This window comes from Salvelinus namaycush, chromosome 31 (genome assembly GCF_016432855.1).
Source record: "Salvelinus namaycush isolate Seneca chromosome 31, SaNama_1.0, whole genome shotgun sequence".
Classification (NCBI taxonomy): Eukaryota; Metazoa; Chordata; class Actinopteri; order Salmoniformes; family Salmonidae; genus Salvelinus; species Salvelinus namaycush.
Window position 1 is genome coordinate 34,097,036 of NC_052337.1, and position 68,237 is coordinate 34,165,272.

General features: G+C 42.3%; 3 protein-coding genes and 1 pseudogene across 7 annotated transcripts; 3 read left to right on the forward strand and 1 right to left on the reverse strand.

Annotated features, from left to right (window-relative positions):
- The first annotated feature begins 6,495 nt into the window (after positions 1 to 6,495).
- fybb (FYN binding protein b) lies at positions 6,496 to 16,862 on the forward strand. 5 transcript variants are annotated; one of them, XM_038971386.1, is made up of 19 exons: positions 6,496 to 6,853; positions 8,813 to 8,857; positions 9,341 to 10,331; positions 11,190 to 11,316; positions 11,625 to 11,697; positions 11,801 to 11,844; positions 12,470 to 12,590; positions 12,747 to 12,906; positions 13,060 to 13,192; positions 13,354 to 13,373; positions 13,492 to 13,564; positions 13,952 to 14,047; positions 14,889 to 14,929; positions 15,045 to 15,126; positions 15,395 to 15,494; positions 15,580 to 15,742; positions 15,837 to 15,870; positions 16,024 to 16,055; positions 16,231 to 16,862. In XM_038971386.1, the coding sequence occupies exons 1-19, from the start codon at positions 6,851 to 6,853 to the stop codon at positions 16,251 to 16,253; spliced, it is 2,361 nt and encodes a 786-aa protein (XP_038827314.1). In that variant the 5' UTR covers positions 6,496 to 6,850; the 3' UTR covers positions 16,254 to 16,862. The 5 variants fall into 5 exon arrangements, with proteins under 5 accessions (XP_038827314.1, XP_038827315.1, XP_038827316.1 ...); XM_038971387.1 differs by having other exon boundaries at positions 9,344 to 10,331; XM_038971388.1 differs by lacking the exon at positions 8,813 to 8,857 and having other exon boundaries at positions 6,497 to 6,853.
- A 5,831-nt stretch (positions 16,863 to 22,693) lies between these two features.
- LOC120026027 (ATP synthase subunit e, mitochondrial-like) lies at positions 22,694 to 23,810 on the forward strand. Its single transcript, XM_038970804.1, has 4 exons — positions 22,694 to 22,799; positions 23,357 to 23,411; positions 23,514 to 23,612; positions 23,707 to 23,810. Exons 1-4 carry the CDS (start codon positions 22,764 to 22,766, stop codon positions 23,730 to 23,732), a joined length of 216 nt encoding a protein of 71 aa, XP_038826732.1. The 5' UTR covers positions 22,694 to 22,763; the 3' UTR covers positions 23,733 to 23,810.
- Positions 23,811 to 29,279: 5,469 nt separating this feature from the next.
- On the reverse strand, positions 29,280 to 44,304 carry LOC120026324 (rod cGMP-specific 3',5'-cyclic phosphodiesterase subunit beta-like). The gene is made up of 22 exons (XM_038971162.1): positions 43,834 to 44,304; positions 42,920 to 43,072; positions 42,449 to 42,538; positions 42,140 to 42,280; positions 37,536 to 37,610; positions 37,350 to 37,414; positions 36,807 to 36,873; positions 36,619 to 36,666; positions 36,357 to 36,506; positions 35,943 to 36,086; positions 35,780 to 35,845; positions 35,253 to 35,399; positions 34,954 to 35,061; positions 34,717 to 34,826; positions 34,151 to 34,238; positions 33,914 to 34,014; positions 33,303 to 33,410; positions 33,113 to 33,176; positions 32,922 to 32,996; positions 32,679 to 32,762; positions 32,302 to 32,425; positions 29,280 to 32,183 (listed from the first exon to the last, which is right to left on the reverse strand). The coding sequence occupies exons 1-22, from the start codon at positions 44,302 to 44,304 to the stop codon at positions 32,158 to 32,160; spliced, it is 2,505 nt and encodes an 834-aa protein (XP_038827090.1). The 3' UTR covers positions 29,280 to 32,157.
- A 3,328-nt stretch (positions 44,305 to 47,632) lies between these two features.
- LOC120025568 lies at positions 47,633 to 52,851 on the forward strand (annotated as a pseudogene).
- The last annotated feature ends 15,386 nt before the right edge of the window (positions 52,852 to 68,237 follow it).

Sequence of the window (68,237 nt, forward strand, 5' to 3'; positions counted from 1 at the left end):
TCACCCTGCACCACTACCAACTTGGCACTGCTATGTGTGTGTCTGTGTCTACAGAATCCATCTCTCTCAGATTGATCCTAAATAAATTTCTCTTCAGGATTATAGTGTCGTTATAATAACTAAACATCTGGTTTTCCTCTTTGAGCTTCCCTACCGTAAAACTCTGGATTTCTATACTTGTTCCAGATCCTGAGCCTCAATTCACCTCAATACCAGAGAAGTTCACTGACCCAGATCTCATCTCTCGACTGATAAAGGAGTACGGGATGTCCTCCAAGGATTTCTCCATGACTATGACTGACTACGACCCAAAGCTCAATGTAAAGGTCATCTCTCTCACCTTTGCGGTGACACTAATCATTTGGTTACACAGATTACCAAGTTTAGTAGTTCCGTAGTGATCAATTGACACATTCATTGTGTGATATTTGTGTCCTGATGGGTTATGTATTCTAGAAAGTATTTCATGTACCTCCACCCTCATCTGCGTTGATGGATTATGTTGACACCTTTCCATCGTGACGGTCTGAAATGGAGAGGGAGAGAAACTCCTGTCGCCTGCTCCAAATCCCAACAACAGGGTGGGGCACTGCTGAGGTATGTGATTAAGTCAACACAGTACCTTACATAAAGCCCCCATAAAGCATTATCATGTGACTAGTAATGGTTACAAAGCAGGGCACAGATTATAATAGAGCCATTTACCCCAACCAGGTTCATGTCTAAAAGGAGACTGCTGATCATCTCTACTTCATCTGAGGATGACTACTCCTTCCAACAGCAGCTCCAGGGGCTGAGAGGACAGGCCTGTCCTATGGGTCAGGCTCCCTGTTAAACATCTCCAACCAGAGATGTTGTTTTTTTTATAAGATAATACTGTGTACTGACATGTCAACAGACAATGTCAACATGTCATGCATTGTGTGTTTTTGGATAGGAAATAGAATCCAAATCCCTTTGAATGATCCAACCATTCCTGTACACAGACCTTACCCAAGAGATATGCTACAGAAAAACAATCTTTCTATTTCCTTCTGTCATTTCCCACACTGATTCTATCCTACTTATTAACAGTCAAATGTTGATGGAAATAATCGGGAAATGGCATGACAAACACCTTTCCTTTATTCTTCTCAGGGAAGAACCAAACTGAGAAGGAGCGTTTGTCATGGGTTGTGGTCAACGGTCTCCGGGATCAGCTGAAGCTCAACCGGGAGTACTTCAGTGTGGTGGGGAAGGACGGGGATATGAATGTCTGGTTCCCCTCCCCATGTGGTCTCTGGCCAACATCTATGACCTGGTGGCCTCCATGGAGCTGCGGCAGCAAGAGGAGAAGCTGCAGAGGACTTTGGGTATTCACTGTCCTGAGGATACTGGCGGAATTTACCAAGGTCGTGATGAGGAAGCAGACGAGCGCTACTTTTACCACAGGTCAGAGGTCAGAGTAGTGAACGAGAGAAAACAGCCCAAAGACCTTAAAAACACCATGGCAGCAAGCTCAAATTAATGTTTAATGGTTGTGGGTAAAACACTTGACATAATAACAGATGGAATCATAACCATTAAAGGAATTTTATTAGAAATGTCTTTGCAAACTAGATCAATTTATCAGCATTTTGTACTTTGAAATTGCTAACATTACCAAAACAATATCTACAAATAGTTGACGTGTTTCTTGAAATGAAGTTATTTTCTATAATTGGGAAGTTGACATCTGGTTTCTTTTAAATCTACAGACCTGGACAGCTGTAAAAAGTGAAAGTCATTAAAAAAACTGTCCTGTCTCCTGTCTGGCGGAAGGCTCTAGCGGCTCCTGTCTGGCGGAAGGCTCTAGCGGCTCCTGTCTGGCGGAAGGCTCTGTAGGCTCATGGCAGACGGGCGGCTTTGCAGGCTCATGGCAGACGGGCGGCTTTGAAGGCTCAATACAGACGGGCAGTTCATGCAGCGCTTGGCAGACGGACAGTTCAGGCGCCGTTGGGCAGACGGCAGACTCTGGCCGGCTGAGACGCACTGTAGGCCTGGTGCGTGGTGCCGGAACTGGAGGCACCGGACTGGAGACACGCACTTCAAGCCTAGTGCGGGGAGCAGGGACAGGGCACACTGACCTCTCGAAGCGCACTATAGGCCTGGTGCGTGGTACCGGCACTGGTGGCACCGGGCTGAGTGCACGCACATCAGGACGAGTACGGGGAGAAGGAACAGTGCGTACAGGGCTCTGGAGACGCACAGGAGGCTTAGTGCGTGGTGCCGGAACTGGAGGCACTGGGCTGGAGACACGCACTATAGGAAGAGTGCGTGGAGGAGGAACAGGGCTCTGAAAACGCACTGGAAGCCTGGTGCGTGGTGTAGGCACTGGTGGTACTGGGCTGGGGCGGGGAGGTAGCGCCGGAAATACCGGACCGTGCAAGCGTACTGGCTCCCTTGAGCATTGAGCCTGCCCAACCTTACCTGGTTGAATGCTCCCCGTCGCCCGACCAGTGCGGGGAGGTGGAATAACCCGCACCGGGCTATGTAGGCGAACCGGGGACACCATGTGTAAGGCTGGTGCCATGTAAGCCGGCCCGAGGAGACGTACTGGTGGCCAGATATGTAGGGCCGGCTTCATGACATCCGGCTCAACGCTCAATCTAGCCCTACCAGTGCGGGGAGGTGGAATAACCCGCACCGGGCTATGCACACGTACAGGAGACACCGTGCGCTCTACTGCGTAACACGGTGTCTGCCCGTACTCCCGCTCTCCACGGTTAGCCTGAGAAGTGGGCGCAGGTCTCCTACCTGCCCTTGGCCCACTACCTCTTAGCCCCCCCCCCAAGAAATTTTTGGGTAGTACTCACGGGCTTTTCGGGCTTCCGTGCTAGACGCGTCCCCTCATAACGCAGGTTTTTGGCTTGATTCTCCGGCCTCCAGCCTTGCTTCCTCGCTGCCTCCTCATATCGCCTCCTCTCAGCTTTAGCTGCCTCCAGCTCCTCTTTGGGGCGGCGATATTCTCCTGGCTGCGCCCAGGGTCCTTTGCCTTCTAGGTCTTCCTCCCATGTCCATTTCTCCAAATAATTCAGCCTCTCCTGTTGCGTGTTCCACTGCTCGAACTCACGCTGCTTGGTTCTGGTTCGGTGGGTGGTTCTGTAACGGTGTTCCTCCTCCTCTTCATACGAAGAGGAGTAGTGATTCGACCAAGGCGCAGCGTTGTGATATGACATGATATTTATTTAAACAAGACGAAAACAAACTATACTTGACTAACTAACAAAACAATAAACGATGTAGACTGACCTGAACGTAAGAACTTACATGTAACACGAAGAACGCACGAACCGGGAAAACAGACTACACAAAAACCGAACGAACAAACATACCGAAAACAGTCCCGTGTGGCGCAACATACACAGACACGGAAGACAGGAGACAACCACCCACAAACAAACAGTGTGAAAACACCTACCTTAATATGACTCTCAATCAGAGGAAATGAAAACCACCTGCCTCTAATTGAGAGCCATATTAGGTCACCCTTTAAACCAACATAGAAACAGAAAACATAGACTGCCCACCCAAACTCACGTCCTGACCAACTAACACATACAAAACTAACAGAAAACAGGTCAGGAACGTGACAACATTGTTATGAAAAATAACTTGCAGTCTTACAGTTACAGGCTTGTAGACTAACGTTAAAATCCAGGTAGTAGGATAGGGATTGGTTTGACAAGAGAATGTAAGGTGATTAGCTGTAGGCTAATAGTCATCTGTGTTTCATGTTTACGTAACATAGAATGGGAATAAGATGGGTCTAATGAATGTGGTTGTATTTGACCTGGATTTTTGTCTGTTGTATTGAGCTATGCTGGGTCTATGCCGGGATTAGTGGGGAGAAAAAATATGTTCAGCAGCTTTGAACTGGACACAGATGACTAGGTGCAGGGCAATTCCATAATGCTGGGTCTCTGACTTTTCACTTTAAAAGTATTCCAAACAAAAACCATAGATCGCAAAGTTTAACAACCATACAACTCTATGCACATGGACTACGTTTAGCAATTACCAGAGAAATTTTTACAAAACACATTTAATTGAAGAACAGTGCAGGTGTAAAGTTTGGTAACAGAATGAAAGTAGAATCTCCCTCATTTTTTTTATGTGACCACGTTTTCCAAAAGCTCTTAAATAATTATAAATGAGAATTAAAAGATGTCTGCAGAATGAATGGGGTGTAAGCAATGACATGACACATTGAAAAAAAAACATCTATTTTGGTTATTGAACTACAGTAAGTGAAGTGGATTAACACCCGTTAACAGAATGATGGTGACAGAATGACATCCTGGGTCTCTGATCTGTACTGGGTCCCTGATCTGTACTATGCTGTGAATGCATAATTAGGAATGTTATTGATTCAGACCGGACTAAATCTGCACCAATCATAGACGTCCAAACTTGTGAAACATAGACATCACAACACAATACAGTACAGTAGAGTACAGTATAGTACAGCACAGTAGAGTTTAGTATGGCACAGTATAGTTCAATACAGTACAGTACAGTAAATGATACTGTACTCTACTCTAGTGTGCAATACCATACTGTACTTAACTCTGCTTTGCTGACTGTACTGTGCTGTCCAAACATGTGAAACTGACCAAATTGGACTGACCAAATTTCAATGACTTTTTAACGTCTATGGACCTCCGGTGTCTGTCGCTGCTCAGTGTATGAGAGAAAAGAGAGTTGCATGTAGCCAGCTGTGTACATTTGTTCATTTTCTTTGCTAGTTAGTGAGTTATTAGCCCAGTTATAGCATATTTCTAGTCAGCAATGGGGCAGTGGTTGCTTCCTACAAGAGCACAACATGTGTATTTCTAGCCATCTTTGAAAAGAAAGACAGTTTTTTTAAGTCTTAAAGGGGAAGTGTTGTATTTTGAGACATGCTTGAATAAACTAAGTCGCCAATAGGCACAGGGTAGCCTAATTTGTTTGATTCTCTGTGATAATGATATGGGAATAATGATGCGTTTTGTTTTGTAAAGTGGATTCTTCCATCAAACAACACAACATTTTCAGTCACCTCCTTGCCTGAAGGACAAGTGGATAAACATGTTATTGTCAATCCCTACATGGTATTTTCAAAAGTCTCATGGAATGTAGGACTACATTGAACACCACACATTGGCTGCTACTGTAGGCTAAATGATATAACAGCTATTTCCATGTTAACATGTTATGGGATGCATTTTCTCCATTGTTTTTGATGGTAGGCCTACATTATGATCAAATAGCCACAGTAGCCTACTTGGCCGCTGTTATAACTGTAACTTAAAGAGGGTACAGCCTCAGTGCCCATATTTAACGTGTGCCAGAAGTTGCACAAAATGTTCAGAATGTTCAAGTTTGCACTCAGTAGACCTGAAATTTGCTCAGTGCCAAAAGAAATTAGAGGGAACATTGCTCATTTGTAGGTGTCAGAGAGAGCCGGGAGAGGGGACATTAATTGGAGGGAGGGAGGGAGGGAGGGAGGGAGGGAGGGAGGGAGGGAGGGAGGGAGGGAGGGAGGGAGGGAGGGAGGGGTTGTACAAACTGTTTTCACACTCTTGCTTTGACCACCATGTGCCAGAAAGAAAACATGCCAGTGGAAGGAAGGAGAGCAGGTGACCCGACTGTGGTTTGTGACTTCTATGAACTCCAATTGTAACCAATTCAGTTGCAGTCCTTCTGTTACCGATGTGGTAACAGAATTACGAATTTTAATCACTTAATAAATCACAAACCAAATTGTTATCAGTAAAAACACGAATTAATTGGTAGGTCTACCTTTACTTGTTACTTCTGCACATGTTCATTATCCTCCCTCCTCATGAAGGAGAGAATGTATTTTAAAGATGTGTGGGTTTTTGGTAACTGAATGACAAGGCCAAATCATTTCAACATTATGGTGGTGTGATGCATTTCTAATGCCTTTGAAGACTTTTTCTCTCTTTCTCTCTCCTCTTTTCCATCTACTTGACCAGAAATCAAAGCCTATGCCTATTCCTCATTTTTACGATGGAAATGGTAGAAAAATATTTTATGCCTTCGTTTTGCAATAATATAGACTCTTAGCTTTCATTTCACACCAAATGTGATGTGCTTGAAAATGCCATGCAGCGCATAGTAAAAAAAAAGTTCGACCTTCCTCCCTCCTGCCATTATTTTAGTTTGGATGAGAAAGATGTAACTCTATTTTGTTAATTTCAGGTCAATATCTTTCACAAAAGATCTGGGATAGCTCATATCTAAAATATCAGACCGCATTCATCCAGAACGTTTCATTTTATTCCCACAGTCTCTCTACAATCAACAACAACAACATCAATCCCTCGTTTACTTATTGGCTAACCCTCAGGTTTGACTACATTAGCCAGTGGACTTTGTGTCTCTGACCCCCCTTATGTAATTCAGTACATTTTATTACAGGGTTTTGTATACTAGTTAACGACGTATGTCCCGTGTGAGGAAAAAGGTTGTATTTCACGACAGTTCTGGGGAACTACTGTGGAATTGTGACGCTGGTGGTTCATTGGAGATGGAAAGAGCAATGTACCTGCTTGAAATACGCAAATACAGCAGATGGACAGAGAGAGATAAGACTGCTAAATGACTCCTGTGTAGTCATCAGCATGGCAGAGAGGGGAAGTAGCCAATAGCACACAGACACTGAGGTCACAAATGCTCAAACACACACACACACTCACTCTCTCTCTCTCTCATGCCATCGCTCACAAAAAAACATTCTGGACACACAGAGAAACTCTCTCCTACCTAAGGGCCACCAGCCCACGTACAGACTGGGTAGATTCCCTGGGCGCTGATTGTTGCCACTATGGTGAGTACCTGCCTTACAATCATATCCTCATGAGTTGTGACCCTGAGAAGTTAATGGTGCTGTATCTTTATTGGCTGTATGGCTAACTTGGGAAAGCGTTAGTGTTTGTTTAAATTCCTTGTTGTACACCGTAGTGTAGTAGCAGGTATTAGCCCGTTTCGCTGTAGAATTTATTTCTTATCGATTTTTAAATGTGCAAGATTCTATATTCATTTTCTTATTTGTTATACAGGGCCCTGTTTTCTTTGCAAATTTTTCTTGGGAAGTTTAATGAAAGTGCTATGAGATGGGGATTCTGTAATTGATTACTATAAACCTATACGGTTTCTTCTAGAAGGATTTGTAGATGCAGTTTTGATTTGGATTATTAAAGTAGCGCTTAGCCTCTGCATTAGAGAAGTACAGTTTTTAAATGGGTTGGTGACAATCTGGATTGTGTAATACAGACTTTTTAACTTGTTTCACCACATTGAAAAAACCCGTGGTTCCTCTTTGCTTTTACTCAAGGCATTTAAAAAAAAAAATTCTCTCATTTCTCTCCAAGCTTAACATCTAAAGGACATTGACCGTAGTGTGTCAGGAGATGTGTTCTTTTGTTGGAAAAGTCATTCATTGTTTCTATGTAATTACTGTCTGCTTTTTTTCATCCATGGATTTCATGGTACTGCTCCAGGCCATGTCGTACCAAAATAATCTCCAGCACACAGCCAACTAAACTCATTGAATAAAAGAGTCAACGTGTTACTTTAGACCCTCGGTTGTTGGCTGTAATTTAGTCTTGCTAGGCATGCAGCACATCTCTGGTGAAGTGACTAGAGACAGTATGGGCTGTACGTCTCACAGCCTTCAACACATAAATGACAGGGAGACCGTGTCTTTATAACTTTGTTGCATTATAATCATTAGCTCAGAAATATCTACATTTATTAGGGGCATACACTAGTTTAGTGGATTCCAGCTGAAGTTGTGGTTTCTAAGGAGAAACTACAGTTGAGAAACAGTCATGAGAATAGGCTATACATTTATCCCCTAGTAATCTGGATGCTCACCAATGAGACTAATGATAAAACAAAGTCAAGTGACATTGACTGCCGTAAAAGCAGAACCAGTGTGAACTATTATAATCTCCCTACATTGCTCTTTATGTGACGCGACACAATTTATTAGGCTATATGTGTATTCATAAAGAGTGACAAGTCCAATACACTGTGAAACAAGTATTAACATGTTTAATTAATTGACGAGTTAATGCCACTTTCAATGGACACGTCTGCCCCCCCTAGCTGTCTCCATTGTTTGTTCCCTGAAGTCCAACAACAGCACAGTTTGTTTCTCCACAGTCAGGCGGTCATCAGCGTTGTGCAATCGGAACGCCTGTCCTTTGCACTTCCTCATGGTAGGACTGCTCTGTCTCGATTCGAACAACCCTCATTACAGTGAGGTGTGGTGCTACAAGAGGAGAGCCATGTCCTTTATTATCAACAACATGATGAGGCATAGATTTTTACTGCAACTATCATCAGTGTGGCTAATAACAGATACATACAGTATTCTAACCTCTCACCAGAGAGCAGAACCTGCGGTACCCGCTCACACAGAGCACAGATAAACAGCTTTTTTTGTGCCCCAGAGGGTAATTTGCATCTTGACTAAGGAAAGACAGAACGTCATAATACAGAACCCTTTCATCATAGAGGGGTAATCTGATTCATTAGGTCATATTAGGTCTTCTTCATTATATTTACGCAGCTCTTTTTACAGCCAGGCATTCAAGATACCTTTTTTTCCCCCAAATAGTAGTAGCAGAACCATTATCGTTAGAATGACTATATTGTCTATGCAAAACACGGCAGAGTATAGGTTAATCAAATAATGAGAGCACAGAACACCTATGTACCCACTTCCTGTTTAGCGCCATGACTTTGTTGCATTTCCTCTGTGATCTGTTACACATACTAGGACCCTGAGGAGCGTAGTGCTCTCAGCACAGCAAGACACAGAGAGGTAGGTGAATCGTTGTTGGCTTGATTTGGTGAGATTGAGGTGGTTTAATACCAACATGGTGCAAACATCTTAAAGTTTACTCAGGGTTAAGCATCCTTTTCAGAGGCCGTCCTTTGATGAAATGTCAATCTAAGCTGTAAAACTACTTTTCTCTTAGATGACCCTAACCCAATAAGAATGAGAAGTTGTGCATGTGGAGGTTGGAGTCATTAATCAATGTCAGTTATAAAGCATCTGTTACAACCTGTTTACTCCCTCTTTTCTCTCTGTCTCTCTCACTTTCTTTCTCCTTTCCCTAGCTCCCCAGTTAGATATGTCTGTGTGTTTGTATAATAGAGAAATAACCAACAGTGTTTAATGAATGACTATTGATGTAAATTACATTATTTGTTTCTGTCTTCCTCAAATTAGTATTTATTAGGGGAAACTGTGTATCCATAAAGGACACTTCCTCCTCACTAGTCTTTGTTTGTTTGCTGCCAGCAGAACAACAAGTCTGATGTGAAGGCCATCACGGCTCGCTTCAACACGGGGGGAAACTCCACAGAGGGCATCTCTACAGGACGTACCAAAGCTGCCGTGCACCCCACCCTGTCCTCTGGACCCCCCATCCAGCCTAAGAAACCTGTCCTGGAGACCAGCCTATCAGGCAGCGCAGCATCCACCGCACCCAAACCCAACTTCCTGAAGAACACTGTCTCCACCAAGAGTGCCCCAGAAGTTAGGGAGTTGCCCAAAACCAAAGCGATCGCTAGTATGTTTGAAAGTGCCCAAGAGGACAGCCAACCCTCTGTCAAACAGTACCAATTTAAACCCAAACCTCCTGGCCCAGAAGTATCCCAAGACGCTGAGGTCAAAATTCCTCTGCCAAAACCCCCTCTCCAGAAGCCCTCTCTGAGCTCGACCCTGTCTGGCACCAAGCCTGCCTTCCCCAAACCACCCCTGTGTGTGGCCAAACCCACCTGGGGCAAAGACAGAAGCTCCAAACCTGACGACAGCGGGGTTACGCCGAACAAATTACCCCCTTCCATAAAGCCCATCAGCTCCATTGCAAAGATGCGGCTTCAGACAGAGGATAGTGTGGCTGGCGCTGTGGATTCTACAATCAAACCGTTCACACCAAGCACTACCCTCAAGCCCACAAACTTCAGGACTGCTCAGAATGCATTCAATCGAGGAGAGACACTATCTGAGGAAGGAGTGAAAGAAATAACCAAACTCCCCCTCACCTCCAGTGACTCTTGTCCTCCCAAACCTATAGCCAGTAAGAAACCCAGCTTTACTAAGAAGCCACTGGGCCACACCATTCCAGTCACGGGGTTGAACCCTTCTGCCCTTACAAGTAGCTCTTCTTTCCCCAAAAGGAACCCACTGCCTAATATCCTGGCACTGGGGACTGCCCCAGCCAAACCCAACCGGCCTCCTAGGGTCAACTTGGAAAAGTTCAAGAAGGGCACAGAGCCTAGTACCGATGGTAAGTATTTTGTCTTTCACTTACCACTAATAAGCCACATCAGGATAAGTCTATCAGCTGCTAAGATGCAAAACGTGTGGTTTTCTAAACATGCTCCAGTTCTGCAGATTGACAAGCCTTTCCCCCAGTCTAGTGGTTTCTGTGGTTGTATGCTCCACTGATCGGAGACAGGTGGTAGAACACACATCAGCTGTGCCACAGGTTGTCATCACAACAGACAGACAGATTAGAGGGGTTGATCTTACGAAAGCTTTATAAAAGTCTTTACACACAGAAGTACAATTCGACGTTGAAATGTGAAACCAAAGACACGAACATTGGCTTCCTCTATTCAAGTTCCCGCTCAAGTTTCTGTTTTACCTTCCTCCTTTTTACAGCTGATGTTTGCTCCCTAATTGCGGAGTTCCTCTTTAAACAGGGACACATTCAAGTGAAAGGTTTCCTTTTTTGGATCCACATGTGAATATGGTTTTGACTAAAGATAGACTTCAGCATGGTTTGCATTATTGTAAGTCAGCAGACAGAAGAGGGATCCAATGTGAATTCCACACCCCCTCTGGTGACAATGTCGTTTTGAGATGTTACAGGCACTATTCGTGTATTTTGTAAGCATTGTTGTCTACATGCAGGATGAAATTCAACATATTCAGTAACCAGATATACAATGCTTGTTTTCTGCTGGACACGTTATAGGGACAAGGATGATTTTTTAAACTACAGAATAACGTCCATAGAACACGGAGGATTGAGGTCTTATTCAATTGCTATATTAAGAATCTGCAATTGATTTGAAAAGGAAAAGTTTTTCTTCACTACATCTGAAAGGACCATCTAAAGGTTTATGATTTTACCCTGAAGGTCCTGCTGGGGTTAGAAAGGGAAGTGTTCCTCCACCTCCTGCCTCTCACCCCAGTAACCATGTGGCCCCACCCCTGCCCTCGAACCCCATGGCCCCTAGCTTGCCACCGCGACCACCAGGAGCCATGTGAGTATCAGACTCTGATAATCAGGGGAATGTCGTGTGAAAGCCGAACAATATTAGACTAGGGTGATTGGCACTGAGGTACATACACAAGTAAAATACACATCGGCCTGTAGAGGCACAATGCACTTTCTTCAGAGCATAGAAACATCATACAATACCATTCTTAACACCCTTTTTTGTTTATGCACTAGTAATTATTATTTCCTTTAATAACTTTGAAAATGGAATACTTGTGTACTGACTTTATTTTCATTGTGATGTGGTGGGTCATTTTGGCCAGTTGACTGACTTTGTGTCTCTGCCTCCAGAATCCAACCTGACCCAGATGAGAACTATGATGATGTGGGGTTAATGAACAACCCTCCTAGTAAAAGGAATGAGGTGACTTTAAATATTTGTCAACATTTCTGACTTTTTTTTATTTTTTACAAACTATCGCCATGTATTCGTACAGTATTCAAACTAAATATTTTTCCTCCAATAGGACAGTGAAAGTGATGAAATGTATGAAGATCTTGATGAAAGATGGTGAGAAAGATTCCCTCATAGAGATGTTAAAAGGTCTCATCTTTGTATCTGTGCCATTATGGCACCTGTGACAGCTTGGGCAGCGCAATCTCCATTTAAAAGTAGTATATATATGTATTTTGTTTGTTTAAAAATAGTGTAAAGCTAATATTGGTAATTTACCACCCCCTGCAGGGCTGGAGTCCTAAACCAAATATTGTGTGTCATTCATTTATGACTAGATAGATGGTGGTGATAAGACTTCAACCCATTTACAGTCCATGAAACCCAATTTGAAGAAGACAATGCTCTGATCATTGGCTGATCGCTCCCAAACCATAGGAATCCCCACCCAGTTGAATATTTTAAAATGTACATTTTAGCAATTTCAGATGCTCTTATCCAAAGCGACTAATAATACAGTAGTGAGTGCATACATTACCCTCAATGGCGTACATACATTGTCTTCAATGGCAATGTCCATGGGTTATATGGATATAAAATGGGTTATATCCAAGTTGAGTCCTCTAACTACAGTATCTCTATGGATTCACTCCAGTTTCTTTTCAACTTTTATTGTACCAGGTTTTAAATGAACACTGCCCTCTAGTGAGCATTAACACCACTGACACTTATTTTTTATCAGGGAATCGTCAAAGGAACAAGAGAAAAAGCGAGAGAGGGAGGAGAAAAAACGACAGGAGGTGGAAAAGAAAGAACAGAAAGAACGTGAGAGGAAAGAACAGGAGGCCAGAAAGAAATTCAAAGTGAGTGTTTGCACTGCAGAAGCCCGTTGTTCAGTGGTTCCCCTAAATCTTGCTATATTGTAGTTATCATGGAGTCCATCCTGTAGAATATTTGGGAAGTTAATGTGTATTACGTTGCATCCTCTATCATGTTTTTATTTATCCTTAATGTGGCAGCTGACTGGTCCACTGGAGGTCATCCACAGGGCCAAGGCCAGAGTGGACAGTAAAGGGAGCAAGACGGACCTGGGGCTGAAGCAGGGAGAGTCTATTGACATCATGCGTGTTTTGGACAACCCAGAGGGCCGCTGGCTGGGAAGGTCACAGGATGGCTCCTGTAAGTGACAGCTGTCTCCTCCTCCTCCTCCTCCTCCTGTCTGCTCTTCCTCCTCTACTCCATCTCCTTTGTATTTTTCTTACTTTTCTCCCTCACATCCATTTAAATGTTCCCCATGTGTGAGACTTAAACATGTGCTTTGTATACTTTTAGATGGCTATGTGAAGACTGAGTCAGTTGCGATTGACTTTGACACTCTGAAGCGTCAGGGTGTGTCTATACCCAGTCAGATGGAACACGAACCGGAGGTATATGATGACGTGGACTTTCATAATAACCTCGGCAGGTAAAATGGCCACTGACACTATCAAAACCTTTGAGACAGATAACCATTGGAAATATATGAATACCTTATTATAAAAATGCACTGCATGAATCCCTTTCACTGTCTTTAGTTTTGACTGTGTGATTATGTGCTCCATTGAAATCATGTTCTCCTCATTCCAGTGGGATCAAGGGTCCAGGAAGTAAGTTTCAAATGACAACAACTTAATATTGAAAGTGAATAACACAATATGGTAATGTGGTCACACATGACCTTAGTTACATCTACAGTAGCTTCAATCTCCCTGTTGTCATTCATAGTGGTTCTTCCTCCACCACCTGAGGAGGATGGGGATGTATATGATGATCTGGACGAGTCAAGCTTCAACGTCAGGTGAGAATATCGTGACCTGCTGCACTATGATGATGTAGATTCATTGGCGTGCGTTGATCTGTGAGTGTATACTTTCCATGCATGTGTCTGTGTGAGTGTATACTTTCCATGCATGTGTCTGTGTGAGTGTATACTTTCCATGCATGTGTCTGTGTGAGTGTATACTTTCCATGCATGTGTCTGTGTGAGTGTATACTTTCCATGCATGTGTCTGTGTGAGTGTATACTTTCCATGCATGTGTCTGGGTGAGTGTATACTTTCCATGCATGTGTCTGTGTGAGTGTATACTTTCCATGCATGTGTCTGTGTGAGTGTATACTTTCCATGCATGTGTCTGTGTGAGTGTATGTAAATAAGTGTGTGTGTGTGTGTGTGTGCAACCCTAGCCTCTCGGACACCAGATTGCCTCCTAAACCTCGCGGCCTCTCTTGGGTGTTAAAGGGCTTCGAGGAGTGGAGAAAAGGCCCAGGCAGCAAAATTGAGTAATTCTCTCATTAGTAAGATGGATCAGGAAAATACACTGTCATTAACTCCTAACCCTATAACCCAAAATCTCAAAGAACTAAACAGGAGGGACAGAAGGGATTCACTAACTCATTACTGAATCATTTAATCAGTCTAAAATCATTCGTAAAACATCAATAAAAGTACTGTTTTTGTACGTCCTTCAATTAATTAAAGGTCCAATGCAGCCGTTTTGATCTCAATATCATATCATTTCTGGGTAACAACTGTGATTGTTTTCAATTAAAATGGTAAAAAAAAGAAACAAACATTGCTTCTTAGAAAAGAGCAATCTCTCAAGCAAGAATTTTGCTAGAACTGTCAGGAAGTGGTCTGAGTAGGGAGGGGAAAACTGAAAACTAGCTGTTATTGGTAGAGAGGTTTGGAACTATTTCTTATTGGTCTATTAACTAGACCAAACTCCATCCCACCAAAACAGGCTGAAATTTCAGGCAGCCTTTTCAAACAGCTAAAGTGGCATTATCATCATTTTCACAATTCCGCTGTATTATTCCAACCTCGTGGTGTGGAAATATATATAAAACACAGTAATCACAGTTTTGACTGCACTTGGCCTTTAACAACCGTTTCATTCTGTCTATAAATGTATATGTACCCACAATGATATATGTACCAGTGTGAGTTAAATCATTGTAATTTTTGGCATTTGTTGACTTTCTGTGTGGTTGTTCAATTATCTGTGTTGATTCATGTCCATTTGATCGAAATTGACCTACAGCACAAGCAATCAAATCAAATTACACCAGAGACCAGGCATAACATGGACTAAGATTTGAATTAAGTTTTTGTCATTTTCAGAGTACCTCCACCTTCCCAGTTTGATCAGGAAGGAAATACTGGTAAAGTATTATGTTTAATATCATGGGTGACTGTGTGCTCTGTGTCAGTGGGATTACAAAAACGTACATTTTCAATGTTTTTACTATTCTTTCTTTGTATCTCTTGCTGTTATAGAACAATCGGCTGAGGTCATTGATGAGGAAATCTATGATGATGTGGATGTCACTAACTTCCCTCCGACTCCACCTGTCAGCAGGTAATGAGAGAGAGAGAGAGAGAGAGAGAGAGAGAGAGAGAGAGAGAGAGAGAGAGAGAGAGAGAGAGAGAGAGAGAGAGAGAGAGAGAGAGAGAGAGAGAGAGAGAGAGAGAGAGAGAGAGAGAGAGAGAGAGAGAGAGAGAGAGAGAGAGAGAGAGAGAGAGAGAGAGAGAGAGAGAGAGAGAGAGAGAGAGAGAGAGAGACATAAGAATGTCCTAATCCCCCACTGGGAAAAATGTTGATAATGTCACATTTCTTCTCTTTTCAGTCTCCCACAAAGTAAAACCAAGGATAAGGCTGAGGACAAAGATCCTAAAAAGCTAAAGAAATTTGAGAAGGAAGAGAAGGATTTCAGAAAGAAGTTTAAGGTAAGTAGTATATTATTACAATTTACATAGATTTGACATTTTATGTATTTGTTTGACCCTCAATCCTGTTCTCTCCCACCAATAGCATGATCGGGAGATCCAGGTATTGTATCAGGTGACCATCGTTTCCACCTTGGCCAATAAGAAGTGGAGCAGTAAAGATCTGCCGTTGAGACCTGGGGAGACTGTGGATGTCATCGTTGAGCCTGTGGACAACAAGCTCATCTGCAGGAACATGGAGGGCAAGTGTGAGTAACAATGAATCCACACATAGGCATTCTGCAATAAAACCATTTTTGCAAGGGGGCTAACTTTAATGATCGTCATCTCTCTCTCCTTTAGTTGGCTACGTCTTGACTAGCCATATTGTAGTAGAGTAAGTACCACACAAAAACAGATCATTCAAAAACAGATCCAGAAATACACAACATCTAAAGTATGTTATTGACCAGTTCACTAAACTGCAGAGAAAATGCTTAGATATGAAATGCCCTAAATTTGATATAAATGATCTGTTTTGCTTTTACAGAGATTCTGATATCTATGACGACATTGGTGATGGTACGTTTCAGACTTTTGACATGAAATAATGGCATTTATACAAAGATCAAGTGATCAACTATATCAATTTATTCTTGCAATATGGTGCTGATATGTTTTTTTATGTCAGAGGATTTTTATTTATTTATTATTTCTATCATTTCTAGTTAGCCTAATAATTCACATTTCTTTGCAGATTGCATCTATGACAACGACTGATCACTGTGTGCCAATATCTTGTTTTTTGGTTTATTTCTTGTTTTACATCAATCTTTATCTTATTTATTGTGGTTATTTTTGGGGTGATATGACATTTTCATTCAAGAACAATACAGTCCACAAATTCAGTACTTTCTCTATGTTTTCCCTTTATGAATAACTGTGACTGCAATGTATAGGCCTAAATTACATACAATGTTGCATTTTTATATTGAAATGTAGGTTACATTACATGGCTTTATCACATTGAATACTTATATTCTATATTTAACAAGACACATTACACACTGATTGACAAAAAGGTGTGACGATGATGATGATGATAAACTTAAATACTCATCATAAATTAATTTACTATGTGATGCCAAATAAAGCATTTCAGATCAGTTGTCATAGTTGTCTGGTTATCACCTGACAGGTGTGTTACCTATGTCATATTGTACTGAAAGTCAGAGGCCATGACAACCTTAGAGTTTATGCGATAGGTCTGACCTTTCTGACTGAGAGTGTGAGGGAACAAATGCCTTGGTTTCTTAAAAAGCCCATGTCATAGAAATGCATCTGATTCACATAATAACAAATACAATAAAATAAATTATTTGCCCTTCATTGTTGCATTTTTCTGCATGAAATTCATGACTGCTTTCTCTGAATAATGATATTTGCTAGAATGGCAGTATTTCACTGGGACTCTATTTGCCTACAACACACACAGGCTACATAGTCTATCTAATGTTTTCTTTAGATAAAAAGGAATGGTGACTAAATTAACCCCTTGTGGGAACCCACTGAGCTCTATGTGGTATTAAAAAAAGATGTATGTGCATTCGATTTGATCTGCTATCAAAAATCACTGAACAAGTTAATAAGAAACATCTTATGAGTGTTGAGTTTGGTCAACAAAAATTGTTATTGTTAATTTGCTACGTGAGGCTTATTTGATCAAATAGAAGTTTCGTAATGATTAGGTTGTCAGAAATGCTATTAAATATCCAAATTCATAGTTCTGTGCACTGATATAAGTGGATGCACATGGCACACACCTACTCCCATTGCCTGCTGCACTGCTGCTTGGATTCCACCTGGCAATCTGTTCACCGTCTGCCCTGGCCTGTCTCCCCCTGTCTGGTACAGGTACCTCCACCACACTCACCCCTCTCTCCCGAGCATTCGCTCGCCTCCAGCACACACACACTGTTGAGGCGAGTGACTCTGAACTTACAATGGCTAGCCCAAAGTCGTTATATGTATATTTTTTTAATCTTGTGCATTTTGCTATTTTCCTCATAACTCCTGCATACTTTGTTGGCTACAAACTTTCTTTACCCAACCGTGGGACTTTGTTTCCCACACTCGGGACTCTATTGGTTACACAGACTTTTGGCCTCCCATCCTATTCTAACCACCTCTCGCCGGCTTTGTATTCATGTTACCTGATGAAATTGCTGTACAATATGATCTTGTTGCCATCTCATGCACATTCAGATGTCTTAAATCAGCACTGCAGAGCTCTCCCTGTACTATGCCGTGCCTTGATTGTATTACTGTTTATGATATCTGGAAATGTGCATGTACACCCTGGCCCACCTACTATTGCTAGCGCCAATTCTGACTTGTGCTCTGATATCTGCTTCGCTGTTTTCTGCTCTCGTAATAGCCTGGGTTTTCTGCATGTTAATAACATTAGAATGTATCAATTGAAAGTGTGGGTTCACAGCTCCAATCCAGATGTGTTGGTCATTACTGAGATGTGGTTAAGGAAGAGTGTTTTGAATACGGATGTTAACCTTTCTGGTTATAACCTTTTTCGGCAAGACAGATCTTCCAAAGGTGGGGGAGTGGCAATCTTTACCAAGGATCACCTTCAGTGCTCGGTTGTCTCCACCAGTCTGTCCCCAAATGATTTGATTTGCTGGTTTTAAGCATTAAACTTTCAAATAGCTCTTTGTTGACTGTTGCTGGGTGCTATTGTCCTCCATCAGCACCGGACTGAACCCTACCTGCCCTAAGCTCTCTCCTGGCCCCTTACACTAAGTCTGAATTTGTCCTGCTAGGTGACCTAAACTGGGACATGCTTAAACCACCTGACCAAGTCCTAAAGCAATGGGACTCCCTAAATCTTTCTCAGATTATCACCAATCCCACAAGGTATGACTCCAAACACCCAGAAAAGCTCAGTGAAACGACCTGTCCTGATTTGTCATAGACTTTAATGAGCAAGCCTTCCTTCATGAACTGGCCTCTGTAAAAGGGTATAGAATCAGCTTGATCCCCTCTGTCGAAGACGTTTGGACCTTCTTTATTGATATTTTCAGTGGTGTTGTTAACAAACACACCCCCATAAAGAAAATGAGAATTAAAAACCGGTTCAGCCCCTGGTTCGATCATGATCTTGCAGCGTTACTCCACCTCAAGAACTGCATTTGGCGAAAGGCTCGGCACACGCATACTCAGGCTGACTGGCTCTCGTTCAGGCAAATGAGAAATAAGTGCACTCAGGCTATCTGGAAGTCCAAAGTTAGTTAATTTAATTAAGGAGCAGTTCTCTCTCTGTTGGTCTAACCTCAAGAAGTCCTGGAAAACAGTTAAAGACCTGGAGAATAAACCCTCCTCCTCACAGCTGCCCATGTCCCTTAAAGTTAATGATGTGGTTGTTACTGACATGATGCACATGGCTGAGCTCTTTAATCACCACTTCATTAAGTCAGGATTACTATTTGACTCAGCCATGCCTCCTTGCTCGTCCAACATTTCCTCATCTCCCACCCCTTCTAATGCGACTATCCTCGATGCTTCTCCCTCTTTTTCCCCTGCCCCGCTACAAAGTTTCTCCCTGCAAGCAGTCACTGAGTCCGAGGTGCTAAAGGAGCTCCTTAAACTTGACCCCCAAAAAACATCTGGGTCAGATGGTTTAGACCCTTCTTTAAGGTTGCTGCCCCTATCATCGCAAAACCTATCTCCAACCTTTTTAACCTTTCTCTCCTTTCTGGGGAGGTTCCCATTGCTTGGAAGGCAGCCACAGTTCATCCTTTATTTAAAGGGGGAGATCAAGCTGATCCTAACTGTTATAGGCCTATTTCTATTTTGAACCTGTTTATCAAAAGTGTTGGAAAAACTTGTCAATAATCAACTGACTGTCTTTCTTGATGTCTATAGTATTCTCTCGGGTATACAATCTGGTTTCCGCTCAGGTTATGGATGTGTCACTGCAACCTTAAAGGTCCTCAATTATGTCACCATTGCCCTTGATTCTAAGCAATATTGTGCTGCTATTTTTATTTTATTGACTTGGCCAAAGCTTTGATACGGTAGACCATTCCATTCTTGTGGGTCGACTAAGGAGTATTGGTGTCTCTGAGGGGTCTTTGGCCTGGTTTGCTAACTACCTCTACCAAAGAGTGCAGTGTATAAAGTCAGAAAATCTGCTGTCTCAGCCACTGCCTGCCACTGCCAAGGGAGTACCCCAGTGCTCAATCCTAGGCCCCACGCTCTTCTCAATTTTCATCAAAAACATAGCTCAGGCAGTAGGAAGCTCTCTCATCCATTTATATGCAGATGATAGTCTTATACTCAGCTGGCCCCTCCCCGGATTTTGTGTTAAACGCTCTACAACAAAGCTTTCTTAATGTCCAACAAGCTTTCTCTGCCCTTAACCTTGTTCTGAACACCTCCAAAACAATGGTCATGTGGTTTGGTAAGAAGAATGCCCCTCTTTCCACAGGTGTTATTACTACCTCTGAGGGTTTAGAGCTTGAGGTAGCCACCTCATACAAGTACTTGGGAGTATGGCTAGACGGTGCACTGTCCTTCTCTCAGCACATATCAAAGCTGCAGGCTAAAGTTAAATCTTGACTATCGTAATCGCTCCTCTTTCACCCCAACTGCCAAACTAACCCTGATTCAGATAACCATTCTACCCATGCTAGATTACAGAGACATAATTTATAGATCGGCAGGTAAGGTTGCTCTCGAGCGGCTAGATGTTCTTTACCATTCAGCCATCAATTGGCCACCAATCCTCCTTATAGGACACATCACTGCACTCTATACTACTCTGTAAACTGGTCATCTCTGTATACACGTCGCAAGACCCACTGGTTGATTCTTATTTATAAAACTCTCTTAGGCCTCACTCCCCCTTATCTGAGATACCTACTGCAGCCCTCCTCCTCCACATACAACACCCGTTCTGCCAGTCACATTCTTTTAAAGGTACCCAAAGCACACACATCCCTGGTTCGCTCTTCTTTTCAGTTCACTACAGCTAGCGACTGGAACGAGCTGCAACAAACACTCAAACTGGACAGTTTTATCTCAATCTCTTCATTAAAAGACTCAATCATGGACACTCTCACTGACAGTTGTGGCTACTTTGCGTGATGTATTGCTGTCGCTACCTTCTTGGCCTTTGTGCTGTTGACTTTACCCAATAATGTTTGTACCATGTTTTTGTGCTGCTACCATGTTGTTGTCATGTTGTGTTGCTACCATTGCTGCGTTGTCATGTTTTGCTGCCTTGTTATGTTGTTGTCTTAGGTCTCTCTTTCTGTAGTGTTGTGTCTCTCTTGTTGTGATATGTGTTGTGTCCTATATTTATATTGTATTTTTTATTTTTTTAATCCCAGGCCCCCGTCCCCGCAGGAGGCCTTTTGCCGTTTGGTAAGCCGTCATTGTCAATAAGAATTTGTTCTTAACTGACTTGCCTAGTTAAATAAAATAAATAAATAAATTTCAGCCTACTTTGAAAGAAAACAACTTTATATCCGAGTTGTGCCTATTGTTTACGGGTATCTACCCTCTCATTGGCTAGAATTCCCCCACCTGATCTCGCCTTCCTTCTTTGAGGACATATATTTCCATGGTAGAGCGGTCACTCGACTATCTTGTCATTATAATAGATTGTCTTTCTTTGACATCCTCAAACCCAGATAGGGGTCTTACAGGAGAGGAGCAGGCGTTTACATTCCTGAACTTGATGTGAAGATATGTCAGATGAACTGTCAGTAAACTCAGTTGAACTGTTGGCGATAGTAGCTGCCCTCTAGTGGGTGGAGGATGCTCAACCTGACAGAATTATATTATGCTTTATTTCCCTGTCTGTATTGAATAGCTTATCATCTGGCAAATCGAAAAGGAGTGACCAACTATTGGAGGCATTAATGTTATTATCGGGAATTGAGAGACTGGGTCTAGTTGTGAGATTCTGCTGGGTCCCAGCTCACTTGGGAGTGGGTGGGAGTGAAATAGTAGACCAGGTAGCAGAAAAGGCTTTAAAACAAGATAGAATTGGGTAGAAGTGGGTAGAGGTGAGGCCAAATGTAAGATTAGAGCCATTATGATAGATGTGTGGCAGAAGAGGTGGGACAACGAGCCCAAAGGCCGGCATTTGCCCTCCAAAGAAAGGTTGGTGGAACAAGATTCAATGGTCAGATTAGGAAGGAAGAGATGGTGCTGTTTGCTCAGTTGCGTCTAGGGCATTGTACATTGAACTCGTCATTAGATCTGTTTGGCAAGCATGGGAATGGTTTGTGTACGGAGTGTATGGTTGATGACACAGTGAAGCATGTGTTGATGTATTGTTGTAAGTACCGGTATTGTTGTAAGTACTGGTATGTGGAAGAGAGGGAAAGATTGAAGTGTAGGGTTATTGAGGTTGGACGAGGATGTGGAGTTGGAAGGGATTTCAAATCAAATCAAATTGTATTTGTCACATGTGCCGAATACAACAGGTGTGGACCTTACCGTGAAATGCTTACTTACAAGCCCTTAGCCAACAATGCAGTTCAATAAATAGAGTTAATAAAATATTTACTAAATAAACTAAAGTAAAATAAATAAAAATCTATCAAAAAGTAATACAAGAAATGTACATAACAATAACGAGGCTATATACAGGGGGTACCGGTACCGAGTCAATGTGCGGGGGTACAGGTTAGTCGAGGTAATTTGTAAAGTGACTATGCATAGATAATAAACAGCGAGTAGGAGGGGAGGGTCAATGCAAATAGTCTGGGTAACCATTTAATTAGTTTATTTGTTCTAGACTTGACTTGGCGCTCAGGTACTGTTTGCCGTGCGGTAGCAGAGAGAACAGTCTTAATTTTTGGGGCCTTCAGCTGACACCGCCTGGTACAGTATATAGGTCCTGGATGTAAGGAAGCTTGGCCCCATTTATGTACTGGGCCGTATGCACTACCCTCTGAAGCGTCTTACGGTCAGATTCCCGAGTAGTTGTCATACCAGGCGGTGATGCAACCGGTCAGGATGCTCTCGATGGGGGATGGGGAAGGGTTTGTTAGAAGTTACTAGGGCTCTTTTTTATTTTCTTAGTAGTACATGATTAGATAGGAGGGTTTAGTTTATTTGAATGTTTATGTATTTATTCATTTAGTCTGTAAACTGTGATAGACTACACACTAGGTGGCGGCATGCACCTCTAACTTTTGTTTGCGACGCCCATTATATTATAGAAGAAAAAGAAGAAGACTTCCTCAATTTCTCACTAGCAAAATGGTTCCCCCAGTTGCAGTCTCGCCTGTCATCAAGGTAAATCTATATTCGTTTTAATAACTTGTGTTGTACTAACTCATTTGAATGCATATGGTGAATACAGCAGGTTATTTTAGGTCATGTTTAAATCAGACGTCTAGCTTGTTAGTAAGTTTAGCTAGCTAGCTTCTAACATAAATGTTAATCGAATGACATTGACTGGTTCAATTCAATGAGGGTTAGCTAGCCAGCTAAATTACGATATACCTGCCATAAAGATAGTATAATGAAATAATCCAGCCAAAATTGATGACAATATGTTACTTTGACCCAGGTTTAATAGTTCAACTCACTAGTCTATAATAATTCTGAGGCAAGGTCATAGTATTGGCTACTTGCCGAGTACGCTCGCTAACGTGCTAACTTATTAGCTAGCATGGCTAACTCCAGGTCATCTCACATGTAGTCTAACGTTAGCGTGCAAGACACGAATTAAATCCTCTGCCAAAAGACGATTGAAAGTCACTCAGCATAAATAGATAGTGGTCAAGGCAATCGCATACGTTTGAGCTGTGTAGCTAAGTTAACTAACTAATCAATTTTCTTTATTTCAGACGGCCAGGTGGTCATTCTTGCTCATTGGCATGTTTTATGGCAAACAAAGATATGGTAAGTAGCTTACTACAAGATATACGATTGTTGTAATGTCACCTGAGGGTATTTTGAATGATCATTATTGCAATGTCAGTGTCATTGCTGTATTTCCTTTAGACTATCTGAAGCCAAGAGCAGAGAAAGAGAGGCTTGTTGAGGAGGCAGAGAAGAAGATCCGAGAGGAGCAAGAGAAAATTGCCAAAGCACTTGCAGAAGGTAAATAAAAAAACTAATCAGAATGTTAGGAGGGATGCAGTGAAGATGTAACTGAGGAAATGTTGTGAAACATGTTTTTCTGTTGTTTTTACAGCCTCCGAAGACACCATCCTGAAATGAACTGCCTATGGATTGTGTTTGAAGAATAATGAAATAAAAAACATAAGTAATTTAATGTATTAAATAATTCTTCTTGGATATCTGTTAAGATAGTAATGTGTTTTGACATCCAAATTACATTTTTAATATATATAAGCCAGATGTTACCCAAATATCCTATATGAAACCTAGCTGAAACATTTAGTATAGTTAGAGGTGTTAGTCTCAAATCTGAAAATATTTGTGTATACCCACCCTTGTTTTTTTCTACTGTGTAAATTGAGTGAAATAACTATAAAAGGTACATCTGGTTCCCAGGTGTATATGTTAGGCTTGGGTGGTATACCTTATATGGGTATTTGGAAAAAGCAATGGGATGGTTTGTCAATACAATACCATCAACTATTTATTTGAAGTTTGTCAATACATTTTAATATTTGTAGCTACTGTTTGTTACACTACATGACCAAAAGTGATCAAACATCTCAAACCAAAATCATGGGCATTAACATGGAGTTGTTCCCCACTTTGCTGCAATAGCAGCCTCCACTCTTCTGGGAAGGCTTTCTACTAGATGTTGGAACATTGCTGTGGGAACTAGCTTCCATTCAGCCACGAACATTAGAGAGGTCAGGCACTGATGGGCGATTAGGCCTGGCTCGTAGTCGTCATTCCAATTCATCCCAAAGGTGTTCGATGGGGTTGAAGTCAGGGCTCTGTGCAGGCCAGTTAAGTTCTTCCACACCGATGTCGACAAACCATTTCTGTGTTGACCTCGCTTTGTGCATGGGGACATTGTCATGCTGAAACAGGAAAGGGCCTTCCCCAAACTGTTGCCACAAAGTTGGAAGTATAGAATCGTCTAGAATGTCATTGCATGCTGTATCGTTAAGATTTCCCTTCACTGGAAGTAAGGGGCCTAGCCTGAACCATGAAAAACAACCCCAGACCATTATTTCTCCTGCACCAAACTTTTTGGCACTATGCATTGGGGCAAGTATCGTTGTCTTGGCATCTGCCAAACCCAGATTTGTCCATTGGACTGCCAGATGGTGAAGCGTGATTCATCATTCCAGAGAACGCGTTTCCACTGTTCCAGAGTCCAATGGCGGTGAGCTTTACACCACCCCAGCCAACGCTTGGCACCGCGCATGGTGATCTTAAGCTTGTGTTCGGCAGCTCGGCCATAGAAACCAATTTCATGAAGCTCCCGACGAACACTTATTGTCCTGACGTTGCTTCCAGAGGCAGTTTGGAACTAGGTAGTGTGTTGCAACCGAGGACAGACGTTCTGTGAACTTGTCTGGCCTACCACATCGCGGCTGATCCGTTGTTGCTCCCAGACATTTCCACTTCACAATAACAGTACTTACAGTTGAACGGGGCAGCTCTAGCAGGGCTGAAATTTGACGAACTGACTTATTGGAAAGGTGGAATCCTATGGCGGTGGCACAGCTCTTCGGTAAGGCAATTCTACTGCCAATGTTTGTGCATGGCTGTGTGCTTTATTTTATACACCTGTCAGCAACGGGTGTGGCTGAAATGGCCAAATCCACTAATTTAATGGGGTGTCCACATACTTTTGTATATATATATAGTATATTACCTTCAGTCAACTTGTGCAATACCTTAGGAGATGAAGCAGATTGGGTTCTTCATTTCACCATAGTTCTCCAGTACAGTTAAGCCATCACGTGTTTGTACAGTAAATAACACAACCGGGGAAAGCGAGCTGGTGAGTCCATAGCGTTCTATATCTATCGGCGAGTCAGTTGTGCGACGCACATGAGATGAAGTTACACTTGTATGCAATTCACTACTAAATGTTTGCCATCAGTTATCTAATAATGGTGATCTGCCAGAAGTCAAATGACATTGCCAGAGCTGTGCAGCTGCCATTTTCTCCCCCTGTGCTTCCTACTAGTGTTTTTTTTCTACCATCTGCTCTGTACAGGCCTACACATGCTGCTCTTTCTTCAAAGGCATGCATCACAACTTTGGTCATTTGCATAATTTCTCTCGTTCAACTTTCTCTTGTAAATGACCACACTCACCGAAAAGGACATTCGGTAGCTACTAGCTAATCCTGTATGACTTGATGAACTGGATTCATCTACCATTGCAATTAGTTTGTTCGTTTTTGCTCGTTAGCATTCAGCTAACAGTGTCTGTGATTTGAGCTTTTATTGTCTTTTTAGTGCCCCCTTGTGTGCTATGCCAGTAATACCATAAATCCTGGTATGAGCGCAGGACAATATGAAAATCTCTGTCACCCTGCCCTTCACTGTGAGATGACCGGAGTAGGGACTAGGCTGTAATCCAGGCCCAGTATAGCATAAATCCCAGGATTCAGGTCATAGGCCAATCTAAGAAAGTGCTGAGTGAACATTACTGCCACACACCCTTCGACCCAGGTTTAACACACAATAGACATATACCTGGTCAATTTGACATTACATTCATGAATATTCAACATGCAGTTTTTTGTTGATAATCTGAAAGCATTTCGTTGGGAGGTTTTCTTCCACTTCTACCTGTATGCTGCCCTGTAATCCTTAATGACAAGCAGAACAATGGCAGAATTTTACTTATGTTATGTAGGCTAATAACACTGTTTAATGTTAATTAGGCTTTCTCAATGCTATTAGTGAGCTATATCGTGACACTCACAATGGTTGTGTGTGTGTGTGTATATAAAAATCTGCAACAGCCATAAAAAAGATGGCTTAAAATGTGTTCCTCTGTACAACTCGGTACTGCAACTGTGCCATAATAATGTATATGGGTCAGAAGATTGGTGGAAACTGCTGAGAGTTAGTGCTGGCTAAGAGGCTTTATTTCCAGATGAGTCATGAGCTGGATACTGCCTGGAGATGACGGGAATTTCAGCAGCAAATTATACTGTGGAGCTAATATCAAGACAATACATTCCCAAAATAGAAAAATGATTCACATTGACCAGGGGTGATTTAAACCTTGTTCACATTGGCAGTTTGAAGTGACTAATCCAATGATTTTGCATATCTGAGTCAAATCTGTCTATTTCAAGCCATATTTCAAACCACCTTCGGGGCTTTAAAGTCAGATGTGGATTCCTGGCCATGCGACTTGTCTGAACGGTCAAATCTGATTTATTTGCCCTAAAATGTTTTTTAGACATATTTGGCATATCTTGTTGCTTGCTAGCTACTCTGTTGACAGTTTGATAAAAACATGACATGGTAGCTACCTAGCTTGTTAATTGTTTACAAACAGCCTGGTACAGCAACTGCACCACCCTCAACCGCAAGGCTCTCCAGAGGGTGGTGCGGTCTGCACAACGCATCACCGGGGGCAAACTACCTGCCCTCCATGACACCTACAGCACCCGATGTCACAGGGAGGCCAAAAAGACAACCACCCGAGCCACTGCCTGTTCACACCACTATCATTCAGAAGGCGAGGTCAGTACAGGTGCATCAAAGCTGGGACTGAGAGATTGAAAAACAGCTTCTACAGTTGGAGTCGGAAGTTTACATACACCTTAGCCAAATACATCTAAACTCAGTTTTTCACAATTCCTGACATTTAATCCGAGTAAAGATTCCCTGTTTTAGGTCAGTTAGGATCACCACTTTATTGTAAGAAGTGAAATATCAGAATAATACTAGAGAGAATGATTTATTTCAGCTTGTATTTCTTTCATCACATTCCCAGTGGGTCAGAAGTTTACATACACTCAATTAGTATTTGGTAGCATTGCCTTTGAATTGTTAACCTGGGTCAAACAATTCAGATAGCTTTCCACGATAAGTTGGGTGAACAGAGCTGACAGAGCTGGTGTAACTGAGTCAGGTTTGTAGGCCTCCTTGCTCGCACACGCTTTTTCAGTTCTGCCCACAAATTTTCTATAGGATTGAGTTCAGGGCTTTGTGATGGGCACTCCAATACCTTGACTTTATTGTCCTTAAGCCATTTTGCCACAACTTTGGAAGTATGCTTGTGTCATTGTCCATTTGGAAGACCCATTTGCGACCAAGCTTTAACTTCCTGACTGATGTCTTGAGATGTTGCTTCAATATATCCACCAAATTTTCCTGCCTCATGATGCCATCTATTTTGTGAAGTGCACCAGTCCCTCCTGCAGCAAAGCACCCCCACAACATGATGATGCCACCCCAATTCTTCACAGTTGGATGGTGTTCTTCGGCTTGCAAGCCTCCCCCTTTTTCCTCCAAACATAACGATGGTCATTATGGCCAAACAGTTACATTTTTGTTTCATCAGACCAGAGGAAATTTTTCCAAAAAGTACGATCTTTGTCCCCATGTGCAGTTGCAAACCGTAGTCTGGCTTTTTTATGGCGGTTTTGGAGCAGTGACTTCTTCCTTGCTGAGTGGTCTTTCAGGTTATGTCGATATAGAACTCGTTTTACTGTGGATATACATACTTTTGTACCTGTTTCCTCCAGCATCTTCACAAGGTCCTTTGCTGTTGTTCTGGGATTGATTTGCACTTTTCGCACCAAAGTACGCTCATCTCTAGGAGACAGAACGTGTCTCCTTCCTGAGCGGCATGACGGCTGTGTGGTCCCATGGTGTTTATACTTGCGGAATATTGTTTGTACAGATGAACGTGGTACCAGGCATTTGGAAATTGCTCCCAAGGATGAACAGGACCTGTGAAGGTCTACAATTCTTTTTCTGAGGTCTTGGCTGATTTCTTTTGATTTTCACATGATGTCAAGCAAAGAGGCACTGAGTTTGAAGGTAGGCCTTGAAAAACATCCACAGGTACACCTCCAATTGACTCAAATTATATCAATTAGCCTATCAGAAGCTTCTAAAGCCATTACATAATTTTCTGGAATTTTCCAAGCTGTTTAAAGGCACAGTCAACTTAGTGTATGTAAACTTCTGACCCACTGGAATTGTGATTAAATGAAATTATCTGTCTGTAAACAATTGTTGAAGAAATTACTTGTGTCATACACAAAGTAGATGTCCTAACCGACTTGCCAAAACTAACCGACTTGCCAAATCTGCTAACCATGTGTATGTGACCAATAAAATTTGATTTGATTTGAACACATTAGTGAATGAGCTGGAAAGATAAACGGCTACTGTGGCTATCAAAATTTTGTTGGGGGGATAAACTTATCCTTTGAGCCTTGAAAAGAGTTCTCACACTGTGATTAGGGAACATTCAAAGCAACTGGGAAATGTCCATGGCGGGCTTTGTTGTCACATAACTTGCTACAACTTCTGTGTGATAGGAAGCACGAGCACCACCACCAATCAGCCTACACCACCGTGCACACCCGTCGTTACTATGATAACTAGCTTAGCCATGTCAGCAAACGACTGCTGTCTAAACACACACATCTGATTTGGTCGCTTGTAACTTCCTGTTTGGAAAGTCAGTATTCCAAAACAAAACTGATTTGAGAATTAAGGCCTGCAGCATGAACAAGGCTTTAGATACTTTGGCCCAACCTCTGTCCATATCTATGAAAACAATAGGATACAATGGATATTTAAATTATGTTTCCTATTATATAAAACTAACAAGATATCATTAGACGAAATGCATCCTTAAAAATAAATGTACTTTATTTTGGTCATTGTAGACAAAACACATACATTGAGCTTCAGAATTTGTCATATCTACGCTAAAGTATTTTTAACAGCAAATTGTGGAATTAAAATGTTTGTTGCAATGTTTAATGATGTGGAATTGAAAAGATAAAGCACATAATTACTGCTTCTAATAAAAGGGTCCTTAATATTTCCCTTCATGCTATAATGTCGGCACAGATAGAACATAACAGTAATGTTGCACTGACACTCATAGAGGAAATGAAGTGTTAATCATCTGAAAAAAATATACTATTATTGAAATATATTTACAGGAGAAGACTATTTACAATTGATTCCATCTATAAAAGCATAGGTACCCCATTGACAGTGGGGCTGCTGTAAGAGCATGATTATCCTCTGTTCATAATGAACACTAAGAGATTCTATGGATCCAGTGAGTAGGCTCAAGAGTAACAGAATCAAGGCCACTGGCTTCAATCACTCTACCGAGGGATTGGACTTTGACCGCTATTCGCAGTGGACTGGACCATATAAAAATCCATCCAATATTGTTAGATATACATATATTGAGACATACTGTATCTTGTTTTTACCCTAAAACTATGTCTCTTTCAAATATTCAAAAATAAACAGTGAACAGTTGCATGGAGAGAACGATGGGTTTGTCAAAATGAAGCATTTCTAGTTAACCGTTGATAGCCAGGGACAGACCTTCCTGAAAATGTCAACTCCTTTCTCTCCTATCTCAGAACAATAAATGATCATGTACACACACAGAAAATATACTTGTTTTCAACTGCCTGACTGCAGTCATTCTATAACAGCACCTCTTACATTGCTGTACTAAAAGTACTACACCCCATTATTTCACCCAACACAGCATGGGACAATAGTAATATACCGCAAAACCATCACTTAGCATCCCACAGCAAGGGGTCACATTACCTTGTAATGAAGTGGAACCATAAAACATACTTCTTATGGCATATGTGGATGCTAGCCCTATACCCTAGTATTGCATAATCTACTTTTGATTACCATTTAAAGTAACTGTCCAGAGAAAATCTCACTTAAAAGCTCATTCTGTTAACTCATACTAATAATGTTGTTGACTCGTCCTATTCTCGTACTCGTGGCCAAAGCATGAATAAAAGAAAAAATACTTAAACCCCAGCTCAAAAATGCTTGCTATTTCCTCATTTAACATGTCACGTTGGGTCATTGGCTGAGCTGGCCAATCAGCTGTTTACTTGTCATTCATATTTTTATGACCGGTATATGCCACACCATTCTGTTGTTGGGGTACGCCCACACCCTTCAAATGCAGAAAAGCTTATTTTTAACTACCATTTCTTGGAAGGAAAACTATTTCACTCATTTTGTATTTAATTATAGGTCATATTTCATAGAAATCTGGAAAAGCTGGACAGTTATGTAAATGACGACTGACTGGAAGGAGTAAAGAACAATGTAAGTCACGGTTATTACACTGTTATTATAACATACATAAAAGTCAAGTTGGATCCTTGATGAATCCACCAACATTTTGTAAAGTGTTATTTAAAGGTAGACTCAGCGTTCGGGTCAATTTCCGCAACAACTAAGAGTGTTGAAGCGCGAGGCTCAATTTAACAGCATGAAGCAAACCCAGGTACAGATGCAAGGATGGGATCTTGCATCTCGCTCATCTCTATCTGCGGTGCTGCTCGTGGCAACGTCATTTCGTTGAGTCTACCTTTAATGTGATAACTCTAAAAACAAGCCTACTTGTTTTAAGAATCTATGTCCTTACAACAAATAACAGCGTAAAATATTAATGTAAAACAAAAAAGTATCCCTGTGCATTTCATACAGTATTCTGTACGAAAATGGTAGTTAAGAAACAGTAACCTGTTTTAAAACGAAAAGCAATCATAATAAGCTACGTTTATACCCGGGGTGCTAACATGTGTACTTTGTTCTGATCTTGTCCACATTCTGATTTTTCCCACAATTTTAGACAAATGCAGTCATAGGTCAGCTCTTCCTGACCACCTCCAGAGGTAGTCAGACACACATTGTGTCTGGATATCTACGAAGTGTCGACTGATCTGCACAGTGAAGCCATTTAAATAATCATTATTTTGGCCTCTAAAATCATTGACAGGTGGCACCATTGACCTCTGCCATGTGTCTTCAAATAAATAAATATTATTTGGAAAGAATATCTGGGAAATAATTGCATACAGGTAGGAACCAGGAAATCTGGTCACAATGCAGACACAGTGGATGGATAAGAGACACACTTTAATGCCATATGTCTGAAAATGTGGCCACAATCAGAATGTGGACTAGATCAGGACAAAGAACGTATGTTGGCACCTGGTTTAAACAGGGCTTTAGTGTCATATTAATGACATTATACATACATATGGAAACATTTTAGAAGTTGTTGACTTCTTGTTCCTTTAATTGGTCAATAAAAACCTTCAGGAACCTACTGTACATACGTTAAAAAAGTTAGTACAAACAAAAATGAACTCCACTAAGACCATGAAGGATTCCTCAGAATGTCGTGAAGCATAGTGAAAGGGGTAACTTCCAAAATGTGGATATGCCAATGCAACTAATGATAACTGCTCTTCAGTTGAAGGCAGGAAATTGACTGTTGTGGCCATAATGTGCCAACATGGGTCTGGAACCAGAAGGTCCAACGGCCTTGCTGATAAGGAGTCCCTCTGGCTCTTCTCTAAAGTTCTGATGCTGTGAGGGGAGGCTGTCCTTCCACAGCTGTTCTGAGGTGAGGCTGGTCCTGCCCCGGCCGGCAGTAAGACTGTGTGGCTGTGATGTATCCTGGAGTGACCTACCTCCAAAACAGGTCCTGAGCTTTAGCACACTGAGCACGTCTTGGACCCTTTACATAGCAAGAATACAAAAAAACAATACATGTTTAAGGATAATCTGTATTACTTTTAATGCACAGACAAAATGCCCTCTAAACTAGAGAGCAATAGTATATCCTCCACTCTGACCTGACTGGGCTTTCAGGATGGCCTGTTGTGCCTCATACTCTTCCTGCTTGGCCTTCCACTCCTTCCTGTTGTTCAGCATACCATCATACATCGGCTGGATGGCCGGATGGAAGCGGGACAATTCCTGACGGATAAACAACAAAACAAAAACTTGAGAGCTCTATTTCTGTCAGTCAAGCCATCTAACCAAATAATGCTTGTCTGAATGGCAACGATTTGTGCATTTGGTCATTCCACACATCCAATAGAAGGTATGCCGACTATTTCACCAAACACTAAGATCTATTGATTCATGGTTTACTTTGTGCTTAGCAATAACTGTGAAGCTGAGTGATGTAGCTAGTCTGAAGGAGTGGTAGTACATGCGGTAACGTTACCTTGTAGACAAATGTGCAGACAAAGTCAATGAAACCACACTGCAGCTTGGGCAGTTCACCAGCGCAGTTTCTGTCCATCATTGTCTGGATGAAAAGGAGGGAGAAACATGATTTCACACACACACACACACGCACAAAAAAAAACATAGTTCTTCATCAGGCATCTTGGATAATGTAAAAATGTAGGTGGATATCCGAAGAACAGACACACACACACACACACACACACGTTGATATACTCACAATGGGTTGTTTTTCAAGAACTTCTCTTTCCAAGTCACCCTGCACCCAGAACTCAGCTGCTTCAGACAGCGCCACCTGGAACGAAGCCAGGTAGTCCAATGTATTTCACTATATTGGACAGCTTAATTCACTTACAGAAACACACAAGCATCTGCTAAAATGTCGTATATATAATCAAGGGAGGTTCTCACCTTGCTTTGTACCTCCCATGGCTTAGTGAGGGCTGACAAGTCACATGCTGTCATCATCATGGCCCTTTGAGTGGAATTATTGAAGGTTCAGCATAAAATAGAAATGCTAAAATAAGATCCAATGTGCATGTTATAATCCTACATATTCCCCTATCACTACTATCCTCCCCCTACCATGAACTGCACTCACAGGACAATCTCTTTCCTGGTAGTCTCCAGGGACATCCAGTCCACCCACTTCTTCTCATCTTCGTAGGTCTTTGATAGGTCGACAATCTTCTGGAACATTGTTCGCTTCCTGGTGACATTGGAAAATGTCCAAACAGAGATTTATACATCCAGTTAAAGTTATAAGCAGTGCATTGTGAAATCTTGTTCCCTCAACTTTACAGGACGAAGTAGGCTTGATCGTCGTATCTAAATCTGTGCTTTAATATGCAGAAAAAGAGTCCACATTGACAACAATACATTCTTCCTAAGATCTGTATGGGGAATACAATATGTATTGCAGTTAAGTAAATACAGATGTAGGATTTTAATTTGATCACTCTTTTGTTGCGGAGAATTTTCCTGCACAGCACGAAATGCAAACTTGTAGTGAATTCAAGCTTTATAAAGTCTTCTAAAGTTTGTAATTTCCACTTTAAAATGTCAGACTAGAATTTCCCTGACAAATAATGTATATACCCCTACAAAAAATATGCATAAATTATAATACACATAATAATTTATATTTTCTGTTGCTGCAGGATTATTTTCCTGCTGTAGCAAACTTAATTGAATTGGAGTTGCAAGTCTTACTTGAAATAGAGTTGCAAGTCTGTTGCAATGATGGCAATGTCCATAAGGTGGATGGCATGCTCATTCTGTCTTCTGTTGAGATTCTGGTAGATATTCAAGGACTGGGGGGAGGATGGAGGAGTTAGACTAGCATGTGATCAACATGGAAGCATAAAGTACAAATAAATCAATAATTGACAAAAAATGTTCTACTGTAGTAGTGAATGTTTATGGCTGAGATACAAAACCCTTACGTACCTCGTCTGCCAGAAGGAACTTGCTAAATTCTAGATGATGCCTCTCCAGGACGGATGAGCCGTGAAGCTTGGCAAGTGGGTTACCAGATCTGTTTGTGAGGGGAGACCAGACCAGACACTGTAAAGAGCTCATCATAAGCCATTCATCACACAAAGCTAATCAAGGTGCTTCTCTACATGCATGGCCTCAGTTACGACAAGAGAGTGAGTAAAAGAAGAGACCCATAGATAATTTAAGGACTGGTTGCACGGATGTAGGATCCTAATTTGATCACTCTTTTGTTGCTGAGAATTTTCCTGCACTTTCCTGCAATTTTCCTGTGATTTACATAAATTCACTGAAAACCCACACTAACACACCCACACTAACGCACACTAACAGTATTGCACTTTTCATGTAACATACTTTTGGCCAGCTAATAGCCTAACCACCGATCAAGCAACATAGTGGACTAAATCATAATCATTATGTTGCTGTGACAATACTGGTCAAATGAAGATCCAACATCAGTACCAACTTTCAGAAAGCAGCGTAAAAAGAGAGCAGCGATTCCCAGGAATACTCACTTCACCTGGTAGAGGTTGTTGGTGCCCCTGTGGTCGATATCATGGAGGAAAGCAGATGTGATCATTGCCATCACCTCCAGATCTGTGTAGTATCTCTTCATGTTCCCTGTCTGACACAACAAAATACAGCAGTTTGACTTTCAGAATTAGAGATCTTTCAATCATGTCTTCAGTTAACATGTTTTCTTACTTGACAAAAAAACTTAAGGTACATTACTGAGGTGTAAGCATTCCTACCGTCAACAGTGTGAACATGGTCTGTCCGACATTGAAACCGTGGCGCCAGTTGTGATAGGGCATTTTCCTGTAGCCTTTGCTGACAGAGTACATGAAGCGTACCAGAACCTGTTGAAATAAATAAAGATGCCTGTTGGTTTTCATAGGATTCGGAAGTGGAGCTGTAGAACTTTAGAGCATATACAGATAGTATGGGAGAGTAATAAAGTAACTAATGACAAACTGCACAGAAATTATTCAGAATGAACACTTTCCCGGCACTGAAAGATGTTGCAGTACAGATCATGATTGCAACAAACCTCCTGTGGAACCTGGAACTTCTTGACCACTCCGACCTCATAGTACATCTGGATCCCACACATCACCAGCTCCAGCTCTGTGCAGTCAAAGTCAGAGAACCCGAACTCGTAGATCTCAAACTTCTTGGGGCCGGGCAGTTCTTTTTTCTGTATGATAATGCATGATTATTATGGCATTATTAACAAAAACTAAACATACAGATGTAGGATCTTAATTTTAGCTAGTTTGCTACAGCAGGAAAATAATCCTGCAGCAACAGGACATTTTAATTATTATGTTGATAATAATTCATGGGCATTTTTGTCGGGAAAATCAAGCCTTTTTAAACCTCAAGTACACTACACGTTTTACATTTCCTGCTACAGTGTGATCAAATGAAGATCCTATATCTATACAACCATATACATCTAGCTAGAGCTTTCAAATGCAGGCCTACTGTTCCAGTACTTAAATTTATACTCTAGTGACTAAATCAGAGATAATTCTACAACCTCAAGATTATGACCAAAATATAAGGTAGCAATACCAGAATCTGCAGGAACTCATCCTCTTCACAGTCACAGGGCTCTCTGTTGAAATACTGTCTGGTTTTCTAAGATACATAAAACAACAATGAGTGTGAAATATTAAAACAACACTTCTCTTGCAAAGGAGGTTAGATCTGTGTATATCTGTGAGCAAGGCTTCACCAGGATATTCTGTATTTCGTCATCACGGCACTTGACGTGGTAGAGCACCATGTCCTGAGCTATGTCTTTCCGGTTCTCTATCATTTTCATCCTGTCATAGGTGTCTGTGTTGAGGTGGGACCAGCCCAGGAAGTTAGTCATAGCCTGGGGAGACCGACAGAAACAATGTCATTCAGAGTAGGTTCACTCAGAAGCCAACATGGGTAGACAGACAATCACACTATCATTCAGAGTAGGTTCACTCAGGTCAATGTGGTGAAGAGAGTGGGAGGCATTTGACTGCCACAGTGCATTGTATAAATGAATGGTCTACACAAAAAATACAGAGAACAAGGCTTTATAGAGCCATTTGACTTGATGACTTCTCTGTGAAGAGAGGAGTTGTTGAGAAGACAGTTGTGTGCTGTAAAGTACCTCCATTAGCTCCTCATCCTGCTGATCGAATGGTTTCCCATCTTTCCTGTTGTAGAATGTAGCCACGCCCACAATATCTTCTGTCATGTTGACGATTGGCATGGACAGCACATTCTTTATGGTCCAACCACTATCATCCAAGGGTTCTGACTGTATTATGGGAAGACACAAGGTAAATGGTCAATGGGAATTATGCAAGTTGCTAAACGTTTTGCTAAAACCACATACAAGGATACTTGATTTTATAAGGAAGCAAATGTACCTGAAACTTGAACATCTCCTCTGTTGCGGGATTTATGATGTTACATATCTAGATATTCAAAATAAAGAGTACAGCATCAACACACATGCAAATCATGGCAATTTGAACATTGCGTTATTTTCAAGTAAATTCCAAATTCTGAGAGCATTTCGAACACTTGCTATTGGAATGCCAGTTAAAAAACTTACAAGACCAGTTTCGGCCACATATGTGGGAAGTCCAGTACACAAAACCCAGTGTTCTGGAGTGGGACTCCTGTTGACAACACAGTCAGACAACACACACTGATTATTCCGCTATACAGTATCAAACACAGACCTGGGTTCAAATACTATTTGAGATATCGCAATCACTTTAACATACATTCAAAGTAAGTATTCAGAAATATCATATTTGAAAAGACAAGTAGTTGAACATTTTAATGTGTTTGGAAATACATTTGGAAATAATTAGAAAGATGTACATACACAGACTAAAATACACTCCCTTGCGTTTAACCCAGGTATTTGAAAATCCTCTAAAATACAATTTGGTAGACTTTTTGGTCTTTACAAATAACCATTCAAATACTCAAATAAAAGTACTTGTTTTGGGCTGTGTATTTAAAAATACTCAAATACACAGAAAAAATATTTATAATACCAACTACTCAAATGCACATGTATTGGAACCCAGGTCTGATAATACAGGGTTGAAACTACTTCCACTATACAAAAGTGAGATAAACTTACGCGATAACTTTGATGTCCTCTTTTCCATGCAAAATATAATCAATGACTTTGTAGAATATGACTTCCTAGAATCACAGATAACAAAAAAATTATAATCACACACCACAAATGCAACATTGTAGAAACAAAGGCAAAAAGGTAAAGACCAGTTCATAGGATAATAAGTAGATAGTTGTGAACACTTACTCTGCCATCAGGGGTAAGAGGTCCAGAGTAAGGGGGCTGGTCTCCCATCAACACTGGCCAGATGTCAAAGAACTCCTATAGGAACAAAGCAATAACACAGATGGATTGTCAGACACAGCATATTAATAATATTACAGAGCCTCAGTGGCGGTTCTAGCTTGTATGGCTCCCTGGGCAAACCCCCCCATTAGTACTGTACAAAGTTAGAGGTGCGCCCATTCCCCCGGTCCCCCTACCTCAGGCTTCCAGTGGGGAGACCTGAGGTCAACCTACCCCAGCCTCCCTCCCCATCTCGTACTTCTGAGTGGGAGACCTTCCCAGGCAGTAGCCTGCCAAGCTCACAAACTAGAATCATGGCACCCACTACCACAGTCCCACACGGTGACATGATATCATTGATGTGGTGTGCAAATGAGCGATAGAAAACCGATCGCGTAAATGTCACCATTCCAAAACATTTTGTGCGGGTGCCCTGTGCCGCCCCCGGCAAGATGCCGTCCCGGGCGGCTGCCCATGTCGCCTATACCTGCAGAGCCTTCAGAAAATAATCATACCCCTTGATTTATTCCACATTTTGTTGTTTTACAGCCTGAAATCAAAATGGATTAAATATATTATTACACACAACACCCCATAATGACAAAGTGAAAACTTGTTTTTAGACATTTTTGCAAATGTACTGAAAATGAAATACAGAAATATCTCATTTACATAAGCATTCACACCCCTGAGTCAATACATGTTAGAATACCTTTGGCAGTGATTACAGCTGTGAGTCTTTCTGGGTAAGTCTCTAAGAGCTTTACACATCAGGGTTGTGAAATATTTGCTAGACAACCATTTTCAAGTCTTGCAATAGATTTTCAAGCCAATTTATGTCAAAACTGTAACTCAGCCACTCAGGAACATTCACTGTCTTCTTGATAAGCAACTCTAGTGTAGATTTGGCCTTGTTTTTTAGATTATTATCCTGCTGAAAGATGAATTCATCTCCCAATGGAAATCAGACTGAACCAGGCTTTCCTCTAGGATTTTGCCTGTGCTTAGCTCTATTCAGTTTATTTTTTATCCTGAAAAACTCCCCGGTCCTTAACGATTACAAGCATGCCCATAATATGAAGCCTTGTTGCCAACAGGATGCATGTTTTGGAATATTTTTATTCTATACAGATGTTGTTATTTTCACTCTGTGGATTAGGCTAGTATTGTGGAGTAACAACAATGTTGCTGATCCGTCCATAGTTTTCTCCATCCTCCTTACTGAATTTCATAAAAATGTAAATAGTGAAACATTAACAAGTTATCCTTTTTAGATTAAACTATACTAAATATATTCACGTCACCAAATAATTGATTAAAACACACTGTTTTGCAATGAAGGTCTACAGTAGCCTCAACAGCATTCTGTAGGGTAGCACCATGGTGTAGCTGGAGGACAGCTAGTTTCTGTCCTCCTCTGGGTACATTGACTTCAATACAAAACCTAGGAGGCTCATGGTCCTCACTCCCTTCCATAGACTTACATAGTATTTATGACAACTTCCCGGAAGACATCCTTCAACCTATCAGAGCTCTTGCAACATGAACTGACATGTTGTCCACCCAATCAAAGGATCAGAGATTGATTATAGTACTGAAAGTAGGTGTGCCGACATGGCCATACTTGTATTCGTAATCGTATCCGTAACTTGACAGTTGATTGTCGGATCGGATGATACTTGCGATCTGAAAAAACAGAAGTGTTTTAATATGCCTAAATAGATGTTGGCCAAATTCCTGCAAAGAAGCTACAGATTCAGAGCAGCGCGCGGAGGGGGGTGTGTGTGTGTGTGTGTGTGTGTGTGTGTGTGTGTGTGTGTGTGTGTGTGTGTGTGTGTGTGTGTGTGTGTGTGTGTGTGTGTGTGTGTGTGTGTGTGTGTGTGTGTGTGTGTGTGTGTGTGTGTGTGTGTGTGTGTGTGTGTGTGTGTGTGTGTCTGGCCTCAATTTGCTGCTGGCAGCCAAGTTTGTCACTCAGTCAGAATCCGCATCAGCATTTAATATTTTTTCCCTACCCTTGCCCCACTTGTGAGATATTATGCACATTGATAGCTTGATAGCAAACGTCCTCACCATGTGATTTATCATAGTAGCAGCCAGGCAGCAGCAATCTAAATGATCAGCTCAAAAAGAGGAAAACTGATCGGGTGAAATTGTGAAGCGAGTGGATGGAGAAATATAGTTTCCCTCTATCCAATCAGAACCGCAGGATCAACGTACAGCCTGCCCTTCTCTTTACAGACAGCCAGTTGAGTTATTTAGACCACGTAGAACCTCGCACATGACTGACTGACATGAGAAAGATGCGTGCTGGCATCTGAAAATTACTTTTTCCCGATCATGGATGAATACAAAAAATACTCTGATCATAATCGTATACAGAAAATTGCCCATATCCATTATGATACTCGTTTTCTCCGACTACTCGGCACACCCCTAACTGAAAGCGTAAGCTACAGTTAGCTAGCACTGTAGTGCATGTGGTGAGGTGAGTAATTGAAACAAATAAAGAGAAAGATAATATTTTAACAGTTTTGATCAAATACATTTCTTTAAAAATGAAGGAGAAGCAAGCGAGAGACAGAGAGAGAGCTATATTTCGTTGTATTTTTCTTTCACTTTCACTTGGCTAGCAAATGCTGCTAGCTAGTTTATCCTACTCAAAAACCCGGCTCAAACAGAGCGGGATGCTATGTTAGCTAATTGGCTATATCTATCCAACACTGGAACTCTTCCAAGTCAAGGTAAGCGTTTGGTTTTATTCATTTATATCCACCAGGGCCTGCCGGTGTAACTGCTAAACTGCTTGCTGACTGTACACTGTACTGCATGATTGTAGCAGGTTAACGAACACATTAGTTCTAGTAGCTATGTTAGCTAGCTATGACGTTAGCTAATATGGAGATAACGATGTAGGCTGTGTGTAGCGTTTAGCGGTTATGATATTACGTTTTTTTCCTCCTGGTCACAGACAGCTGATGTGTTGTTCACTGAAGTCCACAAGCAAAAGGAAAAGGTGAGAGGAGAGCACATAGATGCAAGAAGGAATTCTACAAGCAAAATGATCATGCTGTTTGTATGTGGCTGCTATGAAGTGAACTGTGTTCGCGTGTGATCAGGAATTTATTAATTCCACTGATTCTGTTGAAAAACGTTTCTTAAACGGAAGCAAACGGAATGAAACAGGGATAAACATACCTGAATTTGTCTAATAGAAACTCTTGTTTGCAACTGTTGGACTAATGATTACACCCTAGATCAGCAAGATGCAGGCAAGAGTGTGCATGGCAGTGTTGAATGTGTCACTGTCTGTCACCTTGATTACTTTATTTTTTCTCTCGACCTGTGCACCTACGTTGCAAACTTTCATTCATAGGCTAGGTTGTAGCAACCTCATGATGGGTATAGGGACAATTTTAGTATCATGTAGTAGCCTAAACCTATCAATTTTACATTGAGCTGGGTGAATGGAATATGAATGACAGTCATCCAATATGCTGTAATATAAATAAGGCCATGCTCATAAAAAAAATATCGACCTCGCTCATATTAAATGCCACCGACCGCCACTGAACTTCACTATTCTCAAAGGGATATTCAATGTCTGCTTTTTTTATTTTTACCCATCTACCAATAGGTGACCTTAGTTGCGAGGCATTGGAAAACCTCCCTGGTTGAATCTGTGTTTGAAATTCATTGCTCGATTGAAGGACCTTAGAGATAATCAATCGTCTGTGTGGGTTACAGAGACGAGGTAGTCGTTCAAAAAACATTTTAAACACTAGTATTACACACAGAGTGAGTCCATGCAGCTTATTATGTCACTTGTTAAGCAAACTTTTACTCCTGACGTATTTAGGTTTGCCAAAACAAAGGGGATGAATACTTATTAACTCAAGACATTTCCGCTTTTCATTTTTAATTAATTTGTAAACATTCTAAAAACATAATTCCACTTTGACATTATTGGGTATTGTGTGTAGGCCAGTGAACAAAAATCTCAGTTGTATCAATTTTAAATTCAGGCTGTAACACAACAAAATATGCAAAATGTCAAGGGGTCTGAGTACTTTCTGAAGGCACTGCAGTGCCATAGGTGCAAAATATTAACAAATACTGCTAGAGCTACAGTATTACTAGAGGAGACCCATAACAACTATTCTTTATGATGACTAAATGGCTGGATCATTCTTGAATTGCGGTGACATTTACTGTACGTCCCTCACCTTTGCAACCATGAAAAACACTTTAAAATCACACAGAGTTACATATCACACATAAACTGTTCATCAATGATAAAACATAATGCAAGTCCTTTCCTTTATATTGCAAAACGTTATGTTTGTGCATGGTTTAAAGTACTTAGGGCAAGCAAATTGTCTCGTTCCAGAAGTGATGAGTGGAGTTGTAGTGACATATTTGGGGATTTGGAGATACCTATTATTTTGAATGCAAGAAATTCAACAAAAGTATTTAATATATATTATAGATCAATAAAAACCTTAGAAGGCTTAAGACAATACCACAATTCAAGAATGGCCAGGCTACATGCAGACAGTGTCACCCACCTTCTCCTTGGTCATGTCCAATAGGCCCACAGAGTACCTGTCACAGTTCAGGTACGCCCGCACTGTATACAGGGCTTTGTGGAACTGTCTCTCAATGTCTGTCAGCTCCTCAAACACCTTGTTAGCGGACCACAACAGGACCTATACCCGACAGAAAAACAACCACGAAGGATCAGCTAATAACCAGTTGGTTAATATATCAATAAAGGTGTGAAAGCAACAAAAACAATAGCCTTTTTTTGTGTGTTCACCATATTGTCATCTACAACTAGTAATTCCTCTGAATATCAGTACAGACAGCAGACTCACCTGTCCTTTTCGAGTCTCACAGTTGTACAGGTAGTTCAGCTGGTAAATCTTCAGGTTCAAAGTGGCTATTCTGAGATACTTCAAAAAAAGCTGGGGGATCAAAAATATGAATTATTGTTAAAGAGAAATACATGCATCGAGGTGTAATCAAGGTGGTAGAGGAAAGACGAGAGGGAGTATTTGAAAACATCAGGTGTGAATGTGACCTTCCTCTTCATTGAGGCAGCAATGGCACAGTTTGTATGTGTTCCCTGTGCTTGTTTGATGGACATGTTTGTGTTCAACAACATCAGTCAGTGTTTATATGCTGCATACGCTTTGTGTAAATAAACTTTGGGAAGGGGGAAACATGTTGATTACTCATCCCCAACTAATTCATGCAATAACCTCCTCTTAGTATTCCCATTGTGATACTGACACATGGACATGTGTAGATCCTATTCTCAGAGAGCCTTCATCCTCAGTACTCACATCCTCATCCTCAGCGGTGAAGTGTGGTCCAGTGGTCTTGTTCAGGGCCATGATCACAGCCACCACATCCTCTCCATTCATGATGGGCGAGGCTAAAATGTTCCTGGTCTTGTACTCTGTCAGGTCATCAACGAATGAGCTGAAGTGACTGCTCTGTATAGCAGAAAACAAGACAAATCACCGACATCAGAGATCCCACGTGGATGTGTTAAGACGGGTCTGTCTATAAGTCGGTACATGGCCTTGGTTTTGAGCCTTTTTTCAGTTGGCATATCATTATAGACCACAGATTAATACATGTTAACCTCTGGCATATTCAAAGATAAAACACAATTTATTAAAGAGATATAACTGCTCAGGTAAGAAGTACACTCCATTATCAAGAGTGAATGTAAATCTGGGCAATGTGAAGTATAAATGAATTTGAACCGTGTTAGCTTCCTGCTGACCCTAGTGTAAACGCCCCAGAACAGGTGCCCTAATCCCAGTTACAACAGGGGGTCAAGGGATATACAATAACTGGATTACATCTGTCAAGAGGATTTATATTGTCTCCAGATATACATTTAGAAGATCCCCACAGTACTGTATAGTTGCGATACCATTTTGTGTGTCACTGCGTTTTAGCAAAAAAACACAATTTTAACAATATGCGTACGTTCGGATAGGCACAGATTAAATAACTATTCACTTTTCTCTCTGGCTGAACATAAACGTGATACATCTATTTATTTTGCAATTGTTTGTTATTTTTGGCCGTTGGTACAGCTAGAAGATGATATCATGTAGGAGCGTATGACAAGGCCCTTGTAAAAGACTATTAACACAATCTCACTGGCTCCTAGCCTCTGGAACACTGTCTGTCCTCATCACTACCACAACGTTTATGCTTCATTTCCCCATCTGACTCTTACCTCATTGACATCTTTCAAATTGATGTGTTTCTTGGTCTGGGCCACATGTCCCACCACCCCAAGGTCCAGGGGGAAGACGATCTCATGGTCAGGGTGCACCACACAGTCGTCCAGCTCTGACTCTGTGGTGATGTTGAAGAGACGAGTGGCCAGCTCCGCGATGCCGTTCCTCTCCCGGTACATGAACAGGCTGCAGCGGTCAGCTTGGATCAGGGCGACAATCCTCTTCAGAATCTTAAACACCACTTTCTCCATGTTCACGTTCTCCTGCATTTCTTTGATCAGGTCGAACAGGATCTGGCCTTCCTCTATCTGGCCCAGCTCCTGTAACATCCCAAAATCCACCTTGGACTCGGAGATGCCTGCCATCACAGAGAGGGTCCCTGGTGTGAGCTTCTTGTTAAAGTAGCCCTGGGCGAAAGCCGGGTTCCCATCCAGGAACTTCTCAACATCTTCCTTCGTCGCACTCATCTTGGGTTAGGGATGTACTGGTTCTCCCCCAGTCCCAGTCTTCAAACCACGGTCTCTAAAAAGACGACAAAACCAATTATCTATTGATTACTAGCAAGTAAAAAAGAGGGCAAGTTCAAACTATGTAATCCCCAAACTCCCTAGAAAAGAGGGCAGGCACGTTAGTTAGGTCCTGGTGTGAACAGAGGAGATACTTGCAATGGCAGGAGAGGGAGGGCTGAGTCCAATCCCACTGTCATCAGCAAGCTTTTCTCTTAATAGTGTTGAAGGTGAGCCAGGATCTGCTCATGCAAAACTGATCAGGTGATCTCTATGAAGGAGGCCAACCCAGTCCTTTCATTGGCCGATTACCTCCTCTTCTTTCGCCCCTCGCCAGGTTTAGAAAACAAGCCTGAAGGAAAAGAGATCCGGACTCCCTCAAAGGAGTCACATGTCTGAAAGCAGTTAGCCTTAAGATGTCCCCCCATTTGGTTTGTCTCCAACTGTAGCCTGCTCTTGCCCCAGGTAGGCACCACACACACAAGCTCTTAACTTTCTTATTAAAAAAAGCACTCCTCATTGCTAAGCCCTATTTAGCCAGGCCACTAGTTGATTATCTCAGCACCCCAATGCTGTTGTCCTCAGTCAATACTATTGCTATGGGATCCTTCACAGGCCTCTACTGGTTGTAGCCTTCAGAAGCAGAGAAATATGTGTTAGTTATATTTCATACACATCTGAAGCACATTACATTTAAGCTTTTAGATTTGAGAAACAAAATGAACACAATAGCCTTACTTACTGCAGTATCTGTTATTATCATCCAATTATAATATTACATTTATAAATAGAAATTGTTAAGTGAGAGACAGACATGTATGGGGGTCTATGAGACAATAAGACAAGCCCGATGATAAAATGCCAATAATCTTTCCACCCCGGCTATATTAAGGTTCCTTAACCATCTTATACAAAAGGTCAGCTGGATAATCTCCACATGAATAGATTCATACTATCAGATCTGCTACCTGTGAGTGAGACGAGGCTGGCGAGGGAGGTGTGTCTGCCTGTGTGCATGTGATATGTACTGTGCAACGTATGTGCACATGCATAGGCATACATTTCATTCCTATGAACCTGCGCCTGTCTTCCTTTACGAGGGTGCGTGCTTACAAGCGTTTACGTATGAGTGTGTATAAAACAGTATAGTCTATAATGTTTGTTATTCAATATTACGTTGGATATAACTACTATTACTTTATTATCAATATTGAATGAATTACAGTTTTTTACGATTGCTGACACACTACAATTTAACTTTTCCCACAATTAGCAAAACCTTACACTCAAGGAGCAAAACACAAGGCTAGATTTGCACAACTGTAAGCACATTGTCAGCTTCACACTATTTGCAAAACATTACACACAGTGATTTGCAAAACACTAAACACACTTGTATACATCAGACACAGAAGTATATCATAATGTCACTTCCTTGCAATTCAAAAGCACTGACTGTCAAATTACCACACCTATGAGCCAATCTGTTAAACACAGCCATCAGGTGCACAAACACATGATTGCTAAATTGTAGACACACCAATCAGGTTTAAGCACTATAAAAATGCAGGAGGTAGGTTCACCTGCCTTCAACCAAAATGCCTTCAACCAATATAATCAATGTCACAGGGCAACGTGGGGGTAACATCACCCTTTGCGCTGCCATTTCACAGCATGGGGTTGTCCTCCATCATGCCAAAATGGGCCTTTACAACACACCTCACATTCTCTCATTTTTGGACCGATTGCACCACATCGTCACAGTAGGTAATGAAATGCACCAGATGCAATACACGGTCTTCTGGGACAATGTGTCATTCCACCGCTCTGCTTTGGTCCAGAACTGGTTTCAACACCATCCACAGTTGACAGTACTATACCTTCCACCATACTCTCCGTTTCTAAACCCTATCGAAGAGTTTTTCTCTGCATGGCGGTGGAAGGTTTACGATCTCCAGCCCCAGGCTCAGGTACCCCTCATTCAGGCCATGGAGGACGCATGTGACCAAGTCGACGGCGCAGCTGTGCAAGGATGGATTCGACATTCAAGACGGTTCTTCCCGCGTTGTCTTGCTAATGATGATATTGCTTGTGATGATGAAATTCTCTGGCCAGATCCAGCTAGGCGAAGAGATAATGTATAGTATGTTTACTGTAGTATTTTCTGTACAATATTGTCAGTTTTTTTCTGATAATTTTTTATGTTTGTTGTTGTTGTTATTTACTGTAATTGTAACCTGTACTGGATACAGTATTTTAAGTTTGTCTGTTGTTTGCTGAGCTAACAGTGTTATGCACACTACTGTAGTAGCATGAAAACTGGGACATGTTTTGTTGTGATTCTCCATGTTGACATGTTGACTGATTTGGGTATATGGAGAGAAATAAATGATATTTTCCTCAGTCTGCAGCGTTGGTCTTGTGTAGTGTTTGTATAGTTGCACTTTCTCTGTGTACTTCATTTACACTACTCTAATCACTGACAATTAGACTTGCTAAAAGTGTTTTAGGTTAGCAACAGCAGTGTGTAACTGGTTCAAAAAGATTGAAGTCATATGAAATGTGTGTGTTTCGTATGGTAACAAAATATCATTTTTATGAAGTCGTGTATAGTTTTGACAAAAGTGTTCCATTTTGCAAATGATCTGAAGTGTTGTGCTACTTTGGTGTAGGGTTGTGCTAATTGTGTGTAGTGTTTTGACAAACCGGGCCCTGTTTTCAAAATTGTGCTTAAACAATTGAAAAAAACTGTAAATAGTTCTTTCATCGCAAACCTCAAATGGAGATGAGGGATTTAACCAATGTACACATTTAATGATACTAACATATTAATCCAGCCATTGCAAGCCTTTACATGATCTGTTTGTCGCCAATGAACTGTTGACCCCTTGTGGTGCATTACGTCCATAGTGCATGGCCCATATTTCACCCTAGAAATACAGTGCAACAACACAACACAAGATGGCAGCCGGCTTATACTAAGGGCCAAGCTAATTGAACTTCTACTGTTAATCACTGCTGCTGAAGCTGACCATGCCATTGATATTCATGCCGTCAAAATTGTATTCAAAAGATTTAGTTTAACCAGTAAATATTACAACCATTACTTGTTGGTCATTTACCTTCTGTTATTTTTTACTGCCACTGGAATTTTTTAAATGTCAGCTCAATTAATTTGATATGTCAGAAATAGTCAGCAAATGTATGCTCCCTCTCAGCCTCTTCACCTAAGGTACAAATTAAAAAAGAGCAACAACACACCTATACACACTGTAAAATGGTAACCAAAATGCCAACATTGAACACCTGTACAGAAAAGGCTGTGGACGGTCTGACGCAGTACAATATCGTATGCTATCAACAGACGTGCCAAAAATCTTCCATGAAGCCTAAGATCGAGTATGTGTTTCCAAGCATAAATATAGTACAGCCATCAGCTTGGAGTTTGCCAGCACAGTATGTGGCTTTTAAAAGAACTACAGAACAACAAAAGAACTACAGAAGAACTAAAGAACTACAGAACAACAAAATAACTACAGAAGAACTAAAGAACTACAGAACAACTAAAGAACTACAGAACAACTAAAGAACTACAGAACAACAAAATAACTACAGAAGAACTAAAGAACTACAGAACAACTAAAGAACTACAGAACAACAAAATAACTACAGAACAACAAAATAACTACAGAAGAACTAAAGAACTACAGAACAACTAAAGAACTACAGAACAACTAAAGAACTACAGAACAACAAAATAACTACAGAACAACAAAATAACTACAGAAGAACTAAAGAACTACAGAACAATGAAAGAACTACAGAACAACAAAATAACTACAGAAGAACTAAAGAACTACAGAACAACTAAAGAAGTACAGAACAACTAAAAAGCTCTCAACAACTACTAATGCCTAAAGAGCTATTCAGGAAATAGGCCATAACATTGTGTGTAATGCCTCAGAGTAGTGCCAAGAGTACAGTACACAACCCTCTAACTACCCGGAAGTGCCTTTAATTAAATGAATGAAGAAGGGCTGAGTAGTGGTGGTACTTCTCTGCTGGGCCCGCTAGCCAATCATTCAGGCCCAAGCCTCATGTTCAGCCTCTTGCCATCATCCCCTGTGTCTACAGCCACACGTAGCCACTCCTCAGAGCCAGGTGTCTCTAGAGAACTACAGAAAGTTCCAGACAGCTCCTGGCAAGAAGCACCAAGTATAGGGATTTCACCTTAGAGTGCACATTGTCTTTTACTGGTAACAGGGGGATAAGAATAGCCTCAGCAGAAACTCCATTCAGACAGTAAATGCTGGTGGTAAAAATAGACATGTTATGTAAAAACAGGTTCTTAAATAACTAAGATCATGGTCACTCACATGGCACTGCGTACGTGTGTGTGTGTGTGTGTGTGTGTGTGTGTGTGTGTGTGTGTGTGTGTGTGTGTGTGTGTGTGTGTGTGTGTGTGTGTGTGTGTGTGTGTGTGTGTGTGTGTGTGTGTGTGTGTGTGTGTGTGTGTGTGTGTGTGTGTGTGTGTCTGAGTGTGTTCAAGTGTGTGTGTGACACAACAGAAGCACTAGTGTTAACTGCATCATGTTTGTTCCCGCTGAGTTTGTACACGGACTCCATAGAGCACAACACATACAGTAAATAACCATAAAGCTGTTTCACCACGCCAGTCATGTACATCAGAGCCAAACAAAGCCTAACGTAACACTAGCTCACACAATACAGCTTCGGGCCCTTAGCAAGTCAATTATCAGGACTGATTAGAACAACACATAGAGCACCAACGGTCAAAACATTTGAAAGCAATAGTTTTGACAGAGAGCGATCCGGCTGGTAGATGACACTACAATATTGATGGTTAGGGATGCCTCTCAAGTGACGCTTCACATAACCCTACATTTAATTTCAATACTATTTTAGCCTGCTGGCTGTTTAATCATACTCCAGGATCTCCAAACTAGTCTCAAGGTCTACAGAGCAGTGCTGCTGGTAGTATTCTATCATCAGCAGTAAGGATTTACGTGCTGGAACACAACAGCTAATGCTCATGGAACACAAGAACTAATGCTCACGGAACACAACAACTAATGCTCATGGAACACAACGACTAATGCTCACGGAACACAACAACTAATGCTCACGGAACACAACAACTAATGCTCATGGAACACAACGACTAATGCTCACGGAACACAACGACTAATGCTCATGGAACACAACAACTAATGCTCACGGAACACAACGACTAATGCTCACGGAACACAACAACTAATGCTCACGGAACACAACAACTAATGCTCACGGAACACAACAACTAATACTCATGGAACACAACAACTAATGCTCACGGAACACAACAACTAATGCTCATGGAACACAACAACTAATGCTCACGGAACACAACAACTAATGCTCACGGAACACAACAACTAATGCTCATGGAACACAACAACTAATGCTCACGGAACACAACGACTAATGCTCACGGAACACAACAACTAATGCTCATGGAACACAACAACTAATGCTCACGGAACACAACGACTAATACTCACGGAACACAACAACTAATGCTCACGGAACACAACAACTAATGCTCACGGAACACAACAGCTAATGCTCACGGAACACAACGACTAATGCTCACGGAACACAACGACTAATGCTCACGGAACACAACAACTAATACTCATGGAACACAACAACTAATGCTCACGGAACACAACAACTAATGCTCATGGAACACAACAACTAATGCTCACGGAACACAACAACTAATGCTCACGGAACACAACAACTAATGCTCATGGAACACAACAACTAATGCTCACGGAACACAACGACTAATGCTCACGGAACACAACAACTAATGCTCATGGAACACAACAACTAATGCTCACGGAACACAACGACTAATACTCACGGAACACAACAACTAATGCTCATGGAACACAACAACTAATGCTCATGGAACACAACAACTAATGCTCACGGAACACAACAACTAATGCTCATGGAACACAACAACTAATGCTCACGGAACACAACAACTAATGCTCATGGAACACAACAACTAATGCTCACGGAACACAACAACTAATGCTCACGGAACACGACAACTAATGCTCATGAGTTGTTGTGTTCCAGCATGTGCTGGGGTATGATTTCTCTAATCCTAATGGTCCTTAGTGTTTGGACAATATATTTTCCCATCGTAAGTGTGTGTGTCTTCACAGTTACATAAAGCCCTAATTGTTTTTACGGGAGGCATGGGCGGATTCAGAAGCGAAGCCAGATTATAGTCAGAACATCACCAACCGGATTAACCCGTGATTTAAGCACCTTATTTACTTACAAGAAGTGAAAATAATCAGTACCCTTGTCTGTGTTCACTGTACATAAAGGGCCCCAAACACAAGAGATTCCAAAACCTAACGGACAACCACAAAACATTGAATTCTACTCGCTGCTCATCCTCACTAAAACAGGTAAGGTCCAGCGTCTTGATGGAGAGGACCCATGAATATATTTCATGCTATTATAGGACTTGATTATCTCACTGAAAATGTAAATATTGTTCTTAAATACAGTATGAATTGTTTTTGGAAGATACTAGCAAGCTAAGAATGAGTTTTGCTTTTGTATAGACGTGCATGTGTCACACCCTGATCTGTTTCACCTGTCTTTGTGATTGTCTCCACCCCCCTCCAGGTGTCGCCCATCTTCCCCATTATCCCCTGTGTATTTATACCTGTGTTCTCTGTTTGTCTGTTGCCAGTTCGTCTTGTTTGTCAAGTCAACCAGCGTTTTTTTTCTCAGCTCCTGCTTTTCCCAGTCTCTAATTTTCTCGCCCTCCTGATTTTGGCCCCCGCCTGCCTGACCACTCTGCCTGACCCTGAGCCTGCCTGCCGACCTGTACCTTTGCCCCACCTCTGTATTATTGACCTCTGCCTACCCTGACCCTGAGCCTGCCTGCCGTCCGGTACTGTTTCCCCACCTCTGGTTTACTGACAACTGCCTGCCTTGACCTGTCTATTGCCTGCCCCTGTTGGATTATTAAACCATTGTTAATTACGTGTCTCCATCTGGGTCTTACCTTCATGTGAAATATGGCATTCATTTCTACCTCACAACCCTATGAATATGTAACGGAAAGACCATTGTACTTTAGGAACTGTAGTAGTGTGTCCTCATTTTACTCCAACGAGGATACACTACTACAGTGTCTCTGGGAACGCACTGAATGTTTACTAACTTAGAAGCAGATAATTTGAGGTTCTCTCGCCTGATCTGGTGAGCATCTTTTCTGGTGTGGTCAGTTCATCCTCATTGTCTCTCTCCCTCTGTCTTCTGTGCAGCTTGAGATCCTCAAAGCTGGCTCTCCTCATTGTCCTGATGGCCTGCGTGGAACACGCCTGGTCTGCCTCCTGCGTGGTAGACAGCTTCACAGTCAAAGCGGACTTCGACCCCAAGAGGGTGAGCTTTGCTACAGTGCACACATTAGGGGTCACATCCCTAGACAGATAAAAACAAGTGAACAAATGTCCGTTTTGATTGGATAAACATGGCTATGATCATGTGTAATGCAAACGCATAAGCGATGACTACAATGATCCACTGAATAGAGTTTTGAGTCTCCTCTGGATTTCAATCCTCATTGTCTACTGTTTGTGAGTTTTTCCCAATCTTCTCTATCTCTGGTTTTCTCTGTTGCAGTATTCTGGGAAGTGATACGCTCTGCAGAAGAAGGACCCTGTGGGCCTGTTCCTCCAGGACAACATCTCTGCTGAGTCGATGATGACGGCACCATGACCGCCTCCTCCAAGGGAAGTGTCACTCTCTTCGGGTGAGTAGATCTGCATCAGCATGGAAGAACTCGCATATAAAGCATACACAGATGCTAAAATAATTGTCTAGTTGTAAGGAAGAATGTGGATTAATATCCATTTAATTGGTGCTGAAACGATTTGTCTAATAGACCACAAAATTATGGCACAGACCAATCAAATGTTAATTGGTGGACAGGAAATATAGACAACATTTTACACTGTAAGTGATGGATCACTATATATGTTTGACCTCTGGTTTTAAGTTGTGAGAGCTAATATGAGTTTGAGTGTGTTGATATGTTCTGTGCAAATGAGTGTGTGTTGTTGTGTTGACAGGTTCTGTGTTGTGTGCGCTGACATGGCTGCCCAGTACACTGTGCCTAACCCCACCAACCCCAGCAAGGTGTTCATGAACTACCAGGGACTGGCCAGCTACCTGGCCAGTGGAGGTGACAACTACTGGGTGATTGACACCGACTATGATACCTACGCCTGCCGTACCCTGAAGAACGATGGACGCTACGAGGATGGTTACTCCTTGATCTTCTCCCGTAACCCCTGTGGCCTGTCCCCAGCAATCCAGCACATTGTCCATGGGAAACAGGAGGAGATCTGCATGGCTGGCCTGTTCGAGCCTGTCCTGCAGTCCGGTGAGCTGGACACTTGTCTATAGGGACACAGCATGAAAACAAAGGCTAACTGAGACCACGTCTAGATAATATCAATGAGCATGAAGGAGAGCATCATAATTAATAAATGAAAGCTAAGAGGGAGCTAAGAGTTGTAGTTCAATAAGGATTGAAAATATTCACAACAATCTGCATTATGCCCCAGTGCAGAAAAATGTTCTTAGGCAGATATATCTGGTCAGGGGGCATGAATAAGTTATTTTTCTCTTTCCTCTACAGGAGCTTGCTAAATTGTCAGCTCAGCCTGAACCAAATTCCTTAAGCATTCTGGCATGAGATGAGGCGTCCAGGGCTGATGGATAGGTCCAAAGCAGCGCTGTAGAAATGAATAGACCATGTTGCAAGGCGGGAGAGAAAAGTCTGCCACCCATTGTCTCAAGGAAAGGGTTGCTCAATAGGGTAAAGTGTGTGTATGTGTGAAAATAAATATCTTTGTTAAACATATCTCTGAGTTGCATCCATGTTTGATCAAGAGCTAAAATTGATTAAATAAATAGTTTCATATATACAGTGCCTTCAGAAATTAGTCAGACCCCTTAACGTTTTTCACATCTTGTTACGTTACAGTCTTATTCTAAAATTGATTAAATAAAAAAAATCCTTAGCAATCTACACACAATAGCCCATAATGACAAAGCGAAAACAGGTTTTTAGATTATTTTGCAAATTTATAAAAACAAAAAACAGATACCCTATTTACATAATTATTCAGACCCTTTGCTATGTGACAAAAAATTGAGCTCAAGTGCATCCTGTTTCCATTGATCATCCTTGAGATTTTTCTACAACTTGATTGGAGTCCACCTGTTGTAAATTCAATTGATTGGACATGATTTGGAAAGGCACACACCTGTCTATAAGGTCCCACAGTTGAGAGTGCATGTCACAGCAAAAACCAAGCCATGAGGTCAAAGGAATTGTCCGTAGAGCTCCGAGACAGGATTGTGTCATGGCACAGATCTGGGGAAGGGTACAAAACATTTCTGCAGCATTGAAGGTCCCCAAGAACACATTGGCCTCTATCATTCTTAAATGGAAGAAGTTTGGAACCACCAAGAGCTGGCCGCCCGGCCAAACTGAGCAATCGGGGTAGAAGGGCCTTGGTCAGAGAGGTGACAAAGAACCCGATGCTCACTCTGTCAGAGCTCCAGAGTTCCTCTGTGGAGATGGGAGAATCTTCCAGAAGGACAACCATCTCTGCAGCATTCCACCTATCAGGTCTTTATGTTAGAGTGACCAAAAGACCCCTAAAGGACTCTCAGACCATGAGAAACAAGAGATTAAACTATTTGGCCTGAATGCTAAGCCTCACGTCTGGAGGAAACCTGGCACCATCCCTACGTTGAAGCATGGTGGTTGCAGCACCTGCAGGGACTGGGAGACTAGTCAGGATCGAGGGAACAATGAATAGAGCAAAGTACAGAGGGATCCTTGCACAAAAACCTGCTACAGAGCGCTCAGGACCTTAGACTGGGGTGAAGGTTCACCTTCCAGCAGGACAATGACCCTAAGCACACAGCCAAGACAATGCAGGCTTGGCTTCAGGACAAGTCTCTGAATGTCCTTGAGTGGCCCAGCCAGAGCCCGGACTTGAACCTGATCGATCATCTCTGGAGAGACCTGAACATAGCTGTGCAGTGACGCTCCCCATCCAACCTGACAGAGCTTGAGAGGATCTGCATAGAAGAATGGGAGAAACTCCCCAAATTCAGATGTGCCAAGCTAGTAGTGTCATACCCAAAAGACTCCAAGCTGTAATCGCTGCCAAAGGTGCTTCAACAAAGTACTGAGTAAAGTGTCTGAATACTTGTGTAAATGTGATATTTCAGCTTTTTATTTGAATGAGTGTGGCTTTGTTGTTACAGTGTAGCTAGTTTATTTTGAAGCTATTGTGTTGTTGTTTTGTATTCAAATGGTCCCACTCACCAGTCCCACAGACGCCAGATTGCTGATAAAGGCTTCTCCTCACAGAACCTCTTTGTAAAGAGCCATGGTTAATAATATAAGTGGATTTAGCTGCTCAGTTGTTATCCCCTAGTCTTGGCTGTAAACTGTGAATAATGGCAGAGAGTCCACTGGTCCAGGTCCAGCTAGGTCCAGTCTACGTCCAGTCTAGGTCAGTTTGGGAAGTCTCTCACTCACACCAGCTCAACTCCTCAAGCCTCAACTCCTGAACCATCTAACCACAGAGATCCTATTAAATGATCATGTTAGTGTTCTAATACAGTATGTAATTCTATGTGAGATCCCAAAGCCTTTATCCGGAAAATCCCCAGGTTTAATGAGAATATGGTCAACAGACAATGTCACCTTGAGTATTAACAGAATACCCGAGTTGTAGTTTTTCAATAGGCTAATCAAGCTAGTTATTCAGGAATTGTTTGGTAGCTATATTTTCTCTACAGCGAATGTAATCCTGAGAATGTAAAATATTTAATTTACCAGTACAGTCCCCTCTCTCGTGAACTCTAACCCCACAAAAAAAAAATGTATATATCATCATTAACTTGGCTAGCTCATTTAAAGTGGAACTGACAGCGTTTTAATGACTTCACAAATAGGAAATAAACCGTAAATCATATCAACCAAAAATATCACATTCCCAATTCATGCTACAAAACCAACTTAATAATGCTCTCTCTAATTCTCTCTCTTTTTCTTTCTTTCTTTCTTTCTTTCTTTCTCTCGGAGGACCTGAACCCTAGGACCATGCCTCAGGACTACCTGGCGTGATGTCTCCTTGCTGTAACCAGTCCACCTGGTCGTGCTGCCAGTTTCAACTGTTCTGCCTGCGGCTATGGAACCCTGACCTGTTCACCGGACGTGCTAACTGTCCCAGACCTGCTGTTTTCAACTCTCTAGAGAGAGCAGGATCGGTAGAGATACTCTGAATGATCTGACATTTACTGACATTTACTCCTGAGATGCTGACCTGTTGCACCCTCTACAACCACTGTGATTATTATTATTTGACCCTGCTGGTCATCTATGAACATTTGAACATCTTGGCCATGTTCTGATATAATCTACCCTCGGCACAGCCAGAAGAGGACTGGCCACCCCTCATAGCCTGGTTCCTCTCTAGGTTTCTTCCCGAGGTTCTGGCCTTTCTAGGGAGTTTTTCCTAGCCACCGTGCTTCTACTCCTGCATTGCTTGCTGTTTGGGGTTTTAGGCTGGGTTTCTGTACAGCACTTTGAGATATCAGCTGATGTAAGAAGGGCTTTATAGATACATTTGATTGATTGATGGTTTTAAAAATATGTTCTATTTGACTCAACATAAGGCATTGTTGGCAGAATAGATGGATGCAGTTCAATGCATGATTTATATAATTCACCAATACATTTCTTGGTAATCCCAAAAATATAGAGCCCCACAGTGGAGGTGTCATAATACCCATTAAACCTAGCGGTCAAACAGGGAAATGGTTCCAATCGTTTTTCTACCATTCAGTTTTCCCATAGGGAATTTTAGAAACACTGAAAATAAAATAATCGACCGTTGTTGAGGTGTGCAGAGGGTCCCTGGTTCGCGCCCGGGTCGGGGGGAGGGGACGTACTAAAGTTATACTGTTACATAAACCTAGGGGCAACTTACAGGTTGGTCAGGGCCAGCATGAGGGATGAAATGTATATTGTGTCGGTGTGTAGCTATTAAGTTAAGTTTGAGTATCTTAGCAATATAATGTGTTCTTTACTACTATCAACATTCTACAAAGAAAGAGCCACTTAATCAATTATAAAGTCATTAACCAGATTACCCCAGATACCAGACTTAGACGAGTGATAACTCAGTTCTAGAATGTTGTCCTTGAGGAGAATATATCTAAACATCTATTGACATTCAGAATTGACTTTGTTTAAACATCCAGCCTTTATTGTAGTTTCATGACCAGAGACAAATCTTTAAAGGCACAGTGTTTATTTACTCGGGGTGGAACATGCCTTCACACAGTCTTGATTTGTGGGATCCTTTCCACTATATGATTGATATGTCAAGTGATAAAATCCCCAAATATCAATTAAAAGTTTATGGAAAAACTGCACTTGTTCTCATTATATATTCTACAGCTGTAACGACATCAATCAAATCAAACTTTATTTATATAGCTAATTTCTTACAATAAACATATTTCAAGGTGTTCAAAGTCATGCATAGAAAGGCATGTGGCACTTAACATCCTTCCTCTTGCTAGGTCTCTATAGGTAATAGGTGATTCTCTTTACCACATGTGAATCCCCCTGTAGAGTGCAGTGTAGCCATGCAGCTGCATTGGCTATTTTTGCGATTCACGATATTGGTTGTACGGATGTGGAATGCGAGTGGAGGAAGCCACCCGTGCCCAACCAGGTGCAGTCAGTGGAGGACCTGTACCCGGTCGAAGACTACAACCCTCTGACCCGAGAGCCCACAGAAGAGGATCTTCAGCGGCTGAGGAACCTTCTCCGGGGAGGTTCAGTGGAATGACATGGCTCCTTGAACCTGAGCCAGAACAACCACTACCTTCCCTGTCATCACCGGACATTGTTAAAAAACAAGGGCACCTGGGACATGCAGGGATCCTGGCTGGCATGGTGCTATCAGTCGAACAGTTGGACAGTGCATCAACCCCAACTGGCACACCGTGAGGAGAGCGAAGTTGACAGCCAGCAATTTTGGAGCAGTGGTTAGGGCCAAGTTCATTACTCCGTCGCTGCTAAAAAGGATCCTCAGATCACAGTCGTTGGATGGGGGTGTTGTCTGTAAAGTGGGGCACCGATCATGAAGAGGAGGGCATCAAGGTATTCAAAATGGCTACAGGGATGGATGTGCTGGAGTCACGGCTTTGGGTTATGGGGTCCAGGATCCTGGGTGCCTCACCGGATGGTCTGTTGGGCACCACAGTAGTGGTGGAGGTCAAGTGTCCCTATGGTGCAAGGGAACTTACCATTGACGAGGCAGTGAAGTCAAACTATTTCTATAACCAGGAGGAGGGAGGGTTTTACCGCCTCCGGGAAGACCATCCTTACTGGCACCAGGTCCAAGGGCAGCTTGGAAGGGACTTTTACTTTTTCGTTATGTGGACCACCAAAGCCTCCATCCTCATCCAGCGTAATGACCTCTGGCAGACTCATATTGCTGGACTAGAGGAGTTTTTCAAGGACCACATGCTCCCAAAGTTGGCACTGCAACAGTGAACCTCTGTAAATATCTTGTAACACACACAAACGTCTCCCAGAATAGGTTATATTACATACAAGGTTTGCTCAAAGCAGCCAACTAAAGTAATGTACTTAACATAAGGTAAATCACAAAAGCTGGTCTGAGTGCATCTTCTTACAGTTTCATTTAGTGGTACAACACAATTGTTGGCTTAGGAATGGGTCCTGGTGGAGGCAGAAAGAAGGTCAGCCCGGGCCTTCCTCCAGGTGCGATGACAACAGCGCATATGGTCATGGACTGAGGGAACCGCCACCTCGACATCTTGGGCGGGGAACAAGGGTGGGTTGATAACCCAGAACACACGCAAAGGGGGACATACCCGGCGAGGTTTTGGTGAGGTGTTGTGTGCATATTCCACCCAGGGTAGCTGAGCACTCCAGGAGGAAGGGTTAGCCGAAGTCACACAGCATAGGGCAGTCTCCATCTCCTGGTTGGCCCGTTCGGTCTGGCCGTTGGTCTGGGGGTGATATCCAGATGAAAGACTGACATTGATACCCAGTGCTGAACAGAAGGATCTCCATACCTGGGATGTAAACTGAGGTCCCCTGTCAGAAACAATGTCAGTAGGAATGCCATGCTGATGAAACATCAGTCTCCCTGGAGGACAGAAGCTTCGAGAAGGGAATGACGTGAGCCGCTTTGGAAAATCTGTCAATTATGGTGAGGATGACTGAGTTACCATTAGATGGGGGAAGGCCAGTGACGAGGTCCAGAGCTATGTGTGACCAGGGGTGACTGGGTATGGGAAGAGGGCGAAGCAGGCCGGATATGGGTTTAGTGGAGGTCTTATTCCGGGCACAAACCGAGCAGGCTGAGACAAACTCCCGGATATCTCGCTCCATGGTAGACCACCAAAAGAGCTGATGCAGGAAGGCGCGGGTCTAGTTCAAACCCGGGTGACAGGTCAGGTGAGTAGAATGGGCCCACTGAAGAACATCAGAGCGAACTGAATCTGGAACAAACAGAGCATTTCTAGGACCGTTACCTGGGTCAGGCTGGTTCTGCTGAGCCTGGAGGAAACGGGACTCGATCTCCCAGGAGACTGCGGCAACGATGCAGGTGGATGGCACAATGGTATCTGGCTCAGAACCAATGTTGTCGGCGGTGAACTGGCAAGAGAGGGCGTCAGGCTTGGTATTCCTAGAACCGGGGCGATAAGTGAGTGTGAAGTTGAATCTCCCGAAGAACAATGCCCACCTGGCTTGCCGGGAATTCAGACGCTTGGCGGTCTGGATGTAGGACAGATTTTTGTGGTCCATCCACACGATGAAGGGGAGAATAGAACCCTCTAGCTTCACTGACAGGAGTTCACGGTTACCGATGTCAACATCTCTCTCTGCAGGTGAGAGCTTACGTGAAAAGAATGCACATTAGTGGAGCTTCTGATCAGAGGGAGAATGTTGAGACAGAACAGCAACTATCACAGTGTCGGAGGCATCCACCTCCACGATGAACTGGAGTTCTGGGTCTGGCTGGGTGAGGATTGGAGCGGAAGTGAAGCAGTGCTTGAGTTCCAGGAAAGCTGCCTCTGCCTCAGGGATCCAGAGTGGAGGTGGAGGTGAGAGCGGTGAGAGGTGCTGCCAGATGGCTGTAGTTGCGGATGAACCGTCTGTAAAAATGTGCAAACCCCAGGAAACGCTGTAGCTGCTTCAGGTTTGAAGGCGCAGGCCACTCTGACTGCCTTGACATTGGAGGGATCCATACGTAACCAGCCCTGTGTAATAATATAGCCCAGGAAAGACAAAGAGGAAGCATGGAACTCGCATTTTTCAGCTTTAACAAAAAGCTGGAGAGAGACTTGGGAAGGGAGGCAGTCAGAGGAGGAAAACCAAGCAAAGAAGTTTCACACACACACACACACAGAGAGAGAGAGAGAGAAAGAGGGAGAGAGCACTGGGGGAGTGGCGGCAGGTTAGGGAGACAGGATGAGCAGTAGAGGACGTGGCAGGTGCAGATGTAACACTCTGGCTATCTACTCCGATTTCAGAGCACTCTCGCGCGCAGAATAACTGATTAATCTATGAAAGCGCAACACCTGCTGAATATGACCGGCGTCAGTAAACATGGGAGAGAAAAATTATAGTTAGTCAAGAAAACTCTAGATTACATGTAAACAGCCTAACCAGCTCTGCTAGGTCTAGTAAAATGGTCAGAGTGAGGTGTTCTCTCATTTGTGTCAGGAAGTAGCTAGCTAGCAAGCTAGCCAACTTTAGCCAGTTAGCTTGGTGCTTGATTGGGACAAGCATGCATTGGCAGGTAAGCTGCAGGACGAGCAAGCTACTTACTATTCCCCATCGTTTATCAGTGAAATTTTGATGGTCAACTATCTGAAAAAGTTTGAGAGGGTTTATCTAATGTTCCTTCGTTAGATTTGAGCTCATCTGGCTCTGGCTAGCCTTAGTTGTTGATCTTGTTGATGTGGATATAGGGAAAGATAGCCTACCTTTTTGTTTGATCAGTACGACTGAAATTTAAGAGGACTCCAATGGTATTTGCATAAATCTATTCACCCAGATGCTAAGTCTTTTTGTTCTGTATCTATGGACGCGACACAGTCGTTCGATCTAAATGTTCTGTTGCTATACTGGCTGGTAACATTCTTATCCCTTGCTTACTAGCTAGCCAACTACGGCTAATTTACAGTCACCTCAAACAGTGCAGCCAGAATAACAACCAAGTAGCTGCCTTTGTTTAAGCTGTTTTCTAGTGACATTTATTTGGATACATCCATAAGAATGAGCTAATGACTCGCATAGAAAATGTGCTCTCTCGTCAGGACATTGTTGTTCAGAGGAGCTAGCCAACAACACAGCTAACACAATCACTTTAAACTGGAGCTAGAAAGACTGCAAACAAGCTGTACTTGTACCTGTTTTCTATTGACATTTCTTTCCATAAAAATTATTCAGGATTTCGACTAGCTGAGAAAAGCTGCCTGTCTGTCTGTCTCATCCAGACTCGTTCATTACTATGGGACAGCTGGAGTTGAATATTGAAACGATGTTTCAAATGTCGACGAGACAGACGGCAAGGTTTAAACAAATCTCCGCTGCTGAAAACTAAATTCTAGTCTAAAAAAAAAGTAGATAATGTCAAGATGCTTTTTATATCTGAGATCGGCCGCTTTCCCACTCTATATTGCTGTAGAATTTTCACAAATACCTTAGTGTATGTTATTCCCAAACATTCTAAGAATTTATGAAAACGTGAACATGACCATATCAAAGTGCTCGCTTGTCAGAAAATGTAATAAAAAATAGTCATATTCTTCCTGGGGGTGTATATGAACAGATTTTAATAAGATTTCATGTTGCTAAAATACTGTCAGTTCCAGTTCCACTATAAAGGCTTAGAGGCCTATCTGGGGACCTATCTGGCCTGAGAGTGTCTTTACAAATACACTGTGTTCTTATGTCCATTTGGACTTAGTCAAAAGGTTATATTCAAACCATGATCAGTGATCACCCACTGATAAATAGTTATATCCTAAGAATATATAGATAAAGTAAACATTCACAAAAACCTATTGCATTGCCATATGGTTTCCATTGCCTTTTCCAACATCCTGTACTATTCAACAGTAGTGGTGGTGATGAGCACTCAAGATAGGATACTGCTCCCTCTAGTGGCACATGGTATTCTCATTTCACCACCCAGTGGAACTACCACACTCGTGGCGAAGAATTAATGATGTGCAATATGGAAAATATTTGTTTTATGAATAGCATCAAACCTGTATGGTATGCATTATTTTTCCCCAAACAACTGCTCACACTCTTAAATACACAACTCCATAACCATAACGAAATTAGTGAACGATTGAACTTAGTGTGAATCAGCATTCTACATAGACCTAAGGTATTCGATGTAGCAACAAATTATTATATGGTTACAATATAACGCAGACAACGGGACTTTACAACGACAATGACCCTGGACATTTGAGCTGGGAAAAAAGCCTACTTTCCCATTAAACAAGTTGAAATGATTTGGCTGTTAGAAAATGTAATTGTATGCAAGCCAAAGTATTTTTTGCACCTAAGTATCTCTCTTCTTAAGTACGTCAATGTATGATTCTAATTAATGGGACAAAAGTATGTAAAGATCAGAACATGTTGCTAAGACAAAACCCCTAAGTAAGCAAAAGGATCTGGATAAGAAGTTCCCATCGTCAGTGGGCAGATGTCAAAATACTGGTAACAGTGTGTGAATAATTTATAACATGTTTCCTGTCCTCTTGATAAGGTTTAACCACTGTTTGGCCATATAATTCCATTATAGTTAATGGGAGTTGACACCTATGTCATGTGCACAGCAGAAATCTATCAGTTTTAGAGGATCATAAATGTCTCATTAATTTGATGCCATCAATCGTGTTTGGATCAAAGGGGAGAACGTTCAACATTGCTGCTCAAGCCAAGCTCTGGTTCACTCAGTTAGTGTGGATTTCAAGGCCAAGAGTTTACCTGCTGTGAACCTGGATGCACATGTTCAGATGGATGAGAGGGTTGCCAATAGGTTACTTTCCCACTCTCTCTGACTAATCCTATTCAAACATTTACATGCTGATGAAAAAAAGAAACTCTCTTCAAAGGAGGTTAATGTGTAAAGGACTTTTAATTACTCTCACACCACATGTACTATGAACGCAAGAGTGAACTGGCATAAAAAAAGTCCTCTGTCCAGCCAGCACTGCAAACAGGACCCAACAATAGAGTAGAATAGAACACCTGGATGTCATTGCTGAGGCAGCCTTCCTGGGGAGATAATAGGGCACTTGGCAGTGACACGTTTGACAAAGTTACAGTGCTAGCGATATGTCCTAGAAAAAGCGATATATCTTTAACAACCTACATAGCACATTCAACAAAGTTTATGAGCATTCTGTGCCTTGGAGAAAGCATTCAATCACTCAACCCCATCACACTGACTCTCAGTCCCATCAGTGAATGGATGCCTCAGTTTCCATGGTTATGAACCAGTCCACAAACCCATCCCCCATCCCCTCTTCTCTCTTTCTCTGATTGGAGGATTAGATGAGCGGGCCCTGGATGAGAATGAGGCTCCTCTTCCCATCATCCCTTGCTCCATCCGGCTGTACTGAATCAGGCCTGTGTGTGAGCACAGTGAAGATCTCAGAAGAGGAGGCATGGCTACTGTATCCTCTCACCAGCCTCCACACTCCTTATATCAGAGTGAGTCCCCTCTCCTTCTACACTGTGTTGACTGGTTCTATGCAGCCACAGATGGACCCCTGGAGAGGGGCTTTTGCAGATAATACGGATACATTTCTAGACTGAGAATGAATAGTACATCAGACAACACCCCGACTCTGGTGTATTTAAAGAGACGGAGTAGTCATCCTCTCATATCTATAATTTATAGTATGCGTCCTATATAGTTACACATTTATAAAACAAAGTATTGCCTTATTAATTAATTGTATAATATATTTCAATGTTCAATTGAAAAATATATTTTTTCATCAGCATGTTGTATTCCTCTCTTCATGTCTTTCACATATACAGTGCATTCGGAAAGTATTCAGACTCCTTGACTTTTTACACATTTGGTTAAGTTACAGCCTTATTCTAAAATTGATTAAATTAAATAAAAAATCTTTATCTATCTACACACAACACAACATCAAAAAGAAAATTGGGCAAATATATACAAAAAAAATCTGAAATACATTATTTACAAAAGTATTCAGACCCTTTGCTATGAGACTCAAATCTGTACTCAAACATGATTAATGTTTCCATGAATCATCCTTGAGATGTTTCTTCACCTTGATTGGAGATCCCCTGTGGTAAATTCAATTGATAAAATCAAATCAAATTTTATTAGTCACATGCGCCGAATACAACAGGTATTTTACCTTACAGTGAAATGCTTACTTACAAGCCCCTAATCAACAATGCAGTTTCAAAAAAATATAGATGAGGATGAGAGATAAAAGTAAAAAAAAATTAAAGAGCAGCAGTAAAATTACAATAGCGAGACCATATACAGGGGGGTACCGATACAGAGTCAATGTGCGGGGACACCGGTTAGTTGGGGTAGTATGTACGTACATGTAGGTATTAAAGTGACTATGCATAGATGACAACAGAGAGTAGCAGTGGTGTAAAGAGGGGAGGGGGGGGGGGGGCAATGTAAATAGCCTGGGTAGCCATTTGACTAGATGTTCAGGAGTCTTATAGCTTGGGGGTAGAAGCTGTTTAGAAGCCTCTTGGAACTAGACTTGGCGCTCCTGTACACCTTGCCGTGCGGTATCAGAGAGAACAGTCTAGGACTAGGGTGGCTGGAGTCTTTGACCATTTTTAGAGCCTTCCTCTGACACCGCCTGGCATAGAGGTCCTGGATGGCAGCAAGCTTGGCCCCAGTGATGTACTGGGCCGTTCGCACTACCCTCTGTAGTGCCTTGCGGTCGGAGGCCGAGCAGTTGCCATACCAGGCAGTGATGCAACCAGTCAGGATGTTCTCGATGGTGCAGCTGTAGAACCTTTTGAGGATCTGAGGACCCATGCCAAATCTTTTCAGTCTCCTGAGGGGGAATAGGTTCTGTCTTGGTGTGCTTGGACCATGTTAGTTTGTTGTTGATGTGAGTACCAAAGAACTTGAAGCTCTCAACCTGCTCCACTGCAGCCCCATCGATGAGAATGGGGGCGTGCTCGGTCCTCTTTTTCCTGTAGTCTACAATCATCTCCTTTGTCTTGATCATGTTGAGGGAGAGGTTGTTGTCCTGGCACCACATGGCCAGGTCTCTGACCTCCTCCCTATAGGCTGTCTCGTCGTTGTCGGTGATCAGGCAACTGTTGTGTCATCGGCAAATGTAATGATGGTGTTGGAGTCGTGCCTGGCCGTGCAGTCATGAGTGAACAGGGAGTACAGGAGGGGACTGAGCACGCACCCCTGAGGGGCCCCCGGGATCAGCGTGGGGGATGTGTTGTTACCTACCCATACCACCTGGGGGCGGCCCGTCAGGAAGTCCAGGATCCAGTTGCAGAGGGAGGTGTTTAATTCCTTAGCTTTGTGATGAGCTTTGAGCGCACTATGGTGTTCAACGCTGAGCTGTAGTCAATTAATAGCATACTCACATGGGTGTTCCTTTTGTCCAGGTGGGAAAAGGCAGTGTGGAGTGCAATAGAGATTGCATCATCTGTGGATTTGTTGGGGCGGTATGCAAATTGGAGTGGGTCTAGGGTTTCCGGGATGATGGCGTTGATGTGAGCCATGACCAGCCTTTCAAAGCACTTCATGGCTACAGATGTGAGTGCTACGGGTCGGTAGTCATTTAGGCAGTTTACCTTAGTGGACTTCAGCACAGGCACTATGGTGGTCTGCTTAAAACATGTTGGTATTACAGACTTGGAGAGGGAGAGGTTGAAAATGTCAGTAAAGATACTTGCTAGTTGGTCAGTGCATGCTCGCAGTACACATCCTGGTAATCCGTCTGACCCTGCGGCCTTGTGAATGTTGACCTGTTTAAAAGTCTTACTCACATCGGCTGCGGAGAGCGTGATCACACCGTCTTCCGGAACAGCTGGTGCTCTCATGCATGTTTCAGTGTTATTTCCCTCGAAGCAAGCATAGAAGTAGTTTAGCTCTCGGCTGTGCTTCCCTTTGTAGTCTGTAATGGTTTGCAAACCATGCCACATCCGATGAGCGTCAGAGCCGGTGCAGTACGATTCGATCTTCGTCCTGTATTGGTTCTTTGCCTGTTTGATGGATCGTCAGAGGGTATAGCGAGATTTCTAATAAGCTTCCGGGTTAGAGTTCCACTCCTTGAAAGCGGCAGCTCTAGCCTTTAGCTCAGGGCGGATTTCGCCTGTAATCCATGGCTTCTGGTTGGGGTATGTACTGTCACTGTGGGGACGACGTCATCGATGCACTTATTGATGAAGCCAATGACTGACGTGGTGTACTCCTCAATGCCATCGGAGGAATCCCGGAACATATTCCAGTCTGTGCTAGCAAAACAGTCCTGTAGCTTAGCATCTGCTTCATCTGACCACTTTTTTATTGATTTAGTCACTGGTGCTTCCTGCTTTAATTTTTGCTTGTAAGCAGGAATCAGGAGGATGGAATTATGGTCAGATTTGCCAAATTGAGGGCGAGGGAGAGCTTTGTATGTGTCTCTGTGTGTGGAGTATAGGTGGTCCAGAGTTCTTTTTCCTCTGTTTGCACATTTAACATGCTGATAGAAATTTGGTAAAACGGATTTAAGTTTCCCTGCATTAAAGTCCCCAGCTACTAGGTGAGCGTTTTCTTGTTTGCTTATGGCGGAATACAGCTCATTCAATGCAGTCTTAGTGCCAGCCTCTGACTGTGGTGGTATGTAAACGGCTACAAAGAATACAGATGAAAACTCTCTCGGTAGGTAGTGTGGTCTAATAGCTCGAGACTTCCTTAGATATCGTGCACCAGCTGTTATTTACAAAAATACATAGTCCGCCGCCCCTTGTCTTACCAGACGCCCCTGTTCTATCCTGCCGGTACATCGTATAACCTGCCCACTGTATGTTGATATTGTCGTCATTCAGTCACGACTCCGTTAAGCATAAGATGTTACCATTTTTAATGTCCCGTTGGTAGTTTAATCTTCCGCGTAACTCGTCAATTTTATTCTCCAGGGATTGCACATTTGCTAGCAGAATTGATGGAAGTGGGGGTTGGACTTGATTTAGAAAGGCACACACCTGTCTATATAAGGTCTCACAGTTGACAGCGCATGTCAGAGCAAAAATCATGCCATGAGGTCAAAGGAATTGTCCGTAAAGCTCTGAGACAGGATTGTGTCGAGGCACAGATCTGGGGAAGGGTACCAAAACATTTCTGCCGCATTGAAGGTCCCTAAGAACACAGTGGACTCCATCATTCTTAAATGGAAGAAGTTTGGAACCACCAATACTCTTCCTAGAGCTGCAGCCCGGCCAAACTGAGCAATCGTGGGAGAAGGGCCTTGGTCAGGGAGGTGACCAAAAACCGATGGTCACTCTGACAGAGCTCCAGAGTTCCTCTGTGGAGATGGGAGAACCTTCCAGAAGGACAACCATCTCTGCAGCACTCCACCAATCAGGCCTTTACGGTAGTGGCCAGATGGAAGCCACACCTCAGTAAAAGGTACATGACAGCCCGGTTGGAGTTTGCCAAAAGAACTCTCAGACCATGAGAAACAAGATTCTCTTATCTGATGAAACGGAGATGGAACTCTTTGGCCTGAATGCCAAGGATCACGTATGGAGCAAACATGGCTCCATCCCTACGGGGAAGCATGGGGGTGGCAGCATCATGCTGTGAGGATGTTTTTCAGTGGCAGGGACTGGGAGACTAGTCAGGATCAAGGGAAAGATGAATGGAGCAAAGTACAGCGAGATCCTTGATGAAACCTTCTCCAGAGCTCTCAGGGCCTGTCACGATCGTCTTCTTGAGAGAAAGTGGACCAAGGCGCAGCGTGTGCAAAATACATCTTCTCTTTATTTAGAAAAGAGCGAAAACACAAAACGAACACTATACACAAACTAACAAAACAACAAAACAACAGACGACCGTGAAGCTAAATAACGTAAGTGCACAGACAAGCAACAAACGTTCAACATAGACAATTACCCACAAACAAATGATGCCCATGGCTGCCTTAAATATGGCTCCCAATTAGAGACAATAAACCACAGCTGTCTCTAATTGAGAACCAATCTAGGCAGCCATCGACATACAAACACCTAGACAAGACATTACCCCATTAAACCTACAAACCCCTAGACAAACCAAAACACATACTTCACCATGTCACACCCTGACCTAACTAAAATAATAATGAAAACAAAGATAACTAAGGCCAGGGTGTGACATAACCCCCCCCTTAAGGTGCGAACTCCGGGCGCACCAGCATAAAGTCTAGGGGAGGGTCTGGGTGGGCGTCTGTCCACGGTGGCGGCTCTGGCACTGGTCGTGGTCCCCACCCCACCATAGTCACTACCCGCTTTCGTAGCCTCCTCCAAATGACCACCCTCCAACTTAACCCCACTGGATTAAGGGGCAGCACCGGACTAAGTGGCAGCACCGGACTAAGGGGCAGTACCGGACTAAGGGGCAGCACCGGACTAAGGGGCAGCACCAGGATAAGGGGCAGCACCAGGATAAGGGGCAGCACCAGGATAA

Bases quoted from the DNA above. Each gene is read 5' to 3' on its own strand.
- LOC120026324 (XM_038971162.1), bottom strand. From the start codon at position 44,304: ATGAGTGCGACGAAGGAAGATGTTGAGAAGTTCCTGGATGGGAACCCG. The intron at 43,073-43,833 runs GTAAGAGTCAGA...TCTGCTATACAG, and splicing joins ATTTGAAAGATGTCAATGAG to AGCAGTCACTTCAGCTCATT. The intron at 34,239-34,716 runs GTGAGTATTCCT...CCTCACAAACAG, and splicing joins AACAACCTCTACCAGGTGAA to ATCTGGTAACCCACTTGCCA.
- LOC120026027 (XM_038970804.1), top strand. From the start codon at position 22,764: ATGGTTCCCCCAGTTGCAGTCTCGCCTGTCATCAAG. The intron at 22,800-23,356 runs GTAAATCTATAT...TCTTTATTTCAG, and splicing joins CAGTCTCGCCTGTCATCAAG to ACGGCCAGGTGGTCATTCTT. The intron at 23,613-23,706 runs GTAAATAAAAAA...TTGTTTTTACAG, and splicing joins TGCCAAAGCACTTGCAGAAG to CCTCCGAAGACACCATCCTG.
- fybb (XM_038971386.1), top strand. The intron at 14,048-14,888 runs GTAATTCTCTCA...TGTCATTTTCAG, and splicing joins GGCCCAGGCAGCAAAATTGA to AGTACCTCCACCTTCCCAGT. The intron at 16,056-16,230 runs GTACGTTTCAGA...ATTTCTTTGCAG, and splicing joins CTATGACGACATTGGTGATG to ATTGCATCTATGACAACGAC.